The sequence below is a fragment of the Sphaeramia orbicularis genome, chromosome 12, assembly GCF_902148855.1.
Source record: "Sphaeramia orbicularis chromosome 12, fSphaOr1.1, whole genome shotgun sequence".
In the NCBI taxonomy this organism is placed as follows: domain Eukaryota; kingdom Metazoa; phylum Chordata; class Actinopteri; order Kurtiformes; family Apogonidae; genus Sphaeramia; species Sphaeramia orbicularis.
In genome coordinates this window covers 26,121,748-26,193,836 of record NC_043968.1, presented here as the reverse complement: position 1 = coordinate 26,193,836, position 72,089 = coordinate 26,121,748, and the positions used below count along the sequence as shown (strand labels likewise).

The 72,089-nt window shown below is 37.1% G+C and overlaps 1 protein-coding gene and 1 long non-coding RNA gene across 3 annotated transcripts; one reads left to right on the top strand and one right to left on the bottom strand.

Annotated features, from left to right (window-relative positions):
- Positions 1-24,440: 24,440 nt before the first annotated feature.
- Positions 24,441-59,511, top strand: LOC115429220 (monocarboxylate transporter 2). Of its 2 annotated transcripts, XM_030148496.1 has the most exons (5): positions 24,441-24,597; positions 44,785-45,030; positions 52,732-52,875; positions 53,180-53,983; positions 54,344-54,621. In XM_030148496.1, the coding sequence occupies exons 2-5, from the start codon at positions 44,814-44,816 to the stop codon at positions 54,619-54,621; spliced, it is 1,443 nt and encodes a 480-aa protein (XP_030004356.1). In that variant the 5' UTR covers positions 24,441-24,597; positions 44,785-44,813. The 2 variants fall into 2 exon arrangements, with proteins under 2 accessions (XP_030004356.1, XP_030004359.1); XM_030148499.1 differs by lacking the exon at positions 24,441-24,597 and having other exon boundaries at positions 44,814-45,030; positions 54,344-59,511.
- On the bottom strand, positions 29,801-41,486 carry LOC115429221 (uncharacterized). Its single transcript, XR_003936745.1, has 3 exons — positions 41,416-41,486; positions 34,629-34,638; positions 29,801-29,810 (listed from the first exon to the last, which is right to left on the bottom strand). It is a non-coding gene; the product is annotated as an uncharacterized LOC115429221 (long non-coding RNA).
- Positions 59,512-72,089: the final 12,578 nt, after the last annotated feature.

Genomic DNA, 72,089 nt, shown 5'->3' with positions numbered 1-72,089 from the left:
TCTGCGCTACATCAGAAAATGGATCTGTGGAAACAAATACTGGCTAATGCTGATTTTATCACTATATTCCTGTAAAATCCTGTGACAGAAGGGTCACTATACAACCTTTTGTTTATTCCCCAAAAATAAAGAAACGTTCAGTTACACAATTAACTCATAAATTGATAAAAATTCCCATGGAAATCCTAAACTATTCATGCAGAGTTTATAGGAAGCACACAATAATCAAAGTATTTTACTGGGCTGAAAAATGTTACATATTTCACTGAATTCATTGTTATTTTTATTTTTATTTACTTATTTTTTCACCTATTATACAAAGCCTTTAAACCCAGCATTAAAATGAATATAAAAATATGGATCCATGTTTATTCAGTTAAAATAGTGGGATTGTTACCAAAGAAAAGCATAAATCTGTAATTTGGCAAAAAATGGACTCACCAAACTAGAGCCAGAAAAACCAAACAAACATGGAGAAACAACCTTTTTTTGGGCCCACAAACCTGGATCTGAATCCCAGAGAGATCAGTTACAAATCAATGTTCTTTTAAGAAAACTGAAAAATTCTGTTTTTGGCATCGAATTTAACTCTCCACTGTAACTTTATTCTTTTACCTATTATATTAATTATTTAAACATTTTCTTTTCTTTTCTTTTTAAAGTTTCATGTTGATTTTCTGTGTAATTGTAATGTTTTCGATTGTTTTAATGCTTTTATTCTGTATTTTATACTTTAAAATTTAATTTCATTGTTGTTGAACAGTGCTTTTCAAATAAACTTGCCCTGCCAGAAGATGGTTTAGGGTACATTTTTTTTATTTAGCCTAAAGTCTGCTAGCAGGATGAAGAATGCAAACCTGACTGTGTTGACCCAAATCAAATCAAGCATATCCAAAAGTCACAGCTCTTACATCTTATGCTTTTGTACAGACAGAAAAAAAAAAGAATAAAATGAAAAGATGCATGTAAACAGTGCTAAGACTCCTGGGACTTTAACAGTATCACCCTAATCAATATAGTCTAATAAAATAGTATAATTAAAAACTGTAAAACTTTGGGTAATCAAAAGATCTGTGCTTTACAGAAATATCACTGAAAAATCTTTGAACCCTGTCACATTGTGGTCATTTCAGATGTGACCTTTGGTGTATTTGTAGTAAAATAAGTGTGACTTGTATGGTTATTTACATTTCAAAGAACAGTTGTGACATTTAACAACAACAGTGTCAGGTCAGTGAAGGGGTCATTGCTTTAAACAATGTACTTTTAATAGGTCACTCATTTAGAACAGACAGAGGAAGGGAATGCATCTGATAAGAAACATGTTAGGGCAAGTTTGGACATCAGCCTGATAATTATTTTACTTTGAGGGTGAAAGAGGAGGAATAATAAACATTTTCACATTTATGAATACAGAGTTTGTTTCATACAGTTACATACATGCATTGGGAATTGAGCATCATAATAATATTCTATTAGAGTCAGCATTTTATCTCAAAAAACACCAGATTAGAAATCAGGAGGCTGATAAAGCACCTTTACCTCACCGCAGGGACCCCACTGATTCAACCCCACCCAACACCCAACTTTTATTCTGCACAAACCTCCCACTGCTTGTGTCCCCCCCCTCCTCTCAGCTCCTCTGTTTCACTATCCTGACCTATTGTTTGGTGACCGATGATGCACAGCATTCATGCCCGGCTTGAGCTTTTTGTTCCAGAGCAGCAGGAAGTACCTGGCCAACCAAGAGAGAAGGACAAAAACATTGTGGGGCCCTTTAAAGTGAGAACAATGTTTTCCTATACCTCAGACTCAAAATATGAACTTAAATGGTTTTAATGGAACAGGTGGAGTTTGGGCCAGTACATTCTCTGTTACTTAAAAATTTAACAGAGTAAGTTTATTCCAAGATACCAGCCAAAATGTTTCTGCAGTAAGTAAACAAGTGCTTTAAACTTGGCTTTGCACACCAAACAAAATCAGATTTTGCTTGTTTACTAAAAATTGTGGGATTTCAACCAAAGCATGAATCTGGCATTTATCATCATGTAAAAAAAACTCACTTACTTTTTACTTCCATACTAGAGCCACCAGATGATTTGCATCAAATATTAGAATAAAGACTCTAAGAAGGGAGAAAATGACAAACCTGGCTCTCTGAAAAGGCAAAATCTAAGTATACTTAGCATCTCTAAAACTTATGTCTAACATTTGATTTGATGTGTAAAAATTAAGTGTGAAAATAACTTGCAAATAACATACGTGGGAAGACTATTCAGGTGCAGTGAATTACACTTCCTGGGATCCGCCAAACAACAAAGTCAGGTTTTACTTCAAGTTTTTTTTTGCTATGTAAAGCTTACCAACTGATGAATAGTACTATTTCTTTATAGGCAAGGCAAGGCAGGTTTATTTATATAGCACATTTCACGCACAAGACAATTCAAAGTGCTTTGTATAAAACATTAAAAGCATTGCAGCGGGGTGCAGGGGAAGCCATAAAAAATATAGGCATGAAAAGAAAAAAAAAACAGATAAAAACTTTAAGCTTAAAAGAAACACTGCACATCTGAACTTCTGAGTAAAAACTCTATTGAAATGCAGCTGAGAACAGGTGGGTCTTTAACCTGGATTTAAATAAACTGAGTGTTTCAGCTGATCTGAGGCTTTCTGGGAGTTTGTTCCAGACATGTGGAGCGTAGAGGCTGAACGCAGCTTCTCCGTGTCTGGTTCTGACTCTGGAAACTGATAAAAGACCGGATCCAGATGACCTGAGGGGTCTGGTGGGTTCATACTGGGTCAGGAGGTCACTGATGTATTTTGGTCCTAAACCATTCACTGGCTGCCTGTCTGTCACAGGACAGACTTTAAAGTTCTGTTACTGGTCCATAAAGCTCTCACTGGAAAAAATCAAAATCTTACCAAGTGTATTTTTCTCATTTCCTGTCAAAATATCTCATCACACTTAAAATAAGATATAATCACTTAAAGAGTAACTTTTCAGCGAGATATAAGAACTTATTTTTAGACAACAGACGTTACTAAGATAATTTTCGTTTGCTCCATTGGCAATTTTTTTTTGCTTAATTCAGGATTTTTTTGGTCAATTCAAGCAAAAAAAAAAAAAAAAAGATCTGCCAATGGAACAAGTGAAAATTATCTTGGTAAGATTTCTTGAAATAAGATTTTCCAGATGTTTTGTCTAAAAATAAGTTCTTATATCTCACTGAAAAGTTACTCTTTACGTGATTATGTCTTAGTTTAAGTGTGATGAGATACTATTTTGGCTAGAAATGAGGAAAAATACACTTGTTAAGATTTTGATTTTTTCCAGTGAGAGCTTTATAGACCAGCAACAGAACTTTAAAGTCTATCCTCTGACGGACAGGCAGCCAGTGTAAGAACCTCAGAGTTGGACTACTGTGGTCCGCTTTTCTGGTCTTAGTGAGGACTCTAGCAGTAGAATTCTGAATGAGCTGCAGTTGTCTAATTGATTTTTTAAGTAAACCTGGAAAGACGCCGTTACAACAATCAAGCTGACTGAAGATAAATGCATGCATTACATTCTTTTTATTGAACATTTTCAAAGTTATACAGTCCAGCACAGCACACACAGGTTACATGAAACACACAGCAAATCCAAAATATACAGGGTGGGGAAGCAAAATTTACAATGAACATTTAGTTGTTTTTTCTCAGCAGGCACTACGTCAGTTGTTTTGAAACCAAACATATATTGATGTCATAATCATACCTAACACTATTATCCATACCTTTTCAGAAACTTCTGCCCATATGAGTAATCAGGAAAGCAAACGTCAAAGAGTGTGTGATTTGCTGAATGCACTCGTCACACCAAAGGAGATTCCAAAAATAGTTGGAGTGTCCATAAAGACTGTTTATAATGTAAAGAAGAGAATGACTATGAGCAAAACTATTACGAGAAAGTCTGGAAGATAGTATTAAAGAAGAATGGGAGAAGTTGTCACCTGAATATTTGAGGAACACTTGCGCAAGTTTCAGGAAGCGTGTGAAGGCAGTTATTGAGAAAGAAGGAGGACACATAGAATAAAAACATTTTCTATTATGTCAATTTTCTTGTGGCAAATAAATTCTCATGACTTTCAATAAACTAATTGGTCATACACTGTCTTTCAATCCCTGCCTCAAAATATTGTAAATTTTGCTTCCCCACCCTGTATGTCTACAGCAATGATCTTAAAAGTCCCCACTAAGTCTGTCTCAGGCAGTTGCAGTCCTAGCTCCCAGATACTCCAGCACCCCACCAAACTCTGCTGCAAAGACATCCCCCCGATCATCAATACAAAATCTTAGTCTTTCCATAGAAGCGCAGTCTGATATCAAAGATTTCCACAGATGCATTGAAGGAGGTTCTTCTCCTACCCATTTGGTCATAACAGCCTTTTGGCCATGCATAAACAAAACATTAACAGTCTTCTTATGTGATCTCAATGATTCAGGGATACATCCCAATAGACACAATAATGGATTAGGCTGTAATTGGTGGTTAATTACCACACAAACCTCAACATATATGGTTTGCCAAAACTGTTGAATCTTTTTGCATTCCCAGAGGCAGTGAAGTCTTTGCATGAACTAGTTTTACACACTGACATGTGCTAATAAGGTAGTGTTAGTGGTGTTGTTTTTTCTGTTTTCCCCTGTCTCCACTCCATCTCCTTATTCCAGCTCCATTTTGAGTTAATGTACATTGGAAGAGGAAATAAAATGAGTACAGATCTTCCTTTACTTTGATTACATTTTGCGCTGAGTCTTTAGATACAGCTGTTGAATGTCTGCTTCCTCCGCCGTGCCCCTGTCACAGGAGGGGGAGGAGGAGGTGTTGAGGTGAGGATTGGCCCTCCCCAGCTGCTGTCCCTCCTACCTCAACAGTCGGGGTCTTCACTGGCTTTGTGGAAACAAGTTGACAGGAAAGGTAAACATCAAGGTGTGGAAAGAGTCTCTTTCTTCGGTGGTCTCATCAGTCACACAGCCCCTCATGGCTTTAAATCAGAGTCGCAGCCCGTAAACTCAAACACCAGCCAGCAGAGACGAGAAGTTATGATGTGAGTGATAATGTGGTGATCTGAGCGTGTAGGGCTGATCTCCTCCTGGTGTGTGTGCAGGAGATTTCTGGTGCATAGTGACCTCTAGGGTAGAGAAGGTGAAACAATACTTGAAATTTTACACATAACAGTTTAGATGTTGAAGACCCCATATGAGTCCTCTGGTCTTCATCTTAATCCTGTTCTTTGTTTAGTCTGGATTTACTGTGGGACTGTATTGAGAATCTGGTGTAAAAGGCTGCAGAAACAGAGAGGATGACCTGAGGAGCTTTACAACAGTTATTTCTTGAGTAAGTTTTCAAGTGTCATGGCCAAATCATGTCGCATAACTTTTTTTTTGCTTGAATCCAAGAGACCTTTTGTTGCATAACCCCCCCCCCCCCATATTTTTGAATCTATTTTGTGATGTAAAATATCATTAAAAAGTCAAGTAACATGTCAGCGGCCCAGATGCACGTAGCCAGTCGAAAAACTGAGTGTGTGGGATGCTGTTTATATTATGGTTAAAGAAAGAGTGCAACATAATGATCTATGACTCCTGATCACCTATTTGTTTATATCTGTAAATCATACTCTTTTTCATCTATATTCGTGTATTTGTTTTTATTAGTGGTTTTTGTATTTTGAGATCCAGGTTGGGTTGGTATGGGGGTCGCCAATGGTTCTGGGGGGGTGGGGTTTGTACTTTATGTGTAACAAAATCTTATATCATAAAATGTGAATTTCTTTCTTTTTTTGTATTGTACTTTTGGAGATGCACAATGAAAATAAATAATTAATAATAATAATTTTAAAAAAAGTCTAGTAACATAGCTTTGGGCAAATTTGATTTTTAAAAAATCCTTTTCCAGCCATTTTTAGTTCTGTTTCCAATCCACTTTATTTATATAGCACATTTAAACAACAAGAACATTTCCAGTGTGCTGCACATCATACAAACAATAAAAGAATTAAGAGAAATATAAAAACAATAAATAAGTACATAAAACTACCGGAATGCTCTAAATAACACAAAATCAATTTCATTAGGTTGTTGAATCATAAAAAAGTGTGTTAAATAGGGAAACTATGTTTTACATCACAGGAGAAGCAGTTTTTTTTTTTTTAACTCAAGTATCGTAGTTAAATTACAAGCGCAGATCTCTGTGAAAGAGGTTATTAATAAGATGTCAAAAGAAGAACAAAAAACCCACACATTTCACATGTATTTTCAAATGCAATGTTAAAATAATGTGTTAGAAAAAAGACAATTTTTCCCAGGGTGATTGTCAAACATTAGGATTGTTTAGAGCAGAAATGGCTGAATCCAGTTTTAAGCTTCGGAGTGGTGCTTACTGTTCATTGTATTGGCCTTCTGAGGCAACGAAATGAGACAGAACCGTGATGAACATTATCAGTAACACCTGTGCAAACCAAAATGTCTGTTTTGTCCTGTGTGTCAGTCTGTCACTCAGCAGCATTTTGCAAAAAAAAAAAACGTATATTCCAGATTTTCTTTGGAATTATGAGAAGATAGGGAATATGCTAAGGATGAACCCCTTCAATTTTGGAGCAGATTCATAAAATAGGATGGAGTTTGTTGTGTTTTTACTAATGTTTGTCTGACTGTATGTACATTAACAGCATACTGACCAATATCTTCCCGAGACCCAGCAATGCATTTTTGTCCTTCGGAGGATACAAGAGTTTCACAGCTTTATTGAAAAAAAAAAAAAGAAAAAAAATTTCCACTGCAAAAGACATTTAAATTTTTTTTAAAAAATGCATCTGAATTGCATTGTGCTGTTTCCAATAAAGACAATTATTTAATGCAAAAAAAAAAAAAAAAAGCCAAAACTTGTACTTTCCTGGGTCTCAGGAGGATATATGAATGGATAAAAATGTATATTAAAAAAAAAACAACTCATTCCACACCTCTAGGGTATACCCGCCTTTGCATGTTAGTATCCTCCCGAGGACAAAGCAGTTCGGAAAATGGATGGATGGAACATGATGACACGATCCAGTACCACAGAGAGTTTGACCTTGATGAGCTGAAGATGCCAGTAAAAATATCACCTCTTTGGCACCTATAACTTAACCACCAACTGACAAATTGGAACCGAAGAGATTTGTGTTACCATGATAACAGTGAGTTAAACTAACCCACGCTACCATCTTACAAAAAGGAGGAAAACATAGGTCATAATTTGTGGTTTAATAATAATATGGAATGAGCTGAATAGTAGACTGATGACCTTGGTGGAGGTCTGTGCTCTCAGTGACCTAATGTGGTTTAATATGCAGTGCATAATAAGCTCTGAAGGCATTTCAACCAAAGTATTTCCTAAATTGCCTTTGTTTCTCAGTGTCCTCATGCAACTAAAGACCCAAACAGCCCCCAGTGACCAAAACCATCTACAGATCTAATCTGTTTAATACCTGTTGATCCACTAATCCTATCAATACATGTAAATAATTGGTGTAAAATCCATTTGTCATCTTTTCACGGTCATCAGATATGACCCATTTGGACGTTCAGAAGCTCCGTAGTTACCGTGGAATTACAGAAACAAACAGTTAATAAATGAGTACATTACAACAATAACAGTGAGACATGTGAGAGACAAATACTCAACAGGTGCAACAGTCAGCTAAAATTTGTTGCAGGTTTTGCTTGAAAAGAGAGAGAGATGTGAGGACAGTGAGTTTGAGGGTGTTTTGTAGTGTGTTCCAGTTTTTAGCTGCAGCAAATTGGAAGGCGCTGCGACCAATATAATAACCCTCAACTTTAATCGGAGCTGTTATGAATACCTACATGATCAATAAATTACATGTTGGGAAAATACCTGATTTTCACTGAAAAAAACACAAATTACAGAAGATAATATTGATTGATTGAATTGATTGAAATCTTTATTTCGAACATGTAGAGAGTGAAATCAAAATAAAAATCAGCCAACAAAATATTAGTACTGGTACATAAAAGGCTGATAAGTAAACAAAAGATAAATAAATAAATAAATAAATAAATAAATAAATAAATAAATAAATGAAATTGTACATGTTCAAAAAGGAATAGGAAGAAGTAAAAACTTATATACTCTTATCCCCAATCTCTATTCCTTATGATCACTATGTAGCTACATAGCATTTTTATGAATATAATAATAATAATAATAATAATAATAATAATAATAATAATAATAATAATAATAATAATAATAATAATAATAAACAGTAATTTAGATAAGGTAAAACCAGGGAACAAAACAGTTCCTAACATGTTACAATAAATGGTGATAAATCACTTAAGGACGGTTACATATAGAGAAAAAAATCACTTGAGAACTGCCACAAATGTAAAACTGGGTCCTTAAGGGTTAAACATGCATAATGATTTCATGGCTGCTGTAGTGTTGAGTCATGCAGTCATGTACGATACTGTTGCACTAAATTAAATGTCATACTATGTCAGTAATGACCCAGAATAAAACCCTTCAGCTCAAGTCGGTTTCAAGGACATGAACAACCTCAGCTCATGCTTGACCTTCCAGATTCCTTTACCATATCACCCCCTGCTGGCAGGACATACTGTAAAAACTACTAAAAGCTCCTTATTGACTCATTCATGTCCTTGCCTACACATATGGGAGCACATTCTTGCAGTGCTGGAGCATTAAAAATGCCCAGCTGAGAGCGTACGAACTTCAAATCCAAAACCTGACGTCTATACTTAAAACACATTTTTATGATGTTTTTAATGTTAAATATTTAATTTTACCCTGTTTTGGTTATTCAATTGTATTGACATACATGATGCTGTTTTATTCCATTCCTTCATTTTACATTGATCTGACAGCATCATCTTATGTTATTTCCGTCCTCTCCACTACGATACATGAAGTTAGTCATGTTTTCATGATTGCTGTCTTTTGTCTTTTATTGTGTTGTGTTGTTTTCTATGTTTTTATTCTGCTGTTGTGCACTTTTGCTTTGTGCTATATATATAAATAAAGGTGCTATATAAGTAAAGTAGTTATTATTTATTATTGCTTTACAATATGGACGTTCAGGAGTAGAGCAGTTGTTTGATGTCTTCAATGAGCGGAAGTCCACAGCAGCTTAGCCCCAAAGAATTTCCCTTGAGTTTTCATGAGAAGGTGGGGAATTTACTCCTCACACAGGGGATTCCAATGAAAAGTAAGATATTTTCCATAAAACAATAGCAAACTTCAGCTCATGGATCACGTTCACCACTATATCCTGTTGTGAGACCAAATACACATTTCTTTTGGCTTCCCCCTGGTGAGCCGCACCTTCACCTCAACAGTGTGAGCTTGTCTGAAGTTTCTGTTTGGATTTTGGGAGCGCCATGCTTCTATAATCTGAGCTCCCATGTTTGTGTTTTTTCTTCGACCTGAAAGCTTATTGTTTACAGTTTCAAACAGTGCAGGTCATGTGAATTCTCTTAGAAAATGGCACTTGGTTTGATTGAGATGGAAACAAAGGCAGTTTCTTTTCAATCAACCTTCTACAACATGCAGGAATTTTTGCTACAAACTGGGAAATAAACCCTTTAGTTGTACTAACCCATAAAGACCCAGACATCCACCATATACTAAAAGCGTCTGATATAAATGGTTTAATATCTGTTAATCCACTAATAAATGAGTTCCCAAAGTGGGGTACATGTACCCCCAGGGGTACTTGGAAGAAGCCCAGGGGGTACTTCACACTTTTTTTTTTTTTTTTTAGAAAAATCCATTAAATAAATCATCATGTAGTGAATACAAAATAAATAATGAAAATGAATGCTGAAATATAAAACACAATAAATACATTAATTTAATAGTTTTATTGTCAGTCATCTTGTTTAAGCCCAGGTAACATTTTAAGAACATTTCTATTTTATATTATTCAAAATGAGCTTATTTGAGTCGATAAGTAATTATTTTTTGTTGATGAAAGGTTCATTTATTAATTAATGACCAATTTATTTATTTTTCATATCAGTGAAAGAGGGCACTTTCCAGTTTATATTTTGCACACAAAATTTACTCTAAAATGTTGTCAATTTTAAAAATATATGTATTACAGTTAAATATATGTTGTTTGCTAACAAAGTTTTGAGAATATAAACAACAAATTTTGCCTAATTTTTTTTCAACCAAAAATGCTGAAGCGAGAGTTGGGGGTACTTGGCTAAAAAAATTCTACTTCAGGGGGTACTCCACTGTAAAAAGTTTGAGAACCACTGCACAAATCCCACCAATACATGTAAATAATTGGTGTAAAATACAGATCATCATCATTCCATGGTCATCAGATATGAACCATTTGGACATTCAGAGGCTCCATAGTTACCATGGAAACACTGTCATCTTCTACAACATTGATTCACCAGTAAAACCCATGGAGTTGGATCAATGACAGTGGATGCACACACTTGTTTTATGTTCAGTTATTGATATCTTTGCTGGAAAAAGTCACTTTTTCTTCACTTTTCTATGTTTCTAATATAATAATCTTCAACTTTAAACTGAGCTGTTTCGAACATCTACATGATCAGTATATTAAATGTAGGAAAATACATGATTTTCACAGAAAAAATCCAAAATACAGAGAATAATATTAAAATAAATGGAGATAAATCACTTAAGAAAGGTTCAATCTAGAGAAAAAATCATTTGGAAACTTCCATAAAAGTAGAACTTGGCCTTATGAGTTAAAGATTGATGCAATATAATTTTAAACTGTTTTCAAACCTTAAATATGAATTTATATTTATTTAAAGCTTAATAGAAGGACATTATCAGCATTTTTTTTTTTTTAAATAAATTGAACACCAAGAGCAAAATGAACAGAAATTGAGTTGCTGCGCCTGCTACTGAGAGAATGTACTGCTCATCTATCCTCATAAATAATCACTTAATCAATGACACAGATCATTCGCTACTTTCCTTTATATATAGGCAAGAATGTGGGAGGTGCCACTGGTGAGGAAAATATTTGATAAAATAACATTTGTTGAGAAGTACTGAGTATGTTAAAAAGGAACTAGCTCATTGTGCACTGTCTGATTCTGCAAAATATGTTCCAGTTCAAGGTAATGAAAACAATGAGGTCAGGAGAAAATAGAGAAAAAAACGTCTGATATGGGCAGAATCTAAGAATAACTATGGCTAAGTTCACTCTGCAGGAACAAAAGTGGCTGAAACTGGATGTTTTTGCTCATATGTCACAGGGATGCAGCAGTAAAATTGTTTATTGATATCTTTATTTCGATCATGTAAATGTCAATTTAAAAACAGAAATGCAAATAAATGATAATCAAGAGAATGAGAACAAAATAAAACAGTAACTTAACACTCCAGTGTCTTAAGCCTCTAAATTTACATGAGCGAAAAGGAGTAGGAAGAAGTATAAACTGATCTAATCCTACGCTTTCAAACCTTTCCATACTTACTGAGAATAACACTGTCCCAAATTTATCAGCAATTTGGAAACATGTACATTTAGTCACTTATCTGTATTACAACACATGACCAACACATTGCAAGATGGATATCCAAATAACAAATAAGTACTTTATGGAGTTTATTTATCAGTGTACATCTGGAAAATCATTTTTTATGCCTCTTTTTAAACACAGTCATACTGGCAATCTGCTTTAGTTCTGTACTCAATCTATTCCACAGTTGAACTCCCCTAACAGGGATACAGAAGCTTTTCAATGTTGTACGCACGCTTTTGACCTTTAGATTTAAATTTTCCCTTAAATTTTAATAAATAAATAATTATATAAATGACACTGACCCACTGACATGCAACCTTCTGTAATAATGAATACTGTGAATACTCATTTATCTTAAACAGAAGGTGCTGAATGCATAAGTTTTACTTCTAGTAGATGATTTTACTTTGTCTATTAGTCATTTATGGATCTCATCACTTATAACTCTTCTAGTTTTGTGCTGTGACCCCTAATATTGGCCACAGTTTTACAAATAATGCAAACAACCACTAAATCAGAATGTAACACTAATCCTGGCCATGTCAATGTGTGGTCCGTTTTTTCAGTTGGTTTTTCCTTGGAACAGCTCCGTTTTCTGTACATTTGCAGTAAATCCAAACCCAGTTACACTCTGAAGACTTGTGTTTTGTTGAAATCATGGACAAACACCTTTTTTTCTCTGCCCAAAAAATGACAATGTGTTTGGAAACCCTCTGTGCACATAAAAATTATCACACTGTCATGAAGCTAGAGGTTTTCTTAACACTTTGACTGAGCTGTCATACATTTTTCCAAACACTTTTAGTCATAGCTTTATTTTGGTACAGCTCGATGATTTCATATCACATTATTTTGTTCCTATTTCAGAGAAGATACACAGCCAAAGAAGGAAAGAGAAGAGAGAGCAACTTTGCTACTGATGCAATTCAGGAAAACTTCTTGGACATGTAACATCCAGTCTCTTCTCCACTGCAAAATCAGGATTTTCTACTTCAGATGGACGTAGATTTTGGAAGTTCTTATTTTTCTCTTTATTTTCATTTTCACTTGTTTGTGTTTTTGTTGCGCTCTCTGCCCGGACATTCGAGGGAGATGGCTGTTACAATAATGATCTCAACGACGCACATGCGTACAACAACTTCCTCTGAGTATCAATCGATCAGACATGAAACATCGAACAAAGCAGTACATTGCTTGTTTTAAATAAAACCTTTATAAATGCATTAGCTTTTCAAACAAAACATGTAATGATTTTAATAACAACCATTTTAAATGTAATATTACATTTGTATAAACCTGTATATTCCCTCATTAATTAAATATAAATGTAATTAAAACCGCAAGCGGTGTTAAGTCCCTCACCCTCCCACCTGACACCCCCCACCCCTGACAGTGAGAGGACACCGTATCGTGCACTCGATCTGACATTCTGCGAGATACACACACTTTTGTACGTCTGAAAATGGCTGCTTCGTTGTGAGGTCGTCACAGCCACACCCAGCATTTGATCAAAAATGTAACTGATCACTTTTGATCACACTTTTGTGTAGGGGATTTTCACCAAGTTTGGGGCAACTTGGATGTAAACCCTAGGAGGAGATGATGAAAGTATGAGGGGTGGGATTTTATAGGTCCACACTTCTACCCAATATGGCTGACTTCCTGTTGGGTTTAGGGCAGGGCCATAATGTAATTTTTTTACCTGTCCTGCCATGGGCTATGTCTGTACCAAGTTTCATTTTTCTACGTGGAAAAAAATTTGGGTAGGTCTTCCATCTGCATGATGTATTTAGATTTTTGAGGGGGTGTGGTGGAGTCATTTTGCAAAAAAATTTTTGGTGACTTCAAAAAAAATTCATTTTTGCCTGGCTTGAATTTTTGGTCAAATAAAATTGACTTTTTATTGATGTTCAGGGGGTCAAATTTGCATGCAAAGCGGTGACAGAATAATAATAATAAAAATAGGACCAATGGCCCTGTAGCTTACCGGCCAAATTAAAAGCTTTGGGAAATGTATCCAGATGCCATTTATTATCCCCCAGTTCTGAGTATTTATTATATTACAGAAATAGCCCATGTTTTGGTCATATTCCAATCAGATCTGTAACAAATTCAAATTCCAACTTGATATCATTGATACTTACTGATTTATTGTATTAATCCACTTCCTATCTCTTATAATGGGAAAATTTTTCAAAGTCGCACCAAATCCAGAATCAGATCCGGATCGAAATAATTTCACTAACTTTTGTTGACATCATCATAAAGAAGCTGTATACCAAGTTTGAAGTCAATGGGAATTGTAGTTTGGGAGAAGAAGATGATTGAAATTTTTGTAATGGACGACAGACGACAGACGAAAGACGACGACGACGGACGCTGCATGACAACAATAGCTTGCGGCCTGTCGGCTGGTAAGCTAAAAACGGATTTTAATAGGCCCTTCCCGGCATGTGTGCCTGGGCTCAGGCCTAATTATATTGTTCCTGTGTACTTTAGTACCAATATATATATATAAAGCTATAATAATACCTGAGAACAAATAAACCCATGGACAACATTTTTTAACCTACAAAAAAATAAGGCATTTTAACCTGTCACATTTTTACCTGTTTTTCTATAAATTATCTTATCTTATCTCATCTCATCTCACCTCACCTCATTTCACCTCATCTCACCTCACCTCACCTCACCTCACCTCACCTCACCTTATCTTATCTTACAGCTCCTCAATACTAAAAAGAACAACTACAAACAAGTAGGTTTGGCTTTTCATACCTGTCTATTTCTCAACCAGCATGAATCTATAAAATGAGAGGGGATTCTACTTTAAATATCTGACCTATGAGACATCCGATCAAGTAGGCTTAATCTGCATTGTGTCACATTTTGTTGTTGATCTCTACGTACAAATGCAGCAGACAAATGACTCATGCAGGGAACTGAAGAAAGACTTACTGTAACTGTTGAACTGTTTTATTTGTTTTGGACTGAAGGTTATGAAATCAAATTAAATTTAAATATACCCTTTCATTTTGTACATGTTTGAGCATGTAGGTTATGTATCAGTGGCGTCAGTGAGTGTTAGGCTTTTGTGCCGCGTTGCCAGTTTATCAGAGGATCGTCCTTTGTTGATCACATTTTCTTATTCTAAAATGCAGTCCTTTACATTTGAGTCACTGTCACCATATCCACAGTTCTGTGTGTGACCTTTTCAGATTAATCCCATGGACTGAGCTCAGATGACCTAGATTGAGTCTAACGCTAGTGATGCCAACAGCTTTGTGCACGCAAAGAACATGTAGAAGAAGCACAGTGTCAAAATAATCCAACTACCTTTTAGACTTCAGTCTGATGTGTTCTGTTCCCACCACTTCACATACCTATATACACCTAAGTACATTTTATTACCTCCGCCAAGGAGGTTATGTTTTTGTCGGCGTTAGTTTGTTTGTCTGTCTGTTTGTGTGCAAGGTAACTCAAAAAGTTAGGGACGGATTTAGATGAAAATTTCAGGAAAAGTTGATACTGGCAAAAGGAATAAATGATAAAATTTTGGTGGTGATCAGGGGTGGGGGGGGGCCACAGGGGAGCCCACTGATCGGCCTTGGCGGAGGTCTGCGCTCTCCGAGTGCTTCTAGTGTTATGTATATTTTATGTTATGATGTGGTTGTAACACCAGATGAACCAATCTGAGATAAGACCGGAGTCATGTGATCATTTTGGTCTTTACTGCAAAGAAACATTTGATGGAGCAAAAACGTACATATTTAGAGATAAGAAGGTAAATTTTCTGCTCAACAATTTTGTTCCTTATTTGTATGATTACTTGGTGTAGAGGTATAGTTTTTCAAGCAAGATGTGCTATGCCTACTGATTTCAAACCACTATGTTAGTAATTTAACAATGGTTAGAACATGACTTTAAAACTGGTTACAATCATCTCCTAACATACTACTAACACTTCTCCTTTATTACAGGGGTTCCCAAAGTGGGGTACATGTACCCCCAGGGGTACTTGGACGAAGCCCATATTTAAAAAAAAAAAAAAAACATTTAAAAAGTCATCATGTAGTGAATACAAAATAAATAAGGAGAATTAATGCTGAAATATAAAACACAATAAATATGTCCATGTAAAAGTTTTATTGTCAATCATCTTGTTTAAGCTTTGGTTTTAAGAGTATTTCTATTTTATATTATTCAAAATGAGTTTATTTAAGTAGCTCAGTAATTATTCTTTGTTGATGAAAGGTTCAGTTATCAATTAATGACCAATTTATTTATTTTTCTTATCAATGAAAGAGGGCACTTTTCACTTTATATTTTGCCCACAAAATTTGCTATTTTTTAAAAATATATTACAGTTAAATATATGTTGTCTGTTTACAAAATTTTGAAACTATAAACAGACATCTTTGGCACAGGACCAAATTTTGCCAATCTAAAATGCTGAAGTGAGAGTTGGGGGTACTTGGTTTAAAAAGTATATTTCAGGAGGTACTCCACTGTAAAACATTTGAGAACCACTGCTTTATCCAAATAACTTACACAATGCCAAACTAAAGACTGTAAAGCACTTTGTGACTCTGTGAAAAGTGCTCTATAAAAAAAAATTTACATACTTACTTACTTTTTTGTTACACCTACATGTTCTTTACACAGGTCCATTGTTCATTTACAGTTAATTTATTTAAGTATATTCATACAGGGTGACCATATTTTCTGTTAAAGGTAAAATATGATACAATTTTCTACTATACATTAAGTTTTGGGATATTACATAAATGCATTAGCTTACAAATCATATTCTCCAGGTGTAAGGACATATGCTTGTTTTGTACACACTATCACAACATCACTGTCTTTTTTTTTTTTTCAATGAAAATTAAATGGAAACATGATTATTTCCACTGTAACTGATTCACGTTCCAAACATATCATGATTTTGTTTTGGGTTTTTTTTTACCCTCTGACCCAGTTGTAGTAGCAGTACTTACAGTATATCTGAGTAAACATGTTTTTTTTCCTTCTTTTGTCTAATTGTTACAACCTTCCCCAGCATGTGTCACATTCTACTCTGGTGGTGGGACTGGTCCCAACAAAAGAAGGAAAAGTGTGTATTTGACATTAACTCATGAGGTGTGGGATACTGTTGCAGAACTGTGGAGCCATTTGGAGTATGTTTGTATGATTATGAGCTGCAGGTACAAATCAAGGGTCACATTGTGCTGATGCAATAGGTGTTTTAACCACATCTGGTCTGTCCTACAATTCATTTAATCATAATAAACAGTGGAAGGAGTGGCACATTTCAGGTTCATACTACTGTACTTTTACTCTACTAAATCACATGTGCTTAACTAAAGCACTTCAAGTAGACAAATCCATGGATCAAAACACTTGGCAGTTTTGTTCAATAACAGTATTTTCTCAAGGAGCTGAACTTCAAGAAAAAAACAAAACAAAAAAAAAACATCAAGTAAGCTATTTTCAGTTCTTAAAGTCACTGAGAGCTGAAAAACAGGATTAATAGATTTACTCTAACCCTTAAAGACCTAGAAATATTTTTGTGGTGACTTCCTATTGTTTTTCTCTAAATCTAACCTTTCCTAAGAGATTTATCACAATTTATTATTTTGTCCATCGCATTTTTCTGTGAAAATCAGGTATTTTGCTATATTTAATTCACTGATCATGTACAGTCACGGAAAAAAATGATTAGACCATCAAAAGTCATCAAAAACAAGGGTTATGCAATCAAGTACTAACTCCTGTGTGTATCATGTGACTGAAACTGACAGAAAAGAAAAAAAGCACTGTTTTTGTCAGTACAATGCCATAGCTATTGATGTAAGAACTGAAGTGATTTTGGTTATTATCAAGAAAACATGGAAAGTGGATATCATTACTGAAATTAAACTACTATGAGCTATTTTTATTGTTATCTCGATATTTGTACAAACAAATGTACCTTTAGTTGTACCAGGCATTAAAATGAACAAAAAATTGAAGAAAACAAGGGATGGTCTCATAATTTTTTCAGTGACTGTAGATGTCCATAAAAGCTCAGAGTAAATTCAAAGGTTGTTATAACAGAACTGAGAAAGCTGATGTACAAAGTCAGCCTAATATCTGAACATGAAAACAAGCGTTTACAATGATGGTCATTTGTTGAACTATGGTTTTTATAAGTGAATCAATGTTGCAAAAGATGATTGAACTATGGAGTCTCTGAGTGTTCAAATGAGCCATATCTGATATTTGACCTGAATTATAGATGTATTGATAAAATTGGTGGTTCAGTAGTCATTAATCCGGTGCTACTTTTGTGGCAGTTTGCAAATGAATTTTTCTCTATATTTACTCTTTTAAGTGATTTATCACCTTTTATTGTGATATTTTCCTCTTTATTTTATATTTTTTTCCATAAAAATCTATTATTTTTCTATATTTAATTCACTGATCATGTAGATGTTCATAAACGCTCAGAGTAAATTCAAAGGTTATTATATCAGAAACAGAGAAAACAGAAGAAAAAGTGACTTTTACAGCGAAATATATCATTAAGTAAACATAAAAAAAAGTGTCGTCTATCAAACTCAATGGGTTTTACTGATGAATCAATGCTGTAGAAGATGAGTGTTTCCATGGTAACAACGGAGCCTCTGAACATCCAGATGGGTCATATCTGATGACCATGAAAAGATGACAAACTGGGTTTTACACCAATTATTTACATGTATTGATGGGATTAGTGGATCAACAGGTATTAAACAGTTTAGATCAGTAGATGATTTTGGTCGCTATAGCAACTATTTAGGTTTTTGAGGGTTAATGAATCTAACTATGAACTGGGATTAGTACAAATCACCAGTCACTTACCTTTTCAACGGCTTTTCCTGATTTGGTTTGTGGTTTCATTTAGACACACTGGAGGAATGATAGAATAATACACTCCTCTGAGATGATGGAGTTAATGGACTGTGGATGTTATGAAAAAAACAACAACATTAACTAACACATTTTCAGCTCTCCCGGTTATTGACACCTGAAAATATAGATTTACTGTAATGACTCAAACTATTATATTGTATAAACATGATGTACTGTATGTAACATCCAAGGTGGCTGTATGTTTTTTTTTGGTTTGTGGATGTTCTGTTTACAGATGATGGGAGCTGTAACATGCTATTTAGAGAAAAGATTTAAGGGACTGTGGATATTAAGGAAAATATAGTAAGATATTTTGGTAACACTTCATTTGAAGGTCTAGTTTATAATGCATTAAGCGCACATTCATAAGACATTATAATGCATTTATAATGCATTATAAAAGTCATTACAACAGTTTATGATCATGTACAACAACTTATACCAAGGTTAATAAAGTATTATAAGTGTAGACCTCCATGCCAAAGTGACAACAGTGTTTGTAGGAAGAATCTCAAGTCCTGGGTTACAGAACACATTATAACTATCATAACTGTAGCCAGTTATAAAGACACAGAGAACTGTTCTGACATGTAGTTTCTGAAACTGAATAATGCCTTATAAACATCAATCATAAGTTCCAGGATGACTTTAAGAGCTTTTAGTAAAGTGACAACACTGTATAAGGTTATTAGCAATTGTATGATATCATAACACAAGTATGATGACTTATGAGCAGTATCTGATGGCTCTAAGTAAAATGTAAAAATTATACATCAGCAGTCCCACAGGGCAATTTTGGGCGTGAGCAGGTATCGTCACTGGATGCAGAGATGGCGAATTTGTTAAGTGATGAAGTTCAAGAAGACCCATACTGAAGGTGGTGAGAGGTCGCTCTAGAGAAGATCTCCTGCCAACCATAATCCATGTGAGAGGAGGCTCAGATTGTCTCTGATGAATGGTGAGCTTGCCAGCGGGCACTTACAGATATGGGGTTTGACCAGCACGCAGGTGTCGTGCAGCTATTACAGCTGAGATTAAAGAGCACGTAAGTGAAATGAAGGAGAATGGTACTTTACTGCCCATTGCACATTCAATGTAAATTAAACTTATGGTTTGTTCTTGAAAGTGCATTGTTTAGTTTCTCAGATGTTTGGTTTTAGGTTTAAAGTTATCAGATAAACATTGGGAGATTTGGATTCTGGCCCAGAAGCAGTGTGAAGGAATTTAGTTTTTTAGGTGGGGAACTTTTATTAGGTTTTGTCACTGGTCCCTATACTCATCTATTTTAGGGATTTCATATTTATTTAAAAAAAAAAAAAAAAGGATGTGTTTGAATTAACAAAGATTTAGAGCTGCCACATTAATTTTTATTTATGTATAAAGCAACATGTAACACTTCTGTTTACTGTCTCTGTTCTTTTAATGTTTTGTTTTTGCCAAATAAAGAGTTATTAAGAACATTTCGATGTATAATTTTTACACTTTACTTAGAGCCAGCAGATACTGCTCATAAGTCATCATACTTGTGTTATAATATCATACAATTGCTAATAACCTTATACAGTGTTGTCACTTTACTAAAAGCTCTTAAAGTCATCCTGGAACTTATGATTGATGTTTATAAGGCATTATTCAGTTTCAGAAACTACATGTCAGAACAGTTCTCTGTGTCTTTATAACTGGCTAGAGTTATGATGATTATAATGTGTTATGTAACCCAGGACTTGAGATTCTTCCTACAAACACTGTTGTCACTTTGGCATGGAGGTATAAAACATTATGAAAGCTGAATTTATCATACATTATGCCTACACTTATAATACTTTATTAACCTTGGTATAAGTTGTTGTACATGATCATAAACTGTTGTAATGACTTTTATAATGCATTATAAATGCATTATAATGTCTTCTGAATATGCGCTTAATGCATTATTAACTAGACCTTCACCTGTTACCGATATTTTTAGCACTTCCACACTGACAGTTGGATAACCAAGACTTTTAAGTTTTACTTTTTGGATCAAACTTTTAATTGAGGAAAATCTTCTGATGATTAATAAGAATCATCAGTCACTTACCTTTTCTTGTATTTTTTTGTGTACTTTTTCTGATTTATTGTGTGTTTTCCATCCATCCATCCATCCATCCATTCTCTTCCGCTTATCCGGGGCCGGGTCGCGGGGGTAACAGTCTAAGCAGGGATGCCCAGACTTCCCTCTCCCCAGACACCTCCTCCAGCTCTTCCGGGGGGATCCCGAGGCGTTCCCAGGCCAGCCGAGAGACATAGTCTCTCCAACGTGTCCTGGGTCTTCCCCGAGGTCTCCTCCCGGTGGGACATGCCCGGAACACCTCCCCAGGGAGGCGTCCAGGAGGCATCCGAAACAGATGCCCGAGCCACCTCAGCTGGCCCCTCTCGACGCGGAGGAGCAGCGGCTCTACTCCGAGCTCCTCCCTGGTGACTGAGCTCCTCACCCTATCCCTAAGGGTGCGCCCAGCCACCCTGCGGAGGAAACTCATTTCGACCGCTTGTATCCGGGATCTTGTCCTTTCGGTCATGACCCAAAGCTCATGACCATAGGTGAGGGTAGGAACGTAGATTGACCGGTAAATCGAGAGCTTCGCCTCTCGGCTCAGCTCCTTCTTTACCACAACCGACCGGTACAGTGACTGCATCACTGCAGACGCTGCACCAATCCGTCTGTCAATCTCACGCTCCATCCTTCCCTCACTCGTGAACAAGACCCCGAGATACTTAAACTCCTCCACTTGGGGCAAAGACTCCCCACCGACCCGGAGAGGGCAAACCACCTTTTTCCGGTCGAGAACCATGGCCTCGGATTTGGAGGTGCTGATCCTCATCCCGCTCGCTTCACACTCGGGTGCAAACTGCCCCAGTGCACGCTGAAGGTCCAGGTTCGATGAGGCCAACAGGACAACATCATCTGCAAAAAGCAGAGATGAAATCCTGTGGTCCCCAAACCGGACCCCCTCCGGCCCTTGGCTGCGCCTAGAAATTCTGTCCATAAAAATTGTGTGTTTTCATGTGGACATATCAGAGCAATGACAGTAGTGTACAGTCCTCTGAGCACACTGAAGGGCCTGTGGATGTTAAGAAAAACATTTTAACCTCCTGAGACCCAGGAAATGTCAGGAAAGTACAAGCTTGGGCTTTTTTTTTTTTTTTTTAATTAAATAATTGCCTATATTGGAAACATCATGATGCAGTGTTTTTCAGATGCATTTTTTTTTTAATTTATGGAAAGTCCTCTGCTTTTTTTTTTTTTTTTTTTGTATAAAGCTGTGAAACTCTTGTTCGCAAACGTGGACAGAAACCCCATAGCTGGGTCTTAAGAGATTAATTTATTTTCAGCTCTTCTAGACACTGACAGCTAAAAGTAGCCTACAGATTCCCATTGATGGATGAAATTATTCACTGATAAGATTTCCTGATGATTAATAACAACAATAATCAGTCACATGCTTCTTCTACTGTTTTTTTCTGATGTGTTATGTGTTTTCATGTCGACATATCAAAGCAGTGATAGTACTGTACAGTCCTCTGAGCACATTTAAAGGAGGATGTTAAGAAAAAAAACACCAAATAGGCCAAATGTCAGCTCTTCTAAGGACATTTAAGATTTACTTTAATGGATAAAACTATTAATTGAGAAGATTTCCTGACGATTAATAAGAATCATCAGTCACATATCCTTCTGAGACCCAGCAATGCTCTGTAGGGGACAAGAGTTTGACAGGTTTACTTAAAAAATACAATAATGAAAAAAAAAAAGTATCTAAAAGACTGCTGCATTATGCTTTTTCCAATCAACACTAGTATCTAATCATTTAAGGCACAGGTGTCAAACATGCGGCCCGGAGGCCAAATCCGGCCCACCAAAGGGTCCAATCCGGCCCGCGGGATGAATTTGTGAAATGCAAATATTACACTGAAGAAATTATCAATCAATGGTGTAAAAATCATTTTAATTCAGGTTCCACATACAGACTAATAAGATGTCAACTGGGTCAGACCAGTAAAATAGTATCACAATAACCTATAAATAATGTCAACTGCAGATTTTATCTTTGTTTTAGAGCAAATAAGTAAAATTACATGAAAATGTTTATATTAACAAACTATCCCTTTACAAAAAATGTGAATAACCTGAATATGAATATCCTGAAATGTCTTAGGTGAAATAAATGCAATTTTACCAATATTCTGCATGTTACTAAATGTTTTGTGTATTTGCAATTGTCATGTAAGTTGTAACGCACATGTGTAAATGATCAACTGTTAAACTTAGGTATAATATTGTTCAAATTACACTTTTTTTAAAGACATTTCAAGCTATTCATGTTATTCAGATTTTTAAGGAAACGTTGTAAATGCAAACATTATCATAATGTAATTTTACTTTTTTCATTGTTCTTATTTTACTGGTCCGGCCCACTCGAGATCATATTGGGGTGAATGTGGCCCCTGAACTAAAATGAGTTTGACACCCCTGATTTAAGGGAAGATGTTATGAAAAAACACCATGTAAAGCCATTGTCAGCTCTTCTAAGGACATTTCAGATTTACTTTAATGGATAAAACTATTAATTGAGAAGACTTCTTGAAGATCAATAAGAATCATCAGTCACATATCCTTCTGAGACCCAGCAACGCTCTGTAGGGGACAAGAGTTTCACAGCTTTACTTAAAAAAATAAAATAAAAAAATACAAATTGTATCTAAAAGATTGTTGCATTATGCTTTTTCCAATCAAGACAATTATTTAATCATTTAAGGGAAGATGTTATGATAAAACACCATGTAAAGCCATTGTCAGCTCTTCTAAGGATGTTTAACCCTTTCATGAATGAATTATGAGAACCTTAAGATTTTTTTTCCTGAGTGTTTTTATTCCTCTTTAGGCATGAAAAAAAAACAATGTGATTTTTTTTTCTTTTCTTTTTTTTTTTTTTTTTTTTTTTGTAATGAACCTATTTTCATGGAGTTGCAAAAATGTCCACTCAGCTGAACACCATGCGTTTAATTTTTGAAGCTCAGAAACATGCATTTACGACATACTGTGTGAAAACTATGAAATAAAAACATTTTTACCCTCCTGAGACTCAGCAATGCATTTTTGTCCTCTGTAGGAGCATAAAGTTTGACAGTTTTACTTGCTGTCCATTACAAAGAACATTCCATTAAAAAAATAAATAAATAAAAATATTTTTTTTAAATGTATCTTAAAAAAAAACAACAACAACAAAAACCACAAAAAAAGAAACTGTTGCATTATGCAGTTTCCAATCAAGACAACTGTTTAATGGAAAAAAGCTAAAATTTTCATTTTCATGGGTCTCAGGAGGTTAATGCTGCTAATCTGATGTTTTCTCATATTTTAACATACTATAATACTAGTTTTTACCCACTCAGATAATATGCAAAAAAAACAAAAAAAAAACAAAACACTTTTTTGTTAAAAAAAAAAAAAAAAAAAAAAAAAAAGAACAACTGTTAATCACAGTCTATTAACAATTAGTAATTGATTTAGATAAAAGAACAGGAAAGTCACAGGAATGTCAGTATGTGGGATGATGCATAAGCGTCCACTGTGTTGGTTGATATGGAACTAAAACAATAAAACCCATGAATATACAAGAGAAAATCTACAGAATAACTGTCCACTGTAGTGACCACTATGCATGAAAGGCTTAAGATATACTTTAATGGATAAAACTATTAATTTAGAAGCTTTTGTGATGATTAAATCAGTCACATACTTCTTGTCCTGTTTTTTTTTTCTGACTTGTTTTGTGTTTTCATGTCCACATATCAGAGTACTGTACAGTCCTCTGAGCAGATTTACGGGACTGTGGATGTAACCACTCAAATCCTTGGGAGCTGCGTGGGTTTAAAATAGAACAGAGCAGCGCCGCCCTCCGCAGCCCCACGTCAGACACCCACTCAGGAAATTTAAACACAGAGGCGTCCTCACACAGACACATACACGCATCTCTGTGCTCCAAGGTCACCGCACCGGCAGCTGACAGGACGCACACACACCTCCATTCCCCAAAGGTAAAGTAACATTTAATGCTTCTTTATCGCTGACGGCGGTGAAAGTGGAGCCGCCGCTACCGGTGATCCGATGATCAGGTGATCAGGAGGATTAACCGAGCCTTCGGCGTTTTTCTGGATGTAGAAATGAGCACAGGCTGCGGTGAATGAGAAATAGCCTAGAATATAAACCAAGACCAGGACTCAGGTTGTGTAAGGGGGTTGTTTGGATGCGTCTGTGCTGCGTTCAGGGGATTGGATGCGGGCGGGAATTCCTGACTGCGCTGCTTTGCGGCAAAATTCCAGAAGAGGATAGTCGGTGTCATGGACTAAATAATGATAATATTAATAATGTGTAAAGATTTGGAGCTCCTCTGACAATGAGAGCCGGTTTAGCCTGCGTAGGCCTTGGGCATGTAGACTGGCTTCATCCGGTCCCAGTCCTGACATCAGCAGCATCATATGATCAGAGCTGAGGAATCACTCTGTGTTGCATCCCCATGTTATCACTAATGGTCCAACTTTTAAGCGTAGCCTATTAATGTAGTATTTAGTGTACTGTTAAACAAGGATTAAAAGCCCCCCCCCCACCCCCCCATCCTATCCCATCCTATCCTATCCCATCTATCCCCCCCAAATCTGGTCAGCTGAGGTTTAAAAATATCCTCACATGTCACATTATGCTGGAAAGCCTCTGGAAAGTCTATTTTTATTTAGATGGACACTAAGCAGGCCTGTAATTGGCTGCAGGTCAGTGGTTGAACTTCTAAAATACACTAAAGTCATCCTTATATTGAATCTAAAAGTCAGTCTTCATTATTTCTTATTCTAAGTCAGTTTATTGTATTTACTTTCATGACTTGCAGCAGTCTCCTTTTAGAGTTTTGCATCCTGCATCTGGCTAATATATCCACTGATCCTATTCAGTATGTCTTCACTGTGTGTTCTATAGTACTGAACATTACACTGTATGAACATGTTTAAACTTCACAAAACCTTTACTTGCTCCCATTTTTTTCTCCAGTAATGTGACATTTTTGTCATAATACAGATTTGTTTAAGCTTGTCCTCCATACATCATGTGTTAACCATGCGACCGACGGGGCTGAGCTCCTGCACCACGTTTCTGTGGTGTTTTTCAGTTTGGATCAAGTTTCAGGATCAGGACCTCTTTCTACATCCCGAAGGGCAAGTTTGTTATGAATATAATCCTGCTGTGTGCAAACAGAACCACATGACGCAGGAGAAGGTTCTGAAAATGAACACCTTTAAAAAATGTAGTGATACGTAAACTCTAATTTAAATGATTAATGGGAAGTGGTGTATGTGAAATTTAAGTGTCCAACTGTAACCTTTTTAACACTATACCACATTTTATTGATATAAATAATTAATATCTATTAATTAGAAATGAGTTCTTCTGACTCATCTGTTCTTGAAAAACAGCACCCTCTTCCTGCTATATTCAGCAGATTTCCCTCCAATTATGACGTCATGTCGTCTCAAGGAAAAAATGCAAAGTCTCATGAAGATGATGCATTTGTCAGTGTGTTTTGTAAATTAATTATTCATTTATATAAAAAAAGTGAATACTGTCAGAATATGTAAAACTGTTACTGTGCAAACAAGTATTTCATGACTGACAACATTAGTCCAAAGTTTTACTGTGTTCCCTTTACTTCAGCACAGAATGTGTTCAGTTCTGGTTCATAAACATTATTAAGAGTTTCTACACCAAAAATTTTAAATGGTTCCTGTTAGGAACATTGAATACAAGGATCTAAAGTTGGAACTGACAAGATGATGTCTGTGGATGTATCTTATTTAACATAAAAAACAATGTTAAAATGAAAGCATATCCTTGACGACAAGGATATGATATTTATTATCACTAAGGAAAAGTGTCCTCTGTGGTCAGGTGTGCAAATACACTAATTTCAGACACGTCATACTCATTGTCTGCATATAAGCCATAAACATAACAGGCTACTGTAACCATACTGGACTGAAGTAAATATTTGCTTGATAACATGAGAGAAGCTGCATATAAATAACAGAGTTCCACACTACTTCCTAATACACCCATACTTTTCTCTGACCTATATGTAGTATTGTTGAAAAAGAAGCATAAAAAATAGCAACAAAACTTGCCCTGGTAATGCAGTTTATTCACCAGAAGTCAGTGGAAATATTGTCTGGTTTCCCTCGTGACTTCTGGTTCTGTGGCTTAAGAAAGAAGCTAATCCTTAACCCATAAAGACCCAGTGCTACTTTTGTGTCAGTTCCCAAATCAATTTTTCTCTATATTTAACCTTTCTTAAGTGATTTATCACCACTAATTGTAATATTATCCCTCTTATTTTGCTTTTTTTTCCAGTACAAATCAGGTATTTTCCTGTATTTGATTTACTTATCATGTAGATGTTCATAAAAGCTCAGATTAAAGTTGAGGGTTATTATATCAGAAACAGAGAAAACTGAAGAAAAAGGGACTTTTTCAGTAAAAATATCAATAACTGAACATTAAAATAAGTGTCTGCATCCACTATGATTTATCAAACTTCATGAGTTTTACTGATGAATTAATGTTGTAAAAGATGACAGTGTTTCCACGTTCACTATGGAGCCTCTGAACGTCCAAATGGGTCATATCTGATGACCATGAAAAGATGACAAACTGTGTTTTACATCAGTTATTTACATGTATTGATAGGATTAGGGGATCAACAGGTATTAAACAGTTTAGGTCAGCGGATGTTATTTGTTGCCAGTGGCTGTTAGGGTCTTTATGGGTTAAACCAGTGCCAGTCACTGCATTGATCTGATTCCATTTAAACACATACTGTTTAGTTTCTATATTTATGTTCATTATACAGTATGGCATTTCTTCTTGATGGTGGAAAAGCTGTTTATCTCTTTGAGTGAGTCAGACAGTATGTGGAAATTTTAGACGTCTTCTCTGAATCTGATGATGTTTCTATAGATATTTATGTGGAGCAGCAGCAGTGAAAAGTAAAGTAATAAGAAACTAATATCGTGACTTTAACTGAGCTTGTGTTCCTTATCAGCAGATGCTTACTTAAATGTTTGTCATAGAATAGATAATTTAATGTCTTACAGGGTTTTCTTTCAAATGATGTAGGCTGCACATTTATCACCATGTTCAACAGCTGAAAATGCAGAAACAGACTGACAATGTCAAAGAAATATGGTCTCTGACCTTCATGACTAGAGCAGAGGTGTGTAGAGAAATGAGAGCTTTCATTGGATGAAGAATGTGGGTGTTGGCGGCCCACATGGAAAGGTGGACCTGCATTCTATTATGTTCACTCAGGTGTAGTTCTGACGCCTGGACAAGTGTTAATATAGTAAACAGTACAGCCCTAATTCCAGAAAGGTTGAGACGCTATGTAAAACGAATATAAAAACAATTATTTGCAAATCTCATAAAGTCTTGTTTTATTCACAGTAGAACATAGAACATATATCAAACATTTAAACTGGCAAAATGAACAAAAAAAAAAGCCAGTCCCTATGAACTAATCTACAGGCCCTCATGAAATAAGGGCTCTTTCTTTTTTTTTTTTTTTTTTTTAAATTTTCTAACCAAGTGAGTGCCTGGATTTTTGTCTTTTTACAAACTAGTGTTTATCACTTTGTAGCAGCCCGTCTACTTTTAACAACACAGTTAGTCATCTGTCATCTGCAGTCTTCCTCAGAAGTGTCATCTGACGGCTGTGACGTGACACGCCAAAGGAAGAACATCTGAAAAGGTGACATGTCACAGCTGTCAGATGATGCTTCTGAGGAAAACTGATAGATGAAACATGTCAAGCTAAAATGAACATCTTTTATCTTACTCTTGTGTGAAAAAAACAAACAGTTAAATAGCATGCAAGGCCTTCCCCTATGTAGCCTGGATATATATCCTGCTCTAAAACCTGTATATATCTGTCAGCATTGATGGTGCTCTTTTAGATGTGCAAGCTGCCAAGACTACAGTCGCAGAAAAAATTACTAGACCATCAAAAGTTATCCAGAACTAGAAAAGCACTTGGAGAGTACAGACCTCCGCCAAGGCAGATCAGCCCCTCCCCGATCACCAACAAAATTTAATCATTTGTTCCTTGTGCTAGTATCAACATTCCCTGAAAATTTCATCCAAATCTGTCCTTAACTTTTTGAGTTATCTTGCTAACAGACAAATAAACAGACAAGCTCCGATGAAAACATAACCTCCGCGAGGTAACAATTGTTATGCAATCAAGTACCAACTCCTGTGTGTTTCATGTGAGTAAAACAGACAGAAACGAAAACATGGAATGCCTAAAAGCACTGTTTTTGGCAGTATAATGCCATAACTATTGATATAAGAATTTCAGTGATTTTGGTTACTATCAAGAAAACATGGAAAATGTCTAGATATTGTTGTTATTATCATTATATTTGTCCAAACAAATGTACCTTTAGTTGTACCAGGCATTAAAATGAACAAGAAATTGAAGAAAACAAGGGGTAGTCTAATAATTTTTTCTGCGTCTCTATAGGAGCTAATGCAACCCCATCCCATCACAGATGCAGGCTAATGAACTGAGTGCTCATAACACACATGATGGTTCCTCTCCTCTTTCATCCAGAGCTCTTCATGTCCATGGTTTCCAGAAAAGAATGTCAAATGTTGATTTATTTGTCCACAGAGCAGTTTTCCATTTTGTCTCAGTCCATTTTAAATGAACTTAGGCCCAGACAAGATGGCAGTCTTACTGGATCATGTTCACATATGGCATAAACCACAGAGTTGAAGCCACAGAGCTTTAACTTGGATTTGTGTTTGGCAGGGTGATCATTTCTGGAAGTGTGTCTGAGTCTCTGCTGTGAGCTCCAAAACAGAATCGTACCTGGATTTAATAGTACCTCCTGCTGACCCAAAGAACACGGGCGTCCAGTGTTGATTTTCAACCTTGTCCTTTGTGTGTAGATATCACAGCAACAAGGTCTTGGGTTCGATTCCAGGCTTTTCTGTGCGGCGTTTGTATGGGTTCTCTCCAGGTACTCCAGCTTCCTCGCACCATCCAAAGACATGCTTCTTAGGAGCTTAATTGGTCAATCTAAATCATCCATACACTGCAAATTATTTGGTCCTTACCAAGATAAAAAAAAAAGGTTAGATTTAGAAGTGTTAGATAATGTATCTTGTTTTAAGAGTCTATTTCTGATTTTAAGTGTTCATACATCTGTAGACATGCTTATTTCTAGATTTAACAATCTTAATTCAAGAAATCTTTTCAAGTGAATTTCTCTTGCTCCATGGACAGATATTTCACTTGTTTTGAGTACCTTTTTCCTCAGAGTTAGAGTTTTTATCTTGTTTTTAGACACCCCTTTTTTGCAGTGTAGGTGTAAACAGTTGTGCATTTGCAAGTGTCAGTCTTATGATGAACTAGTGACACGTCCAGGGGGTACCCCACTTTCACCTATTGGTGGTCTGGATAGGCTCCAGCACCCCCACAACCATGTCAAGGACATTTGTTAAATGAATGAATGGGTTTTCATCATATTATGTCCAGTAGACAATGAAATATTCTTTAAATCTCTCTCTAAGTCTTTTTTTTTATTTTTTATTGAGGAATGCTACTCTGAGGTTGTTCTTTGTCTCACATCTTAGACAGATTCTGCCTCCCATGTCACTGACCTCTTCCCAATTAATATAATTAGTTACAAAATGTTCCTTCAGCTCATTATTTTTTGCAACACTTATTTTTCCAACCTTTTTGTTGCCCCGGTCCCTTTTTTGGAGACGTGTTTCTGCAACAGAAATCAAAATGACCTCCTTTTTTTTTCATTGCATTTATTAACATCATTGTTTTGTCAAATTAAACTTCTATTACATCCCAGAGGATGCAGGTTGGGAAAAACTATCCCAGTGTTTTGTTCTACTTTGTTCAATCATCAGGCTGTGTGGACGGAAATTTATTGTACCACTTAAAAGAACTCCTGGAATTAGCTCAAGGGCTTCAAAGTGTAAAGGCTGACAATTGAGTAGAAAAACATTATGGTTGGTGTATTTTATGGGAAGACCACCTGCCTTGTGGCCTTTCTGATTTGAAAGACGCTTACAGAAGGAGTCATTGTTTCTTTAGCATTTCTTCTTGAAGCCCCGTTTGTTGGTTTGCAAGACCAAGGGCATGTGTATTTACAGGACTGCTGCAAAGAGATTAGATGTCATGATGATAAGGGGAATCAAATGTGTAGTAAGGTCAAGAGTGGAGTTAGTTGCTGATTGGGTTAACAATGAACTACTTCTAAAGTAAAGTCAGTTGTGCTACTCTGAGGTTACCTTAGAGCTAATCTTGCGTTGCCATAACTTCAAGTGTCATGTGAATGGAGTGGTGTTGGGGAGGGAGTGCTGAGAGGTAGTGGTCAAGTTTCCTCTGTAGAGCCTTTTCAAGTTATTACACCTGTTTGTCTGAACTAGATCTACTGGAGCTGTGCAGGCAGAGTTAATTTCTCGTCTGAGTGTTTTTTAATTTGCAAGGAATGCAAATATTACCTCAGGGAAAGGTGTGGGTCTGCCTGACATTCTACTAATGTCCTGTTTAAACAAGGAATCTCAGTTAATCTGTTTTTGTTAGAATGAAGTAGTTCTTTCCTTTCAAATATCACACAGATTGGGTCATAATTTATGAATTAAGTATCTACATGTCTCTATATGTCTTGGTGCCAACCTGTAATTATATGGTGTGACTACCATGGTGCCTTACTAAATCTCTAGGAGCCCTTAAGTACAGCAGGAATGTACAGGCTACACAAAGCCCCAAATAAAGACACAAGTATTAATGACCAGCGTCCAACTTTTACTTTCCCATAGTTTAAAGTACATATTTAGGTCTCCTATCACTTACTTTATTCATTTAGAAAACCAGCAAAACACTCATGTGAAACTTTAATATGCATGTTTCTACTCATTGCTATCATTCAGTTATGAAGTAGACAGTCTTTCTAATTTAATGACTGCAGTGGTGCTCCAATCCACTGATAATTTGACCCTTCCAATGATCAGCGATTCCCCCAATTTGTTTTTCTAAATTAAATTAAAACACCGCGTTTCTTGAAAACAAACACCCAATACCCTGAGCTGAACATTCTTTTGCCTCAAGCCTCTAACTTCCCCATTTTTTATTCATCAGGTAATAAAGTAAACACAAACTAATTGCTGTACGGTAAACCTGGGGGTTCTAGGTTTTCTCATTTTGACTTGGATTTCATGGCTTCAGAAACTGCCCGTATAGTAACTTAATCTACATATCACTGACATTGCACCTGCATATGTGTGTTTTCAGCCATATGGGAATGTCACCGCATTCCCACCTTGATACTGAGGTCCGATGTCGGTGCATACAGCTTTCAAAGAATGCAGTCTCAGGCTTTGTGCCAAGCTCCTTAGTGAACACACACAAACACACACACTACATTCGATTGTTGTACTCCTACTCCTGCAGTCTGTGTAGCACTCTGAAACTCAGTCGGATGAGTTTTTGGCAGTTGAGTGATTTGATTTTAGAAACACTATTTTGGTCCTGGCCTCCCTCCTGTTTTCGTTGACGCTCATTCAGTTAGAAGGCAACCGGTCTTCTCAAGTGCATGTAGGGGACACTAGACCAAAACACAGCATGTATTATGTATATATGCAATATGGCGGCACCCAGGTCAACTGCAGCTGCATTGGCTCAAGCTAGCACCAGTTCTCTTGTTCTTTTATATATGCATATTTATTCTATTTTCTATAATCTATAGTTTTTATATGCATATTTATTCTATTTTCTACATATTTTCTCTTGTATATATATATAGTGCCTGTTTGTATTTATTGCTGCTGCCTGCTGAGCCAACTGTATCGAAATTTCATTTTTGATGTAAAATCTGGAATAACAAATTAAGTCTGTCTAAGTCTAAGAGTAAACAAGGACATATGTATGTGTATGTGATTCTGGAATATTGAAAATAGGACTTCTTCAAACAAGTGCTTAAGTTTGTCTTAACAGTTGCTGTCTATAACCTGCAATATCACTAAGACACAACAGGCAATAAAATGAAACTCACCAATTATCAAGCTAAGGCAACTTTTGTACCTGGATTGTAAAGTTGTTTTTTTTAATTGGCAGACAACTTCACAGCCATGTACCCGGTTATAAATCCAAATCTATAAATGGAGCTTTAAAGTATACTTTTCCTTGTGTGTTAGGCCAGAGGTCAAGCTCATAACGGACAAACATCACATGACTCCATTCCTCCAGTTTTAATAAACCATACTAAATACACAGTGAAAACAGCCTGGCTATTGAGCTGTCAGCTCCTCCTTAGACAGCGTTCAGGTGAAGGACAAAAAGGAGCACACAACAAGCATTTAGACATTTAATGTGACCAGGAAATATCATCACTGTGGAGTCTGCACGGTCGGTCACATTGCTTCTTTTGGACTGCTTATGTAGTTAATCATACACTCCATTTGTCAAGCTTGCTCAGACATTTTGTTTATTGCCTGCTTTTTACTGCTCTTTTATGATGGATCTGGTCAGAGCTTCATACTCAAACTCATCAACTTTTAAGCTCCTTATGAGTTCTGCAGCTCCTTCATACATTGTCGTCAAGTTCAATCAATCAAAACCAGTATCTACACTGAGCATTACTGCCGACAGCCTGTAATCTGATTAGTGTGGATTAGAGCCACTGTATGAAAATCTGGAAAAAGGCATAATCTGTCATTTTGATTAAAAGAGCAATGCAAGGAATATACACGGAGGATTAAATTTTTATTCACACAGCTGTTTAAAGATGCTCTTTATGTATTCAGACAAACTACCTATTTGAAAACAGGTTTGATTGTAGTTGTATGACAGAGGACATGTTTCAAAATTTATCATTCTCTAAGGAAACACTTGGTGTCTTCAATCAGTCAAACTCTATGCCTCCCTTCTTTTCCTCCAACACTAGCTGGGTTTCCATTACAGTTTTCCGCAAATTAAAATTCAATATTTCTACAATTTTGACAAAGTACTTGTAAGTGTTTCCATTGAAAGCATTTGGCTTCTGATGTGTGATTCTAGTAAAGTCCCACCCCGCGACATGTTGCAATCCTCATAAAATACTGTACAGTTCTGGCAAGAAGCTGGTTTAAGGAAGATGTGTGCACTGAGTTTGATGCCAAACCTTTATGGTGTTGCGACTGTAGTGTCTGTTCATCTACTGCTGTTGCAGTTAAAGTCTTCAACTAAAGAAGAAGGGAACGTATAATCGTCCCAAGGCAAAGTCCTTATTTATGGCAGCGGCCATGCAGAATGGATTTCTGGGAGAGACTTGTACATCAGGAATTCACCAACGAGTTGTGGATCCAGAATTTCCGAATGACCCGGGCAATGTTTAATGAACTGTGTGATGTTAGTGAACCTCTGGTGTCACCAGACTTGTCAGTCCTACACAAAAGTGAGCAGCCTGAGCAAAACCATCGTGCACAGATGGGTGAAAATGCACTAAATGTGTTTCCATTACACTTTTGCACTGTATTTCTTTATTGAAATGTCTCAAAAACCACCTCATGAGAGCATAAAACTTTTTTTTGATCTTTGACAGTTTTTGGGACATTTCGATGTATCTTTTTTCTATTTTACAATTTACATTTTGTGCATTTCTGAGGGTAACGGAAACCCAGCTAATAATGCTGATTTTGGGAATGGTTTCAAGTAAAAGTGGAAAAGTGGACAAGACCAGCTTGATGTAAAAAAAGTGTTGACTTAATTTACAGAACCATCTCCTTCAGAATCTCCCTCTGTAAATATCATTATTCCGGAAGCTGCCGCAATAAGCTTCGTAGAAATATACGTATAATGAACAATATCTTAAGCTTAGATAAAATAACCAGGATGAGCTGTGAGGGAAAAGTCGCATAAGTTAATACAGTCCACCTAATGAAATGTCACATGAATAAATAAATTATTCTGGTGGCACCATAATAGAAGGTCCTTATTTATAGTTGTTGCTGTCTGTATTTGTTAAACACCTACATAACTCTCCAGTGACAATTTTTATTTTATGCAAACTTAACACATGTATTTATTGGCAAAGCAGTTGCTCATCTCACTAATGGATCCTGTTGACTGTGAAAGAGACAGACTGTGTATGAGCAACCTGACCTGGCAAGAAAGGCAACAAGGAAAGAGAGGGACATCATTTATTGATGTTGGCAGGTGATGTTCATGAGGCCCAAAGTGGCACATTTCCCTTGTTAGGCCCGAGCCGAGTAAAGCCGGCGCAGGGCCTATTGAGTCTGCAGTGGGCACATGGGGACGAAATCACCAGTGACGTGGCCGCCTTTCAGACAGTGCATGTCTCCACTCTCACACGTATTCACATTCACGGCAGTGAGACCTTTAAGAACATGTACATGACATGGACACAAACCACATATTTACACCTGCTCAGAATGAATGGGAGTCAATGGGACACACCCAGTCAGGGTCAGTCATGTGGGTGTAAGTGCACGACATGTGACATCTGACCCCGCAGACATGTGGGGGACCTCAAGAGCTTTCTAATAAGGCCAAATATGTGGTTGCCATGGAAACGGCTATATTGTTCCTGCTCAGATTATGTATTTATTTATTTATTCCTTCCTTCCTTCCTTCCTTCTCCTGCACTTTGAGCTCAAATTTCACCCCCTAAACATTTACGAAAACTCACCAAATTTTGCACAAAATTCAGAAGTTTACATATAGGTTTCGCAGATATCGGTAAAGAAATGCTGTGACAGCGCCCCCTTGAAAAGTGAAAATACATTACGCCAATGGGACCACGTCCAACATAAAGTTTGTCGTGGAGCATGAAAGTACACAGATTCTTTGTTAGGAGACAAACAAAAAATATTATAATGGCCACGCCCCTAAACCAACCAGAAGTCGGCCATATTGGATTGAAATTTCCAAAATGCTGAGTCAGCATTTTTGCTGACGTCGTATTTTAACTATCTCCTCCTTGGGTGTTTGGCCGAATGAGCTCAAAATTGGTGTGCAGTATCTAGAGAAGTGGGGAAACAAAGTTAGCCAAATTTTTGGGATCGGTGTTACAGTTTTTGTGTGATGAGCTTGCAAACTTTGCAAAGTTTTTTCGAAAATTTACCATTACAAAAATTGCTGCAGCTCAGACATACGAACACCGATTTGGCTCAAATTTCAGATGTCTATCTCCCAGGCCTACAGCCATTTGTTGACAGAAATTTTAATTTCGCACTATAGTGCCCCCTACAAATGTACATTTATGAAAATGACATCAGTTTGGACATATGAATACCAATTTGGCTCAAATTTGAATCAGTTGTCAATCTCCCAGACCTACAGCCATTTATTGGAAGAAATTAAAATTTTGTGCTCTTGTGCTCCCTACAAAGTTACCTTTACAAAAATTGCTTCAGCTCAGGCAAATGATCACCAGTTTGGCTCAAATTTCACTCAGACGTCTATCTCACAAGCCTACACCCATTCATCTGAAAAATTTGAAATTTGGCTCCATAGCGCCCCCTACAAATTTAATTTTACTAAAATTGTTTCATCTTGGACATACGATCACCTATTTGGCTCAAATTTGAATCAGATGTCAACCTCCGAGGCCTACACCCATTTATCAAAATAAATTGCCATTTCGCTCCATAGTGCCCCCTACAAATTTACCTTTACGAAAATTGCATCAGTCCAGACATACGAGCACCGATTTGGCTCAAATTTGACTGAGTGGTACATCTCACGGGCCTACACCCATTCAATGGAAGAAATTGAATTTTGGCTGCATAGCACCTCCTACAGATTTACTTATACAAAAATTTCTTTAGGTTGGACATACGAACAAAGATTTGCCTCAAATTTGAGTCAATTGTCAATCTCACACATTCATCAGAAGACATTAAATTTGGTGCTAGAGCGCCACCTGCTGAACGATGGACATACTTGTACTGGACGTGCCCGTGGCAAGGGCCTTTCAATGCTGCTTGCGGCTTTAATTTGGGTTTGTCCTTTACTTAAGGTTAAAGCTATGAAATGCAGACTTTACCTCCAAAACAGTGTACAGGAGTGCACAGTCTCCTGCCAACAGACAATAATAGTTTTGTTTAACCATGAATGTGTTGTGGAATATTGAAGTAAAAAAGACAAAGACACAGGAGTCTTGCAGATGAAAAGTCTAAGTCCCCTTTAATTCCAGCCTTTTAATTCTCATAATAAATGGAAGTCATGACCAAAAATAGAGCTTAACTGTTGGTTATCTGGTACATACGTGACAAGCATTTTGGCCAAAATATGGTTGTTACCAGGATAGCAGAGAATGTTATTAATTGCTGACCACTCTAATCTTTGCTGGACACAAGTGTGGGATTTTTTGTTCTCACCAAGTGTTCTGCTCCTCACCCATCTGCTGGGTTGCTCTGAACAGGCCGCTAAGTTGAGCAACTGTCTTATGTCCAACAGCATTAGAACATCAGGAAAAAGTATCAGACCATCCAAAGATATTAAGCAATACACAGCCCCCCCCCTTTTTTTGATATAATCCCACAAAAACAGTAATCCAAATTGACCAATTATCTCTCTTTCAGTGCAAGTAAGGGCGAAAAACCTGACTGATGATATCATCAGGAAAATTCCCTTACGACCCCCAGAAGTGCATTTTCTATGGATTATGGGCAATCACTCAAGGCTTGCATTGAATATACCGTGTTTGATATACACAAATACACTTAGCTATACAGATATTAATTAACTGAAACTGAACCCATTATGTGTAAACTATTGTCATTAACACCAGTTTCCATTAATGGAATATGATTACTTGTATATACCAGTATAGAAACAATACTGTAATGTGAACCAAGATGACATTGTCATATATCTGTAACTTGAAATTGTAACTTAGGTAGTACCGCTGGTTAATTGTATGTTCTGGAGTACATGGTGCATAGTGTAAATGTAACTGTAACTGTAGAATATGGGTGTTCGGTCCATCAGTCCTTGCAGACTCCCATGTGGCCATAGCAGCTGTGAGTTCAAAGTACAGTTAGAGAGGCTTCGGCACAGATGCAGATAGTGATGAGACAAAAGTCAACTCTTCCAATCCCATTCAAAAATGGAGTGTCACAGCTTATCTGTGTCCATAGTTTCCATTGTTCAGGTCAGGAATGGGAAAGCAGTCTGCTCAATCACCATCTGTGCCAGCTGACTTTCAGCCTCCCATGGTGCCACCATCATTGTCACCTGATGAACAAAACCTTTCCCAGACCTGTCTTGGCGGGGGTCCGCGCTCTCTGAGTGCTTTTCTTGTTTGGACTTGCATAACTGTAAGCTAGACCAGTGTCAACCATCATTTGTATAGTTTTTCATTTCAATTGAGTTTCAATTATTGGCTCAATTTCTGATTTTAATATAATCATTTATACTTCCCATGAATTAACAGGACTGACCATTATATAGTGTGACCACCTTAGCCCCCCTCCATTTAAGTGGAAGCTGTCCATGGATCTGTCAGACTGTTCTGCCGTAGATGTCCTGGCTGGTGGCAATCCCAACAGGTTTCTGAAGAGTCTAGGAGAGGTGGTCTCATTTGGCAAGGACCCAGTTGGTTCCCCCATGTCTGGACTGGGGCCTGTACATGTGATGAAGGTGATTGGCAGTTAGCAAAAATTGCTTATATTTTTGTCATATTTTTGCTCATCAACTCATTCAGCTGTAGCTGGGTAACCGATCCTGGACAGTTTCCAATCTTTGTCAAGGGTCAGAGAGGCCAATACATCCCATGGCAGGCCACTGACCAAGAGGGTTTGGCCGCTAGGCTACCTGACATTCATGAGGGAGCAAATAGATGGATAAGAGCACTTGACGAGGAAACTGCAGGCAAAATGCTCACCCTTGGGGACATTAAAGCCTTATGGACAAAATGGAAACGAGACTGAGGAGGACATTGAGAAAAGCTCCCTACTAGTGACATTGTTCGGAAATTCGATTACTGAAGCTATGTTCTTGTTCTACTGAAGCTTGTCCTTGAATGTGATGAACTGGTTCCTTGCCTTTCTTTGCTGTATTGTACTGCTTTTTCTTAGTGTTTTCAATACTTTTTTTCATTCATTCCACTTTATTGCACATAGCTTAATTTACATATGGACTTTAATGTTTAGATTTTTTGTGTGGATTTTTTTAGTTATTACCAAAGTCCTGTGAAAATTTCACTTGAATTGGCTCATTGGAAATACATTTACTGGACAAAATGTTGATGTTTGTTCATTACTTTTTTTTCCCTCATTGTAGCTTTTAACCCCAGAACACTGTCCAACCTGCTTTCAGCTGACGGTAACATAGCTTCAGGTAATCGAATTTCTGAACAATGTCACTAGTGGGGGGCTTTTCTCAATGTCCTCCTCAGTCTCGTTTCCATTTTGTCCTAAAGGCTTTAATGTCCCCAAGGGTGAGCATTTTGCCTGCAGTTTCCTCGTCAAGTGCTCTTATCCATCTATTTGCTCCCTCATGAATGTCAGGTAGCCTAGCGGCCAAACCCTCTTGGTCAGTGGCCTGCCATGGGATGTATTGACCTCTCTGACCCTTGACAAAGATTGGAAACTGTCCAGGATCAGTAGATTTATCTGTTGGATGTATGTTTGGCCTGTATCTGAGATCATATGGTCTAGTTCTGGTCAAACCCCTTGCAGAAAATGTAAGGCTTCCTCCCAGCACATCATACTGCTTTACATCTGTCAACAATTATGATGGCCCACTAATTACTGATGGGACAGAACGAGGGGGATTTACGGAGGCATCATCAGATGCCTCTTCAGATTTTATAAACATTACTTTTCTTTGGTGGTTAACACCTAAGATCGTCAGTGGGGTAACTGCTGAGTTCAACATTTTATTGTAGTTGTGGTTACCAATTCACAATTATTTACTTCCAATCAAATATTAAAATCCCCAATGCAGTGAGGAATGATGCAGTGATACTAATAAAACCTTTTAGGCCTCTTACACCTTCACAACAGAAGTTAGACTCAATTTTTTCCTCTATTTCATTTTATTTGCATATATTTGCTTTATCAAATGTGAAGTACACTCAAATTAATCAAACCCAAATAAAAATTGGCCTTTTTTTTTTTTTTTTTTTTTAGCTCCTCTGTCTTTTTAATAGTTTCCTTAGTCTCTGTTTTCTTATACACTCAGTTTGCCCAGTTGACGTAGCTAAGCTAAGAAGCTAATGGGAAAATAGTGGGACAGTGTCTGTGTCTGACTTCCCCTGCAGTTTTCCCTTCACATAACCACACACCACAAGGAGGGATCCTGGTAGTACTTCACGCCTCCCAGACAGCCTTCTACTATAATTCCTGTCCGAGCTCAGTTGAAGAAAACCACTGACCAGTTCACTTCATTCACAACCACTGATTTAACAGCGAGACCAAGGGTGAGGCGTCTTAAAAAGCAGCAGTCACATATGAGGAACCTCTTAGACTTCTGTTGTAATCTTGAACACAGGCTTTATTTCACATCTGATTTGGAATTTCAACAAAACATAAATCTAATATATTATATTTTAGTATATATTGAATATATTTACATATTCTTCTCTTTCATAGTCATGTCATTTCACAGTCACCAGGGGGATTTAAAAAGGAGCGCGGGCCGTGTACAGACACCGAGATCTGCCAGTTGTAAATGATGCTCATAAACTTGGTTTGAGTTTGAATGAAACTTAAAATCTGCTCTGTTCGTCCTCCATTGTTGTTTTTAGAGCCAACACTGCTATGCTCAGGGTATTTCCGACGTGCAAGTTATATGTTACACTATATGCTGCCCTGCATCACTGCCCCTTTGATTCCTAAATGCAGGTCCACTGTGTAAAAGTCCAGCCTGTCTTATCTCTGTTGCTCCTTTGTCATGGCTGTGGAAATCAGTCAGGTGGAAAAAAGGTGGGATCACCATCTCACCTTTTTTCCAGAATCTCTGTGTAAAAGTGGCTATAGAGAATGCATGAGTTTTCACAGCCATAGACCTGACACTCACAAAGGTCTGCTTATTTTTTGTATGACTTACAATGCACAATCGGCTACTCAGCTCCTTGCAGCATAAATGAAAGCTCCTGTGGAAGTTTCAATATTTAAGATCTAGCACATCCCTCTCTGTAGTACTACCACCTCATGGGCAGCAACTCCAACATAGGGCTGGTCATAGAAGTACCCTGTACGTCAGTGCACGATATCAACATAACCTGATCCAATCTGCCTTATCTTCGGCCACACTGATCCCTCGGGTTTACAAGGATCACCTTACGCATCCAAACACTTTAACTTAAACTTAGACTGAATTACTCTTACTCTTAAATGCCAATTGTTAAATATCTGAGCCAGGTCAATTTATTTAAAACACCAAGGGACACACAGCCAGTTGGTGAGTGGAACTCCCCCAAACTGCATAAACTGCCACGACATTAATTTCCAATTCCTTGTCAGAGAGAGCTTAAATTCTACTCACAGTGAGAAGTGATGAGACTGTGGACATTAAATGGCAAAATAAGTTCTTACCTTTATGGGCCCATGAACACAGTGTCATCTCCCCTCAACAACAAGAAGTGGCTTTCTTCTGAGCCCCATGTTAGGTGCCAATTGTTGTGGAATATTGAAGTAAAAAAGACAAAGATGCAGGAGTCTTGCAGTCTGAGGAAAAGTCTCAGAGTCCCTTTTAATGCCAGCCTTTTAATTCACGTAATGAACGGAAGTCCAGACCAAAAATGGAGCTAAACTGTTGGTCATCTGGTTCATACGGGACAAACATTTTGGCCAAAATATGGGTGTTACTAGGATAGCACAGAATGTTACTAATTGTTGACCTTTCTAATATTTGCTGGACACAAGTGTGGGATCATCCTGTCTGTTTCATTCTCACCAAACAAGATTTCTGCTCCTCAACTGGCAGCCAAGTTGATTAACTGTCATATGTCCAACAGCATTAGAACATCAGGAAACAGTATCAGACCATCCAAAGATATTAGGCAATACACAACAAAGACAAATGAACATCATCACAATGTGTTTATTTTCATTATCAGTTAATAGGCTGGTTATTTTATTTTAGACTTGCTTGGATTGTAAAATGTCCAAAAATAATGAAAAATTACTTACCGCTCGAAACCATGCAAGATTTGATATTTAATATTCTTTTTAAGGAATCAACAGCCACATATTAAAATATATTTACCAACTGTAATTCCAACAGGAATCATCAAATCATTGGTCGACAAACAAGCTACAAATTAATTTTTATTTGAAAATTAAATAATTAGTTACCTAAGGAATGTTAGATTATTAGAATATTATTTAATTTTAATCGATTTTAGTACCTTTAGTTCTTGACTCAAATCACCAGACATTTACTGTGGTATCAGACCAGTGACCTGCTATGTACAGTACATACTTCTTCATTCTAGTAACTTTTGGGATATTATTACTCCTGAGGAAAGATTTAAAGCAAAAACATACAAAGACTTAAATGCATTTATCTTTATTTATTTGCATTGGAAGGTTTTTTTGTTACAGTGGTGGATAAATATTTTGACCAAGCTTTTATGACCTTTGAAATGGTTGGATAATTTCAGTTCATTGCAGCAGCGAAGTTGTTACCTTACATTCACAACACGTTACTCAGACAAGTGAAACATTTTAATATGTCCATACTGTGTCAGTACCATTAATAGAAAATCTTCAGCTGCAAAAAGGAACATTTTTATTGTTAAAACACTATGTTAACTGAACACAAGCCCAAAATAAGAAACAAAATATAAAAGATTACTTTCAGATTATTGCTAGACTTCACAATCCCTTTTGCATTCACTGAAGCAATCAATTTATAGTCATGCAGCAATATTTAGTTTTGTTCATCTAAAGTAATTGCCCATAGTGCAAACATGAAACATGTTTATTCTTCCAGCAGCTGTTCCTTTTGGACAAACAAGTTGTATTTTCCCTACCAGGCTGCTGTCATCTCAGTATGAAGCATAAGCTAATTATGCAGCTGTAAATGATTCCTGGCTGATTAGAAAGGTGAAGTTAATAAGGTTAGACAGAGCTTAAACAGCTCTGTTTTCACTCTGTGAGGGTTCTGTGTATGTGGGAGTATACTTGTCAGTATAGCTGTTCAAAAAAAAAAAAAAAAAACTAACAGAGTCAAATGTGCCTGTGGACATGTTAGTCTCCTGGTTTTTGACACATAATCAGGGTGTTTGCTTTGTACACAGCAGCGCCTGATTTTAAACTGCCACCAGCCTCCACCCAGTTTCCATTACCGCCTGAGGGCTTTAGAGGTGGTCTCAAGGTGACTAAAGGGCGGAGCAGGTGTGTTTTCTCAGGTAGAGTGAGGGCATGTCCTCTAGAACCAATAATCAAAAGTGTGTTTGCATAAGGCTTCTCCAGGATACGGACCTGCTGGTATGTCCTCTGTACGCGGGACATAACTGCAGGCATAGAAATGACACAAAGGACAAAGCGTTTGACCTCTTTTGTAATCCCACAGCTGCCTGTATACTGTCAATATCTAGCCCACTGCCTCTAATTTTTCCCATAAACAACTGTTCAGAATCAAGCTAATTTACTTGTAACCTTAGAGTCCCAACAGACTTTAGCAGAGAGGACAAAAGTTCTCTTGATTTGACTAATCAATAAACAATCACAGGACAAAATTAAGTCATACATTATGTAAGAGGTTAAACGCAGAATTTTGTGGTAGAGTTTTCTTAGCTCTGATTCCAATTCAAGTTTATTTATATAGCACATTTAAAACAACTTCTGTTGACCAAAGTGCTTTCAAAAATGCATCATTGAAAATCAGTAATACACAACAGCATATCAAATAGGTAAAACATAACACACTAGTATGCAAACTAATACAATAAGAGAACTAAGACATCCTGCCTTCCTAGTTTGAAGTATCAACTCAAGCTTTTTACTCAAGTAAAAGTGTACAAGTACTGCTTTTCAAAACTACTTGAAGTATAAAAGTAAATGTTAGGGGGAAAAATGCCATTAGGACAAAAGCTTAGGTGGTTCCACAGGGGTCTATAGTGAACTACCCCACCTCCCCAAAAACATGTTTCTAAAGGCCATAATGACTATAATGTTAAATTAAAATGTTAATGTTGAAGCATTTTGGATGCACTAGTCTACCTGTTTCAGCTGCATATATGCCCATTGAAAATGAAGGCATTTTAGTCCAATGCAGATGTATTAAAGAACCATATATGTGTCCTACTGAGCATTAACATGGGTTTCATGGAGTGGAACATATGATGACTAGTTGAATATAAGTATTGGAATGGTGTAAGAAGTCAGGTGCAATGGATCGGCTACAAACCAAAAGGGTGTCAGAATGGTATATGTTTATACTTCTTATCCAACCACAGTCAAATTCACTCTATCCAGATGTTGCCATTTATCTGGATAGTTATTTTTTATTTGAACAATGACAAGCTAGAATGAAATAGGAGCAATGAGGGTATTTTAAAAATGTAAGGAGTTGAAATAAAAAGTCAGCTGAAAAATAATTACTCCAGTAAAGTATAGATAACCAAAATTTGTACTTAAGTAAGGTTACAAAGTATTTCTACTTCGTTACTTGACACCTCTGCTAAAGACTGAGAGGACCGAACAGACAGAAGGAGGCTATTCCACAGTCTGGGCACTGCCGCAGAAAAGGTTCTGTCTCCTCCAGATTTGAGCCTGACTTTAGGCACAGCCAACAAGAACTGGTCAGCTGATCTGAGGGCCCTGGACAGGGTGTAAGGCTGCAACGGCTCAGTCAAATAGGATGGGCCTGTATGGTGTAGACTTTTAAAAACAATCCACAAGATTAAATTGCACGTGAAAGCTGACAGGAAGTCCATGTAGGGTGCACAGAACAGGGGCGATGTGCTTAGGCCTTTTTGTTTTTGTAAGGAAACAGGCTGCAGCATTATGGACCCTCTGTAGTCTCTGAAGAGAACCCTGGTCTAACCCCATGTGCAAAGAATCCCTGTAGTCCAAGTGTGAGGTCACAAATGCATGTATTGGCCTTTCAAAATCAACGCAAGGAAGATATGGCTTTATTTTGGTCAAAGTCTCAAATGATAAAATGATTTAAAGTCATCTGTCTTTCTCTGTTGTCATTGCAGGTAATCGTGAGCATTGAGGTGGGCCAGTAATGCCGCCCCCGGCCACAGGTCCACCCGCCGTGCCCCCCCCAGATGGCGGTTGGGGGTGGGCCGTGGTGTTCGGATCTTTCATCTCCATTGGCTTCTCGTACGCTTTCCCCAAGGCCATCACCGTCTTCTTCAAAGAAATTCAGGTCATCTTCGATGCCTCCTATAGTCAGATCGCGTGGATCTCCTCCATCATGCTAGCGGTCATGTATGCTGCAGGTGAGTAGGCTTCTTTGAGTCAAACAAAAGATTGGATTATCGTTTTCAGCTAACAGCAACATATTTCCATTTTCCCTTCAAGCATAGTCTACATGTACCACTGTTTATACATGACTTTTTCACCATTTTAGGTTTAGTTCAGGATTTATTGTCCTAACTTTGTCTTTCAGCTGGAATGCAGAGGCTAAGGCTAAAAAGGAAGCTAGAGATCTAACCTGTTTCCTGGTCTACAGCCACAAAATGCTAGTTTTGTTTCATGCTAAACACCTCCAATGTGGCATAATCAACCCTGTCTGGACTCAACACGGATCAGAACTAGATTATCACACATTGAGCCATTTATGACCACTTTGCCTAAGACGGGACTTCTGAAGAGTATTGAGAGTTCATAGTGTTACAGAGAAAAATGTTAAACTGCAGGTACATTTACACATTCCAATTTACACATCAACACTTAATTAGCAAAGACTTAAGAAGTTCATAAAATCAGAGGAATCCAATGATATTATTACACAACAATTCATCTGCCGTTTGTTTTATTTTTATGTAATGATGCTGGTTTTTCAAAAATTAGTGAACTGATCACTTACACTCTGTGTTAGACAAGAGTCTGGCAGATGTTCATATCGGTAGCTCAAGTGCTTCTCCCAGACTCACAAAGGTTCTGTAAGATTGATTCGTGTTGGCATGTAGCAAAGTGCTGTCCCATCACTTTTATACAATTTCGAAGCTTAGAGCCTGTCACGCTCAGCCACTGACCTGCTGACGTCACTAAAATCTGTGAGAGTTTCGTGATCAGGGTTTAGGATGGAAATTGGGCCAGTGATGCCAAAATCCTGTGGTTTAAGAAGCTGCCATGTTGCTTCTGGGGTGTAATTTAGAACCAGAGTCTGCACGGTACCAGTACAGGATGTTACACTCCACGGACCGAGGGATTGTTGACAGTGATTGGACTCATCAGAAGGTTAAGGCTTGAACTCATATCAGCCAGATCAAAACTACCAAACAATACTGAAATCACCTTTGGGAAAAAATGTTATGTGATTGATTGATTTATATGTGTGAGTTGTTTGTTCCTTTGAGCAGCCAGGGGGAGATGGTTTGGCTTCACTTTTGGGGAGCTTTAGGACATCCATTTTTACACAGCCTGTGGTTAGGATAAATTCCAAGGATATACAGCGTACTGAGTTCCTAGACCAAGCAAACCCCAATTAAATCATATATGTAAAGCTTTTACAGTGTTTTGATGTTGTGTAGCCTACAGTCAAAGTCTAATGTCTTGCCTTTCAGAGGGATATTAGAGGATTAAGAATGTTGTGAGTGTCTGGCTAAAAGATTTCATTACAGCAAAGCTCTTCAAATTCAGAGACCCAGTTTCAAACATTATCCTTCAATTCATGATGTTGTCATTCCTTGACAAAAATCGTTTTGTTTTTTTTTTTTTTTTTTAACACACTTGGCATTGTTAAAAAATTATTATGAGAAATAGCAATTTACTGTATTCTGTCATACTCAAGACAAAAGGATAGACAGTTAAACTCTGCACTGAGCCTTTTTATTATAGTAGGTCATGACATTATATGATGACCTGGATTCCACATCTGCTGCATCATGGAATATAGACATAATGTGTCATGCAGAGATAACCAGACAGCACAAAAAATGTATTCAAGTATAAACTGTTAATATACGATTTCTGTCTTGTTGTTTTAATAGTGTACAAGGGACAAGGGTTTTCAATAATTTGTTACAGAAATTATTTTCTAAAGCTCTCATATATATCATATAAATTCCTGAGTCGCAGCCACAGATGCTGCTGTATCTTTCCTGAATAAGGAACCAACAGGGTCAGACTGTGTTTTCTGCAGGTCTTTACCATATTGCTCTGATCACCTGCTGGATTCCCCACTTTGGCTGCAGCTCTACATTCCTCTGCTTGGCAGTGGCACGGCTGCCATCTGTCCACGCTATAATCCTCCTGTCATTCTATCTTTTGCTGTTGTCACCATCTGCACTGTCATCAGAAGACCTGGAAAACTCATCTTCTCTGTGGTAAATTGCAGATTTCACAGAGAACAGAGGAAAAAACAGTTTACCTTTTCAGAGTATTGTGTAAATGCCCATATTAAAACTAAAGAAACTGAAGATAAATATTGTAACTAAGAGCTTTAAAAAATTCTAGATATGTATTATATTACCAACTCTATACTTGCTGGAATTATTTGGGGAAATGCCAAATAAATGTTATATTAATAATATGTGATGATGTGTAATTTGATTTTAATTTTTAATTCCCCAAGTGTCAAACCAGTTCATGATTGGCTGCTTGCCAAATAAAACTCGATAAAATTATCTCATGATTTTAAAAAAACAAACAGAACAAGTGGTGCCAGGTATAACAAACCCCGCCCCTGGCACGTATTGTAGCTTATTTTGGCTTCGATCCAGCTGATATCATCATGTGCTGATGTCAGCATATCAGTTGCCTCTATATATTTGCCAAGTTTGAAATAAATTGAAACAAAACTGATGCTTTTATAGACATGTGAAATTTTTCCAATTCTAAGAAAATGGGAAAAAGAAAAATTTTTAAAATTCATAAAAAATCTGAACTTTGACCTACTGTTCCCAACATGTACCCACATGTATTCTGGGTCACTGGCAATATATAAACCCAGTTTGGTATGAATTTAACCAATAATCTTGCTGCTAAAGTGTAAACAAACAAACAAACTAACTAAACCAAAAACAATACCCCTTGCCTCCCCTTCGGGGGGCGGGGTAATAAAAAAAAACAGCCTATGAAATGAATACTTCAGATTTTGGCAGACAGACATACAAACACACATATTTTTTCTCACTAAATGGGTTTTGTTGGCCAACAGTTTATTGAAAAAATAGAGATACAGTCAAGTAATAAAGAAAAACACTGAAATATGAAATGTGTTCACTGAAAACCTAATAACAAAGGGAAATATTTTTGTATAATTTTTGAGTATCATTTTAATATTTTGACTTAACTTTTGTGGGTTGACAAAAAGAATGACCTCTGACCTCACTGAGAGAACACATGATCAGATACCTTCTTTCTTCTGTGTCATGGTTTTTACTCATCTCCAACTGCTGCTGTCTCTGACATGACTGTATGTCATCGTGCGGTGACACTGTCAATATGTGCAGTTACTAGCGAACGGCTCTTGTTACTCATTCATTCATATTGATCACACTCATCAGCTATTCATTAAACACCTGCTGTCATGTTCTGCTTCTTATGCTGATGAAATAATCACTGTTTGGTAGTTTAACACCTTTCTTATTCCCTGCAGCTCTAACTGTGTCTGTATTGTTGTTAACAAAGCCCTGATAACACACAACAGCATGACACACCCAGAAATTATCAAATTAATCCAAATTACAGAAGTGAGTCTCTAATTATTGTTCAGTACAAACCTATCTGATACATTTAGCTTTTGCTTGTTATCGTACAGTTTTCTACTGTGTCAGTTCAACTGTTAACTACTTTCTTGTTCATCAGTCAAATCCCTTATTAATTTACAGTTACTTTAATTTACTTTTCAGTAGGCGGTGAGTGCCAAACCTCATTTTTTCATCAGGTAAATCCAAAATAGCTGTGTATCAGCACTAATTCAGTCTTGGATCAGAATTCAGTGTTTCAGGTTTATATATATTTTGCATGCAGTCTTATGTAAATGACCTAGGAGGCAGTATTTTGCCTGTCAAATAAATATTGCTGAGGGATAAAAAGACGAAGCACCAGTATAACCATAGAAATGTAGTACTTGTATCATGAACAGAATGGAGATGCTTCTTATTCTGATGGAAGTTTTCAGACGAGCAGATTTGTCCCTTGGAATTGGAAGAGTTCTTTTTTTTGTAATTCAATTCAAACAGCGAAACTTTCATTCGTTTTAGATCCTTCACACATGATGTGAAAAATGTCCAGCCTTTTTGTTTTAATTTTGATAATTATTGTTTACAGCTCATGAAAATCAAAAATCTAGTGTATGTAGAAATGTCAAATGTCTGAAAAGTAGCTATGTTCTTTATCCACTCAGTACTTAGTCAGGGCACCTCTAGCTCAAATGACTGCATCAGTACGCTGTGGGGTAGAGACATTCAGCCTGTGGACCTGAGGAGGTGGGGGTGAAGGTGGAGGTTTTGCATGCAACTCAGTGCGTCCATCTTTCTTAAACCAGCGGCTTGTGAGAACTATACAATATTTTACAAGATTTACGACATGTTGCGAGACAGGACTTCACTTCAATTACACATCAGAAGCCAAACACAAATTGTAGAAATATTGCTTTTATTTTGCGTAAAACTGTAATGGAAACTCAGCTAAGTGAGTGTCTTCTGGACAAGTGTGTTTGTGATGATTGAAGTAGTGTGTACTGAGCTAGATCAGGGTTTGTTTGTTTTTTTTGGTTTGTACAGTAATCACAACACACAGTACAACAACCACAATAAACACAAAAACCAAAAAAGGAATAGGCCAGAAGCAGAAGCTTATTTTTTACCTATCTTTTTCACCTGACACACACCACTTACATTAATTTAAATGTGTACATCATTGAGCATTGTCATTATAACAAAAGAATCAATAACAAAACAAAAACACATCTACCATCTCCACTTAATATTCCTGAATGATCTTATACTTAAGGCATTTTTTAAACATTATCAGATAAGTGAACAACTTAAATTCATCATCAAGTCCATCCCATAATTTCACATTTTACATCTGGACTTCACATTTGACCTTACTTTCATACATTAAAAACTATAAAGACCACTTAAATTATAGTTACTCTCTCTTAATTTAAAGAACTCTTGAATGGTATTTGGAACAATATTATTTTTTACTTTATAAATCATCTCTAATATTTTATTATATACAATATCCGGCAATTTTAAGGTATTAAGTTGAATAAATAAATTATTAGTTGCTTCAAAATATCCATATGAATATCGAAAATATCCAGCCATGAATATCCAAGGTATTCATGACATTTATACAGCATAGATAGTGATGTACTCATTGTATTGTAATGTAATGTAATGAGAAAAAGTCATTACTGATATAGCTGACAAAAACTATAGAGGATTTTTAATGATATTGTTATTTTTTGAGATACACCTGTACACATGAGCCTAACTGATAATATGCTGACTTATTATCAGATGATACTGAATAAGTCAGGACATTTCAGCCTCTCTGTACAATCCTTCACCCCCTCAGACAGCTGTGAAGCCACTCTTCCTGTTGGCGCAGTGTGATGACGTATTTAAGCTGCAGGGCATGGATCAATATCACTAATCCACAAAGCGAGAGAGGAAGGGAGGGAGGGACAAGGTTGACCTTGGAGAGAGGCAGCGTGCAAACACTATGTTAATTCCCTGTCCTAACGACAAGTATTTTAGTTGGCAAGATGCTAAATATACAGGAGGTACTGGTTCACCAAACAAACAAAACTGTTTATGGGTACCACGTCAGCATAGGGGGAAAAATCAGCAGCTGCATGTTTTCTTACAAAAAGTTTGACTTATTTTTCCAGAATGGGTCATATGTTTTTAAGCTATTTAACTTGAATGTTCACTTTCCATAGGGAATAGTTATTTAAAAGTAGGTTACTAATGGGGGTGTTGCAGTGTTGGGGAAAATATTTTAAAAAGTGTAGCTTCTGATGCTACTTCACACAAAGAGATAAACTGGGCATGTTATTTAGCTGAAAAAAGTCTTTGCTTTTACTACTGGGAAATATAGTTAGCTAAATTAACATATTCACCACTGTTGTCTTCAAATGTTGTGGAAATGCAGACTCATCTTATCAGCTGGGGAGACATGGCTGCCATTGTAATGTCATAAACACCCTTGTCAAATTTTTAACAAAATCAAGTTTGACTCAGGCTAATGTGATCTGTGTTAAACTTCACATCTAAGCCTCATGGCACCCTAAAAATTGCATAAACCAACTAGGTTAACCTTCTATTGCAACCCTGTAAATGTGTGTGCAGTGGCTCAGCAGTCAGACACAGCCGCTTCAGAAAACCACGTTGTATCCTCTTGCAACCAAGCAGCTTTTAAAAGTTGTTTGCTTCCATTTTTGTCTGTTATCCTATTTGAAGTGTGATGGATAGGCAGCATCCTCAAATCATGAGCGGCTCCAACTTCATCGCTGAAGCTCACATTAAGGACTCATAGAGAAAATTCATTTCTATATGTGTCGTTCCCTTTTGGGATGGAGGTGGTTATATTTAGTTTGGGGTTTTGTCCACTGTGAAATGAAGTCCATGCTGCGTCTGGCCAGGAGATGATAAGCCTATTTCAAGGGAGGTAATGTGCAGGCTCAGGGCTTCCTCATCACAGCCAATTCGGGTTCCGCCGGGCCCCCGAGAATACTGATCACTGCTGTGGATGCAAATGAGGGGAACTTTCCTCAAGGTCGAAAAAAGATTCATGCAGAGCAAATTAAGTCAGATGACTTCCCGCCCGATGTGGCTTTTAAATTGCACAAGGCCTGGCAGAAATATGATACATCATCTGGCTGGTAATGAGAGCATTATTTCAAAAAAATACATCTTTCATTACTTTTCTCACTTTCTTTTCCATTTACACCTCCTCTCTACTGAACATTCAGCAAAGGAATAGGAGACAGTGTCAATTATTAGATGCATACGTTAAATAAACTCGCCCTCACATTCCAGTAAAGTACGAGTCTTAGTTATAATTAATCTTGGTCGCAAAATCTAGCAAATTTTCTGAAGATTTGAAAGTTTTACAAATGGGTAGTTACTTTAAAAAACATTAATAAGGTAAATAACTGTGTGCAAAGTACAATTTGTCACTTGTGACAAATAAAGTAATAACATCCAGAGTTTTCTTATTCGCTGTGTTTAGTAGATGGAAAGCTCACTAGGAGCAACAACAAGAAAACTATAAAATCAGACTAACCCATGTTGGACTTGGATTAGACAGGTAGATGCATGAATTTGACACATAGGTTACCAAATATTTGAAGGTTGTGTATTGGCCTGTGGCTTCAAAATGGCAAAGGTATCAGTTGGTACATTCCAACATGCATTGCTGAATTTTGGAATCCTTTCTGACTTGTAATTAATCCATTTAGATTTCATGGTTAAACTACAGATTTGGCAACAGTAAAATAGCATGTAACTGTTGGCTTTCAAAGAAACTGGAGAATCACCTCTGGCGTAGCTTTGCAACTCTGAATATAAACATCATAAGCTTATATGAGGGGATTTTATGCATAACTATGGAAATGGCACAAATAGTAAATTGCTTTGTAATTTTTTTTTTTGGCTTGTAGTGAAACATTATGATGCAGGTCACCTTTTTGCACATTAAGCAGCTGAAAGCAAACAGAAGAAGAAATACTGCTAAATTCTCCTTGCACATACATGTATGTTAAAGCAACCTACGTAAAAGTCTTTCCAGATTTTTCACACTGTCACTATACTACCATTAAACTGATATGACACAAGATGACGTGACTGTTGTGTTTAAAAATTGATACAGTGCAGTTGCTGCTATTCATGGAAGCGTGGCTCCCATCGGATTGCAGCACTAACCAGATTAAATCATTATACACTTTCACTGATCCTGACTGCCATAAACACGCTACATGTGTGGTTTGATTTTGTGTTTTCCATTCGTTCCAGGTCCCATCAGCAGCATACTGGTCAACACATATGGCTGCAGGCCCATTGTCATGATGGGTGGCGTCCTCTGTTCCACTGGCATGATCTTAGCTTCGTTCTGCACCAGTGTAGTGCAGCTTTATATCTGCATAGGAGTTATCGGCGGTAAGCCCATTTAAATCCACTTAACTCTAGGCCTTAATTTGCTTGCTTTGAATTGATTTGATTATTGTTTTCTTTGGAGTAGTAGAGTAAAAATAACAGTATTTGAGTAGGAACAATGCATGTGCTCATGTGATTCTCTGAAAACAGCTCAAATTTTCCCTTATTGTGCTTGAAAAACATTGTAGCCATGTTTTACAGATGTACTGAGTTTACTGAAATAACATGAATGCACCGTTACTATCTTATAAAATTAAACTGATCTTGAGACTACAGTCTAATGCACCTCTGTCATGTCTCCTAACAGGACTTGGATTAGCTTTCAACCTGCAGCCAGCGCTGACTATGATAGGCAAATACTTCTTTAAGAAGCGTCCCATTGCTAATGGACTGGCCATGGCAGGCAGTCCAGTGTTCCTTAGCACCCTGGCTCCTCTCAACCAGTACCTCTTCAACAGTTTTGGTTGGAGAGGTAGCTTTCTCATCCTGGGTGGCTTATTGCTGAACTGCTGTGTGGCCGGATCCCTCATGAGGCCTCTGGGACCGCCACCCAAAAAGGCTAAGAAAGATGAAGAGTTACCTGTTGTGTCCACCACAACAAAAGAGAAGCGCACTGTTTGGCAAACAATCAACAAATTCCTGGACTTGACACTCTTCAAACACCGTGGTTTTCTCATCTATCTGTCAGGTAATGTCATTATGTTCCTGGGATTCTTTGCACCTATTGTCTTCCTGGCGGCGTATGCCAAAGACATGGGTGTGGATGAGTATTCTGCTGCTTTCCTGCTCTCAATCCTGGCTTTCGTCGACATGTTTGCCAGACCCTCCATGGGGCTACTCGCCAACTCACGCTGGATCCGACCCAAAATCCAATACTTCTTCAGCTTTGCTGTCCTGTACAATGGGGTGTGCCACATACTTTGCCCTCTTGCGGATGACTACACTGGTCTGGTTGTATATGCTGTGTTCTTTGGCTTCGCCTTTGGCATGGTCAGCTCAGTACTGTTTGAAACACTGATGGACCTTGTTGGAGCTCAGAGATTCTCCAGTGCAGTGGGACTCACCACCATTGTGGAGTGCTGCCCAGTCCTTCTTGGACCACCTCTTGCAGGTATTGTCCATCTGTTTAAGAGTATGCATGGTTTGTAGTTTGAGTATTTGTGATGCAGATAGAGTGTTCTCAGCATTAACTGCATTATTAAAGGCTGATGACACAAAACCATTTTAAAATGGTGTTTAAGTGTCGGTGACTAGTGAGTGAGTAGCTGGATAGTGGAATAATGTAGTTATTGAGCTAGCTGTTATGTAGTCAGCAAGCAAAGTTCCTAATGTACTGTACGTTTTACCTTTTATACATTTTCCTCTGTGCATTACACCTCATGTTTACAATAAATTGTTTTCTGATCTTAATATCATGCAATGACATTAATGTATGAACAGTCTTATAGTCTAATGTTTTTGTGTCTTTCAGGGAAACTGGTCGATGTTACAAAAAATTATAAGATCATGTATTTCTGCTGCGGAGCTGTAGTGATTGTAGCCAGCATTTGGCTTTTCATTGGAAACTTCATTAACTATAGACTGTTGGAGCGTGAGAAGAAAGCAGAAATGTACAAACGGACTGAGACAGAAGATCCTGACCAAGGCCAGGATCAAAAGGAGGCTGACGGGGAAGCCCAGGCGTCACATGAGCTGGTTGACCAAAGCCAAAAAACTGAGGAGCCTATGCAGCGTGAAACCAATATCTAAATCCTTCCGTCATCCAAACAAATCACCGTCACCTTCACTGCAACCTTGCAACACCTTCAACTAAGATCAAACTGAGCTTCAAGCCAAGAGGTGCCTGTCAGTGTGATCCCAGGATCTATTCTGGGTCCTTTGCGCTTCTTTTAAACTGCCAAAGCAACAACTTTGTTGTAGGAGGCCCTGATGTGTATTATCAGTCTGTAACAGAAACATTAAGCAAGGAGGAAAATGTATGATACCCCATATGAAGAGGCTCTAAATTGATGTTTGACAAAAATACTAACTGTATTTTGTTTATTACCATATTCACCTCATATCAGATTTTCTGTAAATACATTTTTGCAGCTGAGGGATAGATAATTTCCAACACACTCACATTCACAATCAGGATGTGGGGATTATTGTTTTAGTGTAAAGTGCAGAACTACATCAACCACAAGCAAATAGCAGCAAATCTACTGATGCTGATAGATAACTAGGGGAATTAATTAACTACGCAGTAAGACAATCTGCCTCTAAAAAATTATGTCCTGCAGTTTTTTTAAGGTTGATTTAGGTAATCTGCACCTGCCCCAACAGTTAAGAAAAATGTCTCAATCCGTCTAATAAAAACATAATTCCATTTATATGTCCACAGATGTGAATACAACACGTTGCTAGCACCAGCAAACTTATCCACATGTATACAATGACACATACACAGTTGTTTTTCACAATGCAGAAGCTCTGGTTGGGTGGTTGGAGCTTTGTATGACTGACTGAAGACAACAGCGGCCACTGTTTGAAAGCCTGGGAAACAGATTTGTTGTCATGGCTTCACACAATGAGCGTCTGGGCTCATGTGTTGCATTTTTGATGGATAGTGAGCAAACAAAGGCTATGATTGTACCTACCTGTACACGTCATAAGGACAACTATATGGTATGCAGATTTTTTAGCATAAACAAATGAATAGAATCCATGATCTGCCATTTTTTCTTCTTTCAAAGTTGTGGACAAGTGGGAAGCTTTGAATAAATTGCTCCTGTCTAAGATAATGTTTATGTAATCATACCAGTAGGGAACAAATGAGGAGCTGAAATCTGATTTAATGTTGGCAGCTGTTGAACCTACAAATTTCCCTTGCTGCACAGCTCTGTAGGAAGCAAAATCTTCCGATGACTTGTTGATTATGTTATTCGCAGCGCTGATACAGCATTAGCAATCCCACTGCACTGGAAATGGTTGATCCATCTAGTGCTATGCGTTAGGAAAGAACGCAAAATCCTAATTGCAGTGTTTAATACAGCAGTTGGGTTGCCTGAAATCCCACATCTATAAATAAGTAACAGATGTGTTTGCAACTGTTACAACAGTGCGGTGTATTATGCTGCCCTCCTGAGCACTGTAATGGAGTAAAACAGGCAAAAATGTTGTAATTTAATAATATCAGTCAAGTCATAAAATGCCTCCTGTAATCTTGCATTTCATTTTGCATTCATTTATGTTGGAATCACTAGAAAAATAGCCATACTTCACCCCAAACATCATTGTAAAACTGCTGCAATTCAATGAATTTAATTATAGTTGAATGTAATATCCTTTTTGGGCCTTAATAAGGTATAAATGACCAAAAACCATCTGCATAATAGTGGTTTTTCTACAGCCAGAGCCCATGAGCAATATACTCCGACATATTTTAATGCAGATGTACAGGGAAATGTGTTTGTGTGGACAGCAACAGTCTTTTCTGTGACTCATTGCCTTAAATGTAAAGTGATGAATGCAGAGGAGTTGTACAGTGAATACTTGATAGTATTATACTAAAGTATTATACTAAGCTGTGTGTTAACTGTGACCCACTTTTTTGCTGTGATTAACCTTAGAATTTTAAATGAAATCAGTGTATTCTCTGTTTTTTTGCGTTCTATTTGTCCATATTGTTAATGCAATGAGATTAAACAATCATGTTCTGTAGTCTCCTCATTAACTAATTCACTAACACATAACATTCATGTCAGTATGTTCAAACATCTGAAGAAAAACTACTGACATTACTAAATAATGTATGTTAAATAACATTTTAAATCCTGTTTGTATATGAATATGTTCAGCATGAACATACCATGTAATAATGTAATTACGTGTTGCTGTTGATGTTAATGTGGTTATCATTCCATGTATTATTCTGTGTTGATGAACATTTCTGTCTCAAAAACCTGAAGCTTTGGTTTAATGCCAAAGCTCTGACCAAATGATGTCCTGTCTCAGATGTCCTAACAAAGCCAAACTCATTTTAATAACAGATGTGATTTTCAAAGCAATCATGAACAATGGTATTGTCTTTTCCCTCATTTGAATAGTTGAATGTGTGTATGCTCAAAATGATGAGATGTCCACCTGTGTTGCAAGCCTATCAATATTGCATCATATTGAATCAAGGGTTATAAAACACAAACACTATGTTACTGTAAAGTCCTCTGTGTTTTCTGGTGAAATCAGGTGGGTCAGCTGTTGTATTTGGGTCCTACACCTCTTGATGATGAATTATTGAGAACAACTGCTGTAGAAGTTACTGTATGCACACTGTTTTGATTTTCTGAAGCCCATGACTTCATCTGATCTTGCTTTTGGACCTGAGCTTTAATTTCCTTGTCACAGCCATGTTCCAGAAGCATGTGGTTTCTCTTTACTGCCTAAGTCCTTGTATGTTGAGGTTAACTTTCCTTAGACTGTCTTTGGAGTTCATCTGTTATAACTCTCCTGCTCTGACTATCCCACCAGCCTTTCATGCCAATATTAGACCATATTTTTGTACACTGCCATGTCTCCACCTTCATTATGGCCTATGTTAATAACTGTGAATGCGACTGAAAATTCTGCACTGACTTTAATGTGAAGGAGGCTACTTTCACTCTTTGAAATAGAAGTCACTATATTCACTGTACAATGAGGGTAGTGCACTGCTGTACAATCATTCAACCGAAATAACACTGCCCCCTGCTGGTGTTAAACTATCCAGAGCAAAAGCTTCACTTGTAACAGGAAAACACCAATTTTCATGAACCATTTGTTGGGTGCAGAAGAATATCTCAGTTTATGGTGTGATCTCTTTTTGACTGCAGTTGATTGGGGTCAGAAATATTGCTTTTGTTCAATCCAGGATGTACTGTACATGCCTGACACTTTATGATATTCTATAACCTTCCTCTAAATAGTAATGCAAAATGAATTCTGTTCGGATTCAAGCAATACGGGGTTGTATATTTTGCTTCCAAATGTTTATTCCTAGAATAAAATGACACAAGGTATAAGATTCAATCAACATAGACATAATTAAGAGGGGATATGAAATGCACCAGTAGCCTTATTGATCATACTGCTTAGCATCTTATGTATTGTGTTTAAAACATTTTAAATGTGTCACAAAGATTGTATTATTTTAAGGTTTGTGTGAGACCAATTTTAGAGAGAATAGATTTAAAATAGTATTAAATACTTTATCTCTCTTTTGTATTTTATTTCTGCTGAAGAACATAACTGTTGTTAGAAATGAAAAGTTAAAATATAGGAAGAGCACTGGCTGTATTATGTTACCTTGTTTTGTTTTTGATGTGTGGAATCAATATGCAGATTGTAAAGGCTTTAAGGCTTTCAAAGGCCGACAGAGATCTGAAGGGATGTTTCTTTTTTGTCACACTTTGTTATAGGATTACATGTAGTTGTCAAGTGAAACTTGAATGTGGCCATGTGCCACCTTTTCTGGTTTTAGGGTTGTCTTTGAAAGTACTTCACTCTCAGTTTCATCCGGTATTTTGCTGTTAGAAATGACAGCAGATTGGAGTTTAGACATTGCAGCAGAAATGCTACACTTTAAAGGCAAAACCACATATTTTCTCAAACACTGTAATGGAACGCTATGTACAATGAACATGTCCTTGGCACTTGCCAAATGATCTTGAACGATTTGCTCTTTGTTTATCATGAAATTGTGTCTCTAAAATTCATCCAAAAACTCTAGGATTTTCATATTATAAATGTCACATTTAAAAGCCTCGTTTGTAAAGAAGTAAATAATAAATAAATAATCGGTCTCTAAGCCAGTGAAATCATTTCTGTTGCTATAAACTTCAAAACTCCAACCTGCAAAATTAAACTGGCTAAATTATATCTCATGAATTTCCTCTTTTGCTTATTCATATGTTGAGATGATGAACAGAGTCTTTAATTTAATTGAAAATTATTATTTACATGCTGGAATGAACAACAAAGTATGGGTGATGACTGTGTACAATGACTGATTGCTACTGGGAGGATCAACGACTGTCAGTAACATCTTCTAACCGTGCCTTATTGTGCTACACTGGTCATGATGAAAAGACATTTGTGAGAGTTGTAAAAATGGTATTGTGAGGCTCACAAATGTCCACAATTGGCCCATTTCTGTCTGTAACGTACCATGTGTTTACAAATCACTGCAGTGTTTCATCACATGTAAATAACCAGTGAATCTAAAATTCACTCCATCTTAACACTGTTTAAACAAAGAAGGCGTTAAACTGCAAGAATGTGTAATCACACTGTAGAGTACACGATGCACATACATCTGCATATGAACACATGAGGACGGCTGTGCTCACATGTCCGGACCTCAGCACTGTTTGTCTCAGTATTGAACACAGTCCATTATTCTCCTTCCAGTAGCAGACATGCTGTGTGCTTTCTCATCAGGGCGACTTTAAGACATTAAATTGTTTTCTGATTGTGTCAGTCTTTCCACTACCTCTGTAAAACCGTCATGTCAGAGTGAGGAAAAATACCACACGGGTATAGACAACCGATTTCTGTATTTGTACGTCTAATATGAAGATATCACCTATCACAGTAGCTAAATAAAATATATATCCAAACAAGCTTCTGTTGGTGATTTTATGCTTTGATTTTAACCCATAAAGACCCGGTGCTATTTTTGTGGCAGTTCCCAAATAAATTTTTGTCTCTATTTAACCTTTACTTAAGTGATTTATCATCATTTATTATAATATTATCCTCTGTATTTTGTATTTTTCTCTGTAAATCATGTATTTTCGTATATTTAATTTCCTATACTTAATTTAGATGCTCATGAAAACTCACAGTAAACTCAAAGGTTGTTATATTAAAACAGGGAAAACTGCTGAAAATGTCACTTTTTCTTCAAATCTATCATTGACTGAGCAGAAACCCAGTGTGTCCATCCACTGTCATTGATCCAATTCCATGGGTCTTACTGGTAAATCAATGTTGTAGAAGATGACAGTGTTTCCATGGTAACTACTGAGCCTCTGAACGTCCAAATGGGTCATATCTGATGACCGTGAAAAGACGGCAAACTGCATTTTACACCAATTGTTGACATGTTTTATTGGAATTAGTTAATCAACAGATATTAAACAGTTTAGATCAGTAGATAGTTTTGTTCACCAGTGGATGCTTGGGACTTTATGGGTTAAAGGCTGATTTTTGGATGAAGCCTTGTGTAAGTAAGTTATGTATGTATTGCTGAACGTCACCTCATGTTATCACCATTAACAGAAAACAGATGCACCTGCACATTAGGAAAGAGCCACTACCCATTACCTGTAAAATGAAATGGAAAGAATCATGCATCTGTCTGTGGGTGCAACTGTCTCCAGTGGATTTGTGATCAGAGGATGAATACTTTAATAAAGACAGCTCAATACAGTTCTAAATGCTGCCATAAAGTTTACATGTGAGCAGCCTGTCAAAGGAATACAAAACTTAAACTGTCTACTCTGGGGTGCTGTGTTTTTGCAATTTCATTTTCTTGAAGCAAAGCACCCAAAAGAATTTAATTATTGAGGAAGTACACCTACTTACTTTACACAAATAATTTTTTTTCATAGTGTGTGTATCCAACTGCACACAAAACACTAGAGCAGTGGTTCTCAAACTTTTTACAGTGGAGTACCCCCTGAAATATACTTTTTTAGTCAAGTACCCCCAACTCTCACTTAATCATTTTTGATTCAAAAAAATTAGGCAACATTTATTCTTGTGCCAAAGGTGTCTGTTTATATTTTCAAAATGTTGTAAACAAACAACATATATTTAACTGTAACATATTAAATAGATAGATAGATAGATAGATAGATAGATAGATAGATAGATAGATAGATAGATAGATAGATAGATAGATAGATAGATAGATAGATAGATAGATAGATAGATAGATAGATAGATAGATAGATAGATAGATAGATAGATAGATAGATAGATAGATAGATAGATAGATAGATAGATAGATAAGGTAATTGTTTTGCAAAATACAAGCTGAAAAGTGTTCTCTTTCACTGATAAGACAAATAAATAAATTGGTCATTAATTAATAAATTAACCTTTCATCAACAAAAAATTATTACTTAGCTACTCAAATAAACTCATTTTGAATAATGTAAAATAGAAATGTTCTTAAAATGTTACCAAAGCTTAAACAAGATGATTGACAATAAAACTATTATATGAATGTATTTATTGTGTCTTATATTTCAGCATTAATTCTTATTATTTATTTTGTGTTCAGTACATAATGACTTATTCAATGTATTTTCCCCCCAAAAATGTCAAGTACCCTGTGGACTTCTTCCAAGTTCCCCTGGGGGTATGTGTACCCCACTTCGGGAACCTCACCCCAGCATGCGGTCAGAGGTTTGTGTTGAGCAAGAGGTAAGCAAACCACCATGTGAAAGTACAACCCGTATGCTGGGGGTAATAATCTTTTAGCCAGCCAGCACAAATAACATGCTTATTTGTTTCCACCTATTCACCATAGGGACGTAGCTGTTATCAGACTCTTCCAGCATCAAACCCACAAATAACCAAGTTAAAGTCATTAATTCTCCACCAACATTGCCAATCTGAACATCACTCACACATCTTTAGTGTGTGCGTACCAGACGCCCACCCTCCCTCTCGTGTCCAATTAGTATGCAATGCTTTGGTGAGGCTACACGTGCCGATGATGGCTGGAGACCCTCAGGCAGAGTTTCAGGCTAGATTTTAATGGGGCGGTAAGGGTCAACAGGAGAAGAGAGAACAATGAACCTCTCCACTTTCCTGTGATAGGCGTTTCAACAGGAGTGGGCACCCCAGAGGGGAGACCTGTTGGGGGTTTGAATGCAGAAGTTGACCTTCAAAACAGTGTCAAACTCTATTCCCTGCAAACCTGTGGTGTTTCAGGTCGGCTGCTTCTAGTCCCGGTTGTTGGCAATTAGCTGTCACGTTGGCATACAGGCCAACCAGACTTCACTAACAATGTTGTGATAATAGGTTAAATACTGAAGGGATGCAGGCTGCCCAGCGGAGATGTTAGCATTCTTTTGATGTGGCGTTGAGCTAATAATTGCCTTACATCTGCCTGACTCCAGTTGTTTTCATTCCTTGTTGCTTTTATTCCTCTCATTTTATTTCTTGGCTCTTTTTCTGGTACATGGGGCTGCACACACATTGTTTGGACCTTTACTTTCTTTTATACATTCAAGGTTCAACAGTTGATTGTCTTTTACGTTTGCTGTTTTCTAATAATGTCTCTGGATTGGAACAGATACTAAGTAAAACACATAAATTGCATTTTCCTCTATATGCTTTCCATGAGACAGTAACAGTGCACATGTTAGATGAGGCCAAATAACTTATTTAAACTTATTTAAACATATTCAAAATATCAGCCCATTTTGATAAAACTACAGATGTTCTCCATTTGCCTGTTCAACATCATAAATGAGAGCAGTAGTTCAGCCACAGCCACACTTGCTGATAGATATTAGATAATCTCAAAATTATTCTGTTGAATTGCTCATGCCAGCTCTGTCATCTCCAGCCTTCTTTAATGTGATTCCATGTTCTTCTGTGTTTATTCAGTGGAATTCATTCTTTTAGAAGCTTCCAGATTTTGGATTGCTCCTTCACAAGCATCCCTCCCCAGACAACTGTCCATTATTGGGATGAAGGTGAACTGTATATGACAAATTTCATGACTGTCCAGTACAAATCTCTTCTCTTTCTCCAGTTACTACAACTCCTCCTCCTAAACATATATCAAGGAGCTCAACACAATGCACTATCTGATGTGTGTAATTTCAATTATATTTGAAGAACTATCATTCATTTGAATGATTGTCATATCGGTCTCGTAGCAGCCTCTTCAGCACTATCTAACCAATAATTTGGTTTGTCTTTTATAGATATTAAAGACTTCAATGATTACCCAAGATTTAATACATTTTCATTCATATAAATCTCTGAGTATAAAGGACCTGTTACTCAAACCCAAATGGAATGTTAGTGACAAATCCTCAGACAATTCATTGATTAAACTAAATGAATCCTAAGGACACACATTTAGAACAAGAAAAAAATTGAAACCTTGACATTTGAAGCTTTTCTGCATCATTTTGAGCCTTTTCCTTTAACCTGCAGTTACAGATGATCTTTCGTAATCATGATGGCTGATGTCTCAATGTGATGCCGTCTACAGGAGCCAGTGCTGTTTGCCTCTCATGACAGCACACAGTTTGTTTACTAAAGCTTTAACAGAGAAAAATCTGACCTGAAAAAAGAGCCATCCATGCCTCCGTTTAAAACCCTGTTATCACGCTGCACAGAGTAACTGCGGACGAAACCAATAATCGACGGCCCTGAGGCGTTCTGACCCAAACTGGACCTCAAACCGTCATGCCCAAAAGCTACAAGCTGCTCCGGTGCCTCAACAAGACACACATTAACCTTTCCTCCGTTATTTTTCTGTGGAGATCTCCCACTTTGAAGTGCTTCCATTTAACCTTCATTTAACTTTTGTGTCATGCACTCCCAGGCGCTCCATTTTGACAGCGGAAGCCTTTAGAAGTCAGAAAAGGCCTGCGGCTATAGATGGCATATCAACACATCTGTCTGCTCCAGTGCCAGGTTGTAGAGAACAGAACTGGCTGTTCGTTCTTCTATAAGTGCTCTGCCACTTAGTGACTGCATCTTACTGCAGCTCAGTGTCAGAAAGACACTTTAAAAAGGCATAATCCTGATCTCTAAAGAGCAGCGAGTCTGATTTTTCTGGAAATTAGCCCGATGTTAAACTCACATTTATAGAGATGATACATTTTATGCAACATCCAATTCAAATGATGTGGTTTTAATGTTAAACGTTTAAAGTGTTTAATGGAGCAGTGTGAAATTGGCAAATTATGGACTAAAAACTGAATAATAGTATTTAATTATTCTGCATTTTACAACACTGGCCAACACAGCTTATTATTGCCAAATCTTATGTTGCCAACATAACTCTGGGATTGGTTCGTTAAACTATATTAATGCAATTTCATTAGGCCTACAAACAAAAGACTGAATAATTCAGTCCTTAATACATGTGTATTGCTACTGGTGACAAACCCACAAAGAATGATGACCCTCCTCTTACCTTCAACATGTCATGTAGCATCATTTAGCTGAGTGCAATTCAATGCTTTAAGTTAGAATACAGTTTAGGAAAGATATTTTCTTCAGTGTTTTCTTTATCTTAGAGTGAGGGAATCAGATCTTTTCAATAGAGATGGTCATGTTCCACCATCATGTTTCTATTGTAGCTTATGATAGAATTCTTACCACTACATCACCCACTATGTTTGAGTGTGGACCAAAGTTACTATTCCCCAAAAAAGCTACAACAGACAAACCAAACTTGGACTCTAATGGGGGTCTTTTATAGCAGCTACGGTAGAAAAGGGTGCAACAAGGGGTATAAAGTTGGTGGCAAGCTGCATCTTCACTACTAGGTACCTTTAATTATTACTCAGTGACCCTTTAAGTTCTTGGTTAGTTCACCATAGACACTCCCTTCAGGGCTAGGGAAACATCAAAACAAAACCAAAAGGTGAGGAAGCATCAGATTCAGATTTTTAGCTGACCAGAAACTCGACTCTAGATGGGTGCTGATAGTGCTCTGTAGCTCCTTGATGTGTAAATTTGATCACACATTCACTAGTGCTGCCTTTCAGGATGATAATAAAACTAAGCTATGCATTATTCAGAAAGGCTCAAACTCAAAGAAGCAACGTTAGGGTATTTTATTCTGGATATTTAGCTCAATAATACAGGTATCATTTTTATGGTTTCACCAGAATTTACAAAATGTTTGTTACAGTTGAGTTTTGAAAGTCTCTGTGTGGACTAGGATACTTCCTGGTGGTGTGCAGGTGGAAAACACTTCAAGTTACCAGGAATCATTCAACCGTTTGCATTGATGAAGACAATTACATAGACTTACGGGCTTCATCTAGGGTACAGAATCTACCATCCAACACTGTCCATGCACAGAGCCTGTGACTGTGACTAACTCTTTCAGAGCCTTTTTATGTTGTTGTGGATAATAGCATCACATTAAACGGCCATTCTACATGCTATATTTAGTCACAACACATATTTCTTAACCCATAAAGACCCGGTGCTACTTTTATGTCACTTCCCAAATGACTTTTTCTCTTTATTTAACCTTTCTTCAGTGATTTATCACCATTTATTGTAATATTATCCTCTGTGTTTTGTGTTTTTTTTTTCCCATGAAAATCAGTTATTTTCTTGTATTTAATTTGCTGATAATGTGGATGTTCATAAAAGCTCAGATGAAAGTTGAGGGTTATTAAATCAGAATCAGATAAAACTGAAGAAAATTTGACTTTTTCAGCAAAGATATCAATAACTGAACGTAAAAACAAGTATGTCCATCCACTGTTATTGATCCAACTCCATGGATTTTACAGCTTGCCTTTGGACATGAAGGCCAGGTTTAAGTTAATACAGTCAAATAATAAGCAGCGATTTTAACCCATAAAGACCCAGTGCTACTTCTGCGGTAGTTCCCAAATTAATTTTTCTCTATATTTAACTTTTCTTAGTGATTCACCACCATTTATTGTGAGATTATCTCCTTTATTTTTTTTTTTTTGAAAAATCTGATATTTTCCTATATTTAATTTATTGATCATGTAAATATTCATAAAAGTTCAGTTTAAAGTTGAGGGTTATTAAATCAAAAACAGATAAAACTGAAGAAAAAGTGACTTTTCAGCAAAGATATCAATAACTGAATGTAAAAACAAGTGTGTCCATGCAGTGTCATTGATCCAACTCCGTGGATTTTGCTGGCGAAACAATGTTGTAGAAGATGACAGTGTTTCCACGGTAACTACGGAGCCTCTGAACATCCACATGGGTCATATCTAATGACTATTAAAAGATGACAAACTGCATTTTACACCAATTTTTTACATGTATTGATAGGATTAGTGGTTCAGAAGTTATTAAATGTTTTATGTCAGTAGATGGTTTTGGTCACCAGTGGCTGTGTTTGGGTCTATATGGGTTAAGTACAAACACAAATGATAAAAAGATATAAACTGCCTTCTGACCTCTTACATTTTCTGGTCGTCAGGGTAAATACAACCCTTTCCTTTTATCATCATCTCTTCATGATATTACAGCTCATTTGTTATATTTGGAAATTCATTATGATTCCCTGAAGGTGATAAATGTGTTTGCATAATGTGACAAAATAAGTTGCAATTTTAACACTGACTTGATTTTCTGGCTAAAAATGGTTCTTATATCTCTATAATAGAGTGATTAACTAAATAAGTCTTCAAACAGAGTGCTTTCATTTGAGCTACACAAGCGTGACTAGTGTGTACCATCATCTGGAGCTGGAGGGAATAATGAGTCCAGAAGGAAAATCGTTTTTGAGCATCTGAGGTTGTGACAGGGTTTCTTTGGCTTTAGCAGAGATAAAGTCAGACAGTGAAGATCTGCTTTACTGCTTTGATCTGGCCTGCCTTCCCATTTAACTTCTGATGACACTGCACTTAGAGAGGGCACAGGGAATGTGAAGATTTCCCTCTGACTTTTACCTTAGATGATCTTATTTTTCAGCCCATATGGAAAAAATGCAGCATCTCATCTGCTTAACAGGCAGGTAAAAGGGAAAATGTTTTACTGAAATGGTTTCAAGTTTTGACAGTGTGAAAACGGTGTGTATCTGAGTATTTTTGCATGACTTCATAGCTCATTTGAAGGCACAAAGCTTAAGCCTGCACGTAGAGGGCACTATTAGCTTGGTTTTCTCTGCAGTCCCACCATGTAATACCACTGGGAAGTTATTTATAGAGGCTGAGACTGGCTTCAAAGGAGGAGAGAGCAAGTTTTATTGAGGTGATTTTGCTTTGTGTGAAATAGAAAGGGTGGCTCTGTGTCTTTTGTCTTCAACTTTACAGACTGCTGTCACATTTTGTAATCCCTATCATTTGAGAGAAGAACAATTATAAAATGTTTAACTCATGTATTTGGAGTTGGATGGATGTGAAGCCCTGTAATGTTTGAAATGTTTCTGATGCAGTGGATTTCAAAGCCAGTGTCCGGCCTGAAGAAGGAGTCATGTTTGGTTTTTTGGACAGTTTGGTTTAGATGACAAGGCTGCAAAATGTGCTGTCGTCCCACTCAGACTTTCTCTGGCTTTATTGGCGGTGTGTGGGAGAACAAACGTGTGGACTCTGAGGTGCTGAGAGTGACTTTTCTGGTTTATGGGAGGATTTTGAGCTGCAGGACTGTCCGCCTGACTGTGAAATACGCTGAAAAGCTGAAAAACAAGCAGAGAAACACATTTGAAACAATCTCCAGTGTCAGTGTTGGTAGAATCTCCTGCACTAATTGATAACAGAATCCATCAAGATGATCAGGTTGTTTGATTATTATTGAAATTTTGCAGCAATAAGTCATCTCTGTGTTAAATTTTAGATACCGAAATGAAACACCGAAAAAATGAGGCCATAACAACAAGAGTGAGGTGTAAAGCCCAAAATGTATCTGAGCTGAAAATGTCTTTTCCTTCCAGTGTGTCCTTGTTTTGTCCTTACTGTGTGTTTTTTGACTTCACAAAGAAATTAAGAACAAGCGCACTTTAGATCAGAGCACATTAACATTATAAAGGAGTTTGATCTGAAACAAGCAAAGCAACTTCCATTTTTTTCCAGTTTACTTTAGCACAAAGAGCTTAATTTATAATTTAGCTTTTCACCTTGTGTCTTTGTGAAAAAGGACAAAGGCAGAAATTTCATCTTCCCAAATGAAAGTAATTAAAGAAATTTCAAGAAATGCCAATTAAGTTGATGCTTATGTCATTTCTTATGCACGAAAAGTATGTCAAAAAAAAAAAAAAGACAAAAAGATGAAGCATAGACTTGATGAGGATATAACACAAGTACAAACATTTTGAAAGAGAAAGCAAAGTAGGACAGGCAAAAGCTGGCAGGACACACACAGGAACTGTAGAAGGCAAACAGCATAACAAATAAGACCAGAAACAACAAGAGCGTCATGAACACACCATCAAACATAAAGCTACGGTATCTGCTGATATCAGAAACCAAAAAGTGCACATTTTTTCTGCTGGTGTGTCTGAAAATTCATATAAAAAAGCAGAATTTACATGGTTTAGTCCACAGAGATGAAAACTCAGGCTTCATTATTCAAGGAGTTTTAAGCTTTATTTTTTGTGATGGATTGAACATGTTTGACCACAAAAAGGTTCACTTCTTGTTAAAACACAGCATGGGGAAAACATAATAATACTAGTAAATTTATAAATAAATTTCTATTTCTCTATTATTTGTTTTGCAGTGTTTTACCGTCTGAGCCACAGCTAAGGCTGATTGGCTGCTGCAGCTCGGCTCTGCTGTTCATAAAATCCCTTCCCTGAAATTATTTTTAGTCTGTCGTGCAGAGAAACACACAACTGGGAGATAAATCACAATTAAGAAGGGTGTTAAAAAATACCCCCAACTCACACAGAGAGGAAGGAAAAAAGTTAACAAACAAACAAAAACAATAGATGACACAGACTTTTGTCTATTTCACATGCTGATGTCATTAATCATGTCCTTCAATTCATGGAGATTATTTGCTTGGCTGCCAAAGTTGGTTAAAAGTAGGGCACCAGTTTTGGTATTTAATTACAATCAAACTGCTGACGTCCAAACTGATATGCTGCAAGTCCCAGCACTTTCTCTGGTGCTTCTGTTCATCTCTCTATCTCTCTACCAATGCCAAAAAGCACAGTGCAGTGTCAGTTTGTGCTATAATTTATTACCCAACTGCTTTACCCACAGCTCCAAAACCATAAAAAGATTCTGTGATCTCATAAAGAGCAAAATCTCAGAATGTTTTCCAAGCAAGCAAATTATTTTAGATATTAATTGGAGCTAGATGTACAAATAGTAAAGAACATGCAGAGCTGAAGTGTGATCCGTCCCTGTTATAATTATAGCCGTGTGCATTGCGCCAGTGTCATTACGGGAAGTTTGAATCTGCAGGAAGAGTTCACCTCAGGCTCAGGTGCCAGCACGTCTTCAGCTTGCTCCATACTGCTTTTTTCAACTCTTCAGTTTTCTAAAACCCTTCCAGCTTCACTTAACGTCAGTTCACATCATCTTATAGAGATTCTTGACCGTACACTCATGAATGAATTCAGGATGTGGATGATTTCACTGATGGCTCCCACGTGTCTCACTGAAATGCAAACCCAGGTTTAACAGGACAGAAGTTGCTTTAATCACAGTGTGGGCTTCTGGACGAACCGGCCACCTCCTGACCCATCATACTGAAAGCAGCTATACTTAGGCATGGCCTGCCTATGGGCCAAGGTTACCCAGAATTCATACAGCAGCAGGTTGCATCTTTCATGCCATGATGTGAGGTAAAAAGGTCACTTGTCTGGACACCCAGTCAGACTGTGGATGAACTAACACCCGCTCTCTTTCTCGAAAGCCACACCAGATACTAATACACTTTTGAGGTTGTAATTCATCACACACCTTGTATCCAGGGGGGTGTAGTAGTTGTGCAATGTGTCTTGCTCTTTATCTACCACAGTGTATCTAGTGGAATAAATAAGTTAAACTGAACAGTTTTTAAGATCTTTTTACCTTTAGTTCCTTTTTTTGTTAGCTAACCCTAACCCTAACCCTAACCCAGTGGTTCCCAACCTTTTTTGGCTCATGACCCCATTTTAACATCACAAATTTCTGGAGACCTCAGACATTCAAAAGAGACTTTTTTTTTTTTTTTTTTTTTTTGCTAAAATTAATTTGTTTTTGATCATGTAATACTTTGCTATACTGTGTTGCAAATAAACATTAATTTTAGATGACATTTAGTCTATATAATGTGTTATTATGGACAGAGGCAGAAAAGCCAGGTGTAGATTACTGCACAAAGTGAGAATTTTATTTTCCTTGGTCAGGATATGTACAGTCAGTCCAGCTTGGATTTACAAGGCTGACAATAACTCAAACTATGAATTATGAAAGAGCTGCAGCATCTGAAACCAACCACAATGAACATTTGACAGATAAGCACTACCACAGTGCTTCAGTTTCAGCTTCACAGTTTGTCCTTAATGTAACTCACCATATATATTTTTATTTGTAAGTTGTTGCTGGGTTTTTTTTTTTTTTATCATTTACTAGAAATTCCAGACTACCCCACATGGGGTCCTGACCCCAAGGTTGAAAAACACTGCCCTAACCCTTTCACCAGGTTATTGGTTTTGTATAAAAAAAACCCAAAATGGTGGCAAGTTGTGTTCTCAAGCTGGCTAATGTTAGCTTGATACAGCTTGCTAGCTAGCATTAGCAAGAAAAGACAGTATAACCTCTGTATCCTTTAAGTGTTATGTGTGGTTTGCATGTAATTCTAACCTCAAGTGTTAAATTAACAACATTAGCCTATTTATTTAAGAAAAATAACACCAAATTGGAGGAGCCGTGTGTGAAAAATGAAGCTATACAATACAGTATATGGCTATACCGTGTGCATTGAAAAGGACATCTCTACCAGTTTTCACACATAATGTGGAAAAAACTGTGACAAAGCACCAAGGCTTGTGTGATTTCAGTGTGTTTTGTTTTGTATGTTTTGCTTAGTGTATTTTCCCAGTGTTGAAATCAATAGCTTGCAAATAAACGGTGACAATGAATCACTGTTTCTTTTTCAAACTGTAAGGATCACTGTCAATTCAATCTGCCTTTAGTTGAAGCACATATTTATTTATTTTTCTTCCAGTTTCATAGTTTTCTCTATTAATTGTAGCAGTGTTTTTAAGTTCCATTGAAGAGGCGTAGTCCGCTGAGAGAGTCAGGCCACTGAATTCTCTGGATACAAGACAAAATGGATTTGTTAAGCAGCAAGAAAGATTTTGTTGTTCGAATGTCTCTAATTTCCTCACTTGCCTTTATAAAGCTTGACTAGTGTTAAAACAAAGTGTGGACATAGGTGAGACTACACCACAGGTACCTGCTCAGATAGTGTCCACACTCTGTTCTCCTTGATTTCATCCACATCAACCTGGACATTTTATTAGACCTGTTGAAAATATGCTGTTAGCCATGAAATGATACTGTGCACCTCTTAATTTGCACAATGATGAGTCAAACAACTGTGACCACTGAAAAACACAGAAAATCTAATCTTTAAAAAAAATCTAGACACAGACGAAAGACACTTGTTTCAAACTGTGTCACCTTGAAAGACATCCCATGAGGTTGTAATGTGTGACAATTTCAGACGTACACTTATGCAAAATCTGTTACTGTGCATTGTTGTATCACTCCATGGTGTCACACACATCAGGAGTCACCTTCTCAGCCACAGTTTCAGCTGTTATTCAACTGTCATAGTCTCATCCAACAAGATTAACCAGCCAGTATGTCATGGTCCACTGGGAGTGCCCTCTTTAATGAATCATTAAATATACAGCATTATATATACTTAATCTTCAATGACCATTTTCTGGACTCTCACCACCAGACCAGATGTGGTTACCAAAGGTGGGGACAACATTAAGCTGTGCTACATGAACCTACAGCCTTACTTAGCCCTATCGGCCCGCGAGTGGGCTGATAGGGCTAAAAAATTATATTAGGGCTAAAAAATTATATTAATATTCATCTACTATAAAAATATAATAAATCAGGACAATGGATGTTTTTTTCAACTTTTGCTCAAAGTTTAGACCCTAATGTTAATAAAAGTACATCAAAAGTGTATTTTAGTGCAAACTGTAATGTTCAAACATGATTTTTAATCTTTGTGGGGTGAAATACACGCTATTAAAAATCTCCAACACAAACAATTAATTTATGCATATCATCGTCAATCCAGCCGAAAAAAAACAGGCGAGGATAAAAAATTCTAATTTCTGTTTTAGTTTGTTACAGTTTACTCAGGCATAGTAATAGATGCAATATTTTAGACAATGGCAATAGATTCTGTGAGGTCTCTAAATGTCCATAGACACCAAGAACATCCATATGAACCTTATTATTGTGAAGGAATTCTTCATTTACTTTGGGTATGTCTTTTTAGGTATGGTCAGGGAAATATGGAAAATATGGTCA

Coding starts and splice junctions, on each gene's coding strand:
- LOC115429220 (XM_030148499.1), top strand. CDS start 44,814: ATGCCGCCCCCGGCCACAGGTCCACCCGCCGTGCCCCCCCCAGATGGC. Junction 45,031..52,731: donor AGCGGTCATGTATGCTGCAG/GTGAGTAGGCTT, acceptor CATTCGTTCCAG/GTCCCATCAGCAGCATACTG. Junction 53,984..54,343: donor TCTTGGACCACCTCTTGCAG/GTATTGTCCATC, acceptor TGTGTCTTTCAG/GGAAACTGGTCGATGTTACA.